This window comes from Rattus norvegicus, chromosome 11 (genome assembly GCF_036323735.1).
Source record: "Rattus norvegicus strain BN/NHsdMcwi chromosome 11, GRCr8, whole genome shotgun sequence".
Lineage (NCBI taxonomy): Eukaryota > Metazoa > Chordata > Mammalia > Rodentia > Muridae > Rattus > Rattus norvegicus.
In genome coordinates this window covers 49040158-49101105 of record NC_086029.1, presented here as the reverse complement: position 1 = coordinate 49101105, position 60948 = coordinate 49040158, and the positions used below count along the sequence as shown (strand labels likewise).

The following is a 60948-nucleotide window of genomic DNA, read 5'->3' as shown; positions in this document are numbered from 1 at the left end:
TAGCCTTCTTGGAGAGGCAAGGTGTAGCTGGAGGGTGAGGGGTGAGCAAAGCCTTTGGAAGCTGCCAGGCTCCAGGCATCCTGCACTTCCATACCCAGCCCTGTGGTCTCCCTGCTGCTTCCAACTTTTGTTTGGTTTCTGAGACTAGGGGGGGGGGGGAGGCAGCAGGGAGCACGGGTGCAGATTCAAGAGCTGCAGCATGAGACATGAGAGTCATGCTAGCACCAGAGGGAGACCTTTCTGATTCATCCACCTTAGACACACCAGAGATCCAGGATCCAAACTGTGCCTCTGAAACAAATAATCCTCAAAGACACAGTCAATTCACGGTATTAATTTCTTAAGCTTAAACAAAAGAAAAGTATGCCAGAGAGAGAAAAATTCCACAGGATAATTGACTACTAATGTCTGGATTTATAATGACCAATAGCACCCCACCACCGCCACTCCTCAGACACTGACTGCTCCGAAGCCCTCCAAACTGTAGTTTTATGGCTTTGACCCTCCCCCATGATAGAAACAAAAAGTCCTCGTATCTTTCAAAGATAAGGATCTTCAGCAATACTTTTCTAGGCATACAAAAATCAAAGCCAAATTTAAAAAAAAAAACAAAAAACAAAAAAGTTTTTCTGTTTTTCCAGACACAAACATCAGTGGAAAAAAGAAAAGATAGCACAACTTAAGCCATACATGACCGCCCACATACATTATGCTGCTTGTAACTTAATTTTTATTAAAGATAAATATCATTAACAAATCACAAACGCGTACACCCGCTCCCAAAACACAGTATCAGCGCCTGTAGAACCTCCTCCACATACAGGCAAGTGACAATTCCAAACTCCAGTGACATAGACATTGAATTTTTTATCCTTTAGGAAATCAAATTTGACCACAAAGTGTCCACAGCTTCGGATGAGTCGTTTGCAGTCATGGAAGGCATTTTTTTTAATGTGAAATGAATCAGCTCTCCTCCTCTGATAGTTCCCTGAAGCAGCTTCTGGGCTCCCCTCTGTGTGGGACAGAGGGGTGGTACTGGATGACATCCAGGGCAGGGTAATGTGAGAAGGGTCCAATCCAGTGTGCGCATCACCCTGAGCATCTGGTTTAGCTTCATTTCTGTTACCATGACAAAGTCAACTTGGGGGAGAGAGGGTTTATTTGGCTCACAAGTCCAGGTTGTGGTGTGCTATTGCAGGGAGGTCAAGGCAGGAACATGAAGTAGATGGGCACACCACAGGCCTGACAGACAGAGAGGTAAACACGGATCCTTGCTGGCCCTCGGCTGGCTTTCTCCTCTCATACTATTTAGTATACCCTGCCTAGGGAATAGTGTCGCCCACAGTGGACTGAGTCTTCCTACATCAACTAATAATGAAGAAATAATTTCTCATTAAAATTCTCTTCCAGAGTTAACAGTTAAAACTACCCATAGCATAGCATCTGAACAGCATGTACCAGCCTCTGATCTCCTAGACCCCTGCAGGAGGTAGTAAAATGCAAAACAACTCAACCAGGGCTGGAGAAGCACAGTAGGGGGGGCCCTGATAAGCATTAGGGCTCCATCCCCAGCACCAAAAACCACAAAACAATACCACAGAAAAAGCAGGTATATGACATTTGGCCACAAAAATCCATTTTCTATTTCTATTTAAAAGTGTTACACCTGGTAATTAGAAAATACTATTTTTAGTGGACTTAAAACCTTGTGTTAATATGCTTCACTGTAACTTGCTCGTGTCAGGCTCACACAGCCCTTCTTGGGTGGTTTCACCCCTCACCTCCAGGAACAATCTAAGGCCATCTCTGAGGATGGTATCCTGGGAGTTAGGTTAACAGGTGGGAAACTAGACAGACCTGGGGCAAGCCCAACGAATTTCTATTGAATTCCCAACCAAATGAAAGCATTTTGCAAATAATCCTGAGAGGGTTTTTTTCCTACTATACCTGTGCCAGTGTTCACACACCTGTCCTAGTGTTCACACACCTGTGCCAGTGTTCACACACCTGTCCTAGTGTTCACACACCTGTCCTAGTGTTCACACACCTGCCCTAGTGTTCACACACCTGTGCCAGTGTTCACACACCTGTCCTAGTGTTCACACACCTGTCCTAGTGTTCACACACCTGTGCCAGTGTTCACACACCTGTCCTAGTGTTCACACACCTGTCCTAGTGTTCACACACCTGTCCTAGTGTTCACACACCTGCCCTAGTGTTCACACACCTGTGCCAGTGTTCCCTCACAAGGATTTGCATCATGGAAAGCAATGCAGAAATAAAAATAAGCAAAGAGCCTCAGAGGTCAGTGTCTGAAGGAGCCTTGGCAAATATTTTTGTTTACATTTTACTTATGTTTTTGCATGCGCGTGTGCAGGCATATATGTGCCACCGTGGGCTTGTAAAGATCAATTCTCTCCTCTACCATATAAACCTCAAGGACTGAACTCAATATACCAGACTTAGCCGCGCATGACCTCGTGATAAGGCTAGTCTAAATGGGGGGGGGTTGTGAGAACTGCATGGATACCCCCCAAGGCCAAGTCACAGGAAACCATGTAGACCAACACTGAAGACAACACCCAGGACAGAGGTGGCAGCATGCAGGCAAAGTAAGATACTGGTAACTCCTGGGGTAGCACCAGCCCCAAGCTTCTGAGAGAAGCAAGCACATGGGAAAGGATGTTGATGGTGCACCAAGGGGGAAGGCCAAGTACTGTGTCTGGGCCATGTCTCAGCCACTGGGTGAGTCATGAGGTCACCTCAGCTGCCTCTGCTGAAAACCAATCTGGTTGTAAGAATGAAGAATGGCCACTTGTGAAGGATGCTGTTGTCTTCAACAAAACAGCAAGTGCGGACACAGGTGACCACACCTGCTTAGGCTCCAGGGCGCTGTGCATATACTAAAAAAACCTATACCCAACCATCTTCTCAGCACTGGATGCTCGAACTCCCGCTCACTCGGGTCTGTTGTCTGGAGACCCAGCCTTAACCTCATTCATGATGTGTGGGTACAAAGAGAAATATGGCTAATGAATGAGTAAAAGGACGGTGCATGGAGGCTGGTGCCAGCTCTCCCACCCTTTAGACAGCAACACCACCACATTACAAACTTTGGCTTCCCCCTCTGTCAAAGAAGATGTGGCTGGGTTTGGTTTTGACGGTGTATGTAATCCACAGTACACACCCAGGAGCAAATACCCTTTCTCTTTACATGGTTCAGAATTTCATATATTCTCAATAAGGGTCCAGAACATGATGCTGCATGATTTTGAAGAATGCCACAGACAGAAGAATTTCCTCTAGAAGTTGTGGAAGAGATTCGTAGGAGAGACAGGAACAAGTATGGAAATGAGGCCCTCTAGGCAGCTTCCAGCTTCCTCCACCCTAACAGTGTTTGCTGCAACTGTCAAGTTTTCCTGAGTTCAGGTGAGAGCATATTCCAACATTGACAACAACATAGCCACATGAAGCCTTTGCTCCAAGCTCATAGTAAAATCTAGAAAAGTAAAAAGCTGTGGGAAAGCAATAATTCCTGCAATACAGAGCAAGATTACATGTCTGGTGACTGTGGCTGAATGGTCAAAAGCCCTGTTTTTACCCAGCTCTGAAAACCTTCAGGGGTCGGGACACCAAACAGGAATAAATTCCAAATGGCAACACTCAGTATGTCTATGACTAACTACATGATAAATTCAGGGCAAAGAGCCAAAGTTAGGAAAGACCCTAGACTGGGGCTACTCCCATGCTCTGTATCTCTGGAGCTTAGACACAGCCCAGAGCCCAGGAAAGCTCCCAGATACTCATTCAGACTATCCCTATACCTGGCTGCCCTTGAGTTTGAACTTAGAGGTCTGAAGTACCCCAGGGCTACAAATGGTCACTTATAGTACATGCATAGCAGAGTCGGCTCAGTGGAGACATCGTGGGATGTCAGCAGTGTGGTCAGTCTCTATCGCAAGACTCAGCAGTGGCTTCTCAGCCTGACTTTTATGGTCGTATGAACCAGTTTCCTTCTAACATGGATGTGAGCCACAGAGGCTGCAGGCATGTGTGTCTCCTAAAATCCTACTGAGGACACTTTGGGTACCAAGTGGTTAATCTGTGTTAACTCAGAACCCAGCTACATCATTCGAGCGATGGGCAAGGCCTGAGAAAGCTGGTTCATCCCAGTCTTAACATTCAAAAAGTAGAAGGGATTGGGAAGCGAGGGGCAGGAGACTGAAGGATGCTACTTAGCTTCCCCCACCACCACCTTCTCCCAAGGCATGGGACACACAGTTGAGGACCGACCACCAACTGAATCCCGATACCACTTGATTCTCATTCCTGCTCTGTCTGCAGGCTGTGAGTTTTGAACGAGTAAGTGACTCTGGCTGCTGGTTTTTAAACTACAAAATGGGGATGATCATATCCAGGGCTTCTTCCTGTGTATGCCGAGCCCTGATACGGGTGGATTAAGGGCATGTCTCAAGCATCGAGGGCATACTGCAAAGGCCTGAACAAAACAAGATCTGTTATTGCTCTGGGTGCCACGTCGTTCCTCAGCTTTTGTGTTTATCCTTTCTCCTGTGGCACTGAGGACTCCTCATCCTCTCTCTACCCGAGACAGTTCCCAGCAAGACCCAGTATCCCAGGTCTTCCCAAAACCATCACCAAAGGTTATCAGAAGTTTGTCCTAGGTGCCACCAGGCTCCCCTCAGACCGCAGGACAGTCCTCGTCTTTCGAGGTCTCCAGTGCCTGCCAGTAAGTGAGCAGGTCCTGGGGCTTCATAAAATGGCACGCCACAATTTTCTGAAAGCGGCACACAGAGAAGCGTAAACCACCGGGGAAGAAGGTCTGCTTGGTGTGGAGCTCCTCAGGTCGGATCTTCAGCTTGGCCAGGCAGAGCCCAACAAACACATCCTCCAGCTTGATGAATGGAACGCTCTCTGAGACATTGTATACTTGGATCGCCACGTCGCTGGAAAAGACATAACCAGTACCAGAGCAAAACGGTGGGTACCTGTCCCAGGGGTACTCGAACTTACTGACAAACCACTTGTTGAACTTCTGCCTGATGGGAAAGTCGTGGGGCTTTATGTAGCCTGTGAAGAACCTGGTTGTTTTGTTTTTCTTTAGCAGCAGTTCGGTCAGATAGCCAACATTCACAAACATGTCTGAGTCCGTTTTCATCACATAAGCGGTCTGAGGGCAAAAGTGGTAGACCCATTCCATACCCATCATGGTCTTCAGGGTCAAGTTGAAATAGGCGTCCTTGAAATCCTTCTGGATGATGTCACGGTGCTGCTCGCTCTCCAGGGCTGTAGCGTCCATGTCCTCCGTGCTGTCTGAGGACCCCAGAAGGAAGAAGGTCCTCACGGGTTGGCCCTGCACCGATGTCTCTCTACCCCACGTCTTGCGGATGGCCATGCGAGCCGCCAGCTGCTTGTGGGATGACGTCACCAGCAGCACCAGGAAAGGCGGCTTCTGCTTGCAGTCTATCTCCGGAAGCTGAAGGAACTTCCCGTGACTTTTCTTGAAGACAAAGGGGAGTTCTTGGAAAGACTCCATGCTGAAGTACAAGCAGAGCGCACCCATCGTGAGAACGGAAGCATAAAGGAGCCTCGTCTTCATGTGGGCCATCTGAAAGAACCAAGACAAACAGCCAGGCCTGAGGAGTGTCGGAGTAGACTAATACGAACTGGAACACGTAGACTAAAAATTTTAAAGTTTACCAAGAAAGTTCCCAATAATAAGGAAAAATAAATGTTTAAGGAAATAGAATTGTGAGTCGGTGCAAACATCACACGTTATATATGGGTGCAGAATTATATCAAACCTTATACATACACAATTTAAAAAATGAACTATTTAAAAAAAAAATACCGAGCTGATGTGCCAGGTAGTTGAGATACAGGAAGAGATGCACAATTTAGTAAACTCCAGAATCTTTCAGAACAGAAATGGAGGCCATGCCTCAATAGTGAGACACAAAGGTCCGCCTAATACATTGGCTCACAGCACCACATGCAGGATTCTAGACACCGGGCCAGTTCTGGGGACAGCCAGTCCCTCAGTGATGGACATTCAGACTCCATGACAAAAAATGACACAAAGTAGCTAGACAGCCCACCAGTCTAGAGGCCGTGCATTCTGGGTGTAAGCACAGGACTAACACAGACTTCTCTGTGCTCAAAAAGCAAATCTTAAGAATTTGGGTTTCCCGCCAGGCTCAGGGGCTTGAGCTCCTACAGCTGACTGTGTAGTTATAGAAGAGAGCAGAGCCCTTTACGAGGGGGCCCAGCTACAAGAAATGAGTTTGTGGGGATGGGCGTTCCGTTTATGGCACCGTCCACTATGTGTCCTCTCTCTGCCTCTGGACCACAAGATGTGAGCTAGCAACCCCACACTCCTGCTTCCATAACTACAAGCTACTCCCAATGATGTGTATGTCTTCCTATCGCAATGGAGAATAACTCCAAATCACGATCCAAAATAAGTCCTTCCTCTGTCGCAGATTCTCATCTGGTGCTCAATCACGGCGATGAGAAAAGTCGTGAGCACAGAGCCACGTCCAAGTTTATGATTTGCATAATTGCCTTGACACTCTAGAAACCTGTGAAGGTTTTAAGGTTACTCTTTAAACCCTCCAACCCGGTTTTCTTTCATCATCTGCCCACTCCTTTCTCAGTAGGTTTGGGAACAGCTATGTTAGTGCAGTAATACTGAGAAAGAAAGGCACTTACCTTTGCCAGGTAAGAGCTCAGGTCTGTCCAGAGGGCTAAGCCACAGGGTAGAAGCCAAGAGGAAATGAATTCCTTTTGAAGAGCAGCCGGGGAGGGTGAGCGAGGTTCCACCCTACCTTCTCAGACAACCTTTTGGACTCAGTTTGTCTACCAAAAATGATGGTTGTGTCTCTTGGGAATAACTTAAAGAAAAAAAAAAGAGTTCAAGTTGTTCACTCTTTACTAGAGAATTTGACACTTCCCCCTCTGGGTGTGACCTTGAGCAAGTGTTTGAGCTGCAATCCTAGCCTCCGTTTCGTCTCTTCTAAAATGGGTACAACCAAGACAACATAAAGTCAACTATGTGAGTAACCTGCCTGCAACAATGAATATCTGAGAATCTCCCCTTGAGCCTCACAGGTGAAGACAGGACCTGTGTCAGTTTGAATGAGAATGGCTTCCATCAGCCTATATTTCTGAATATTTTGTCGTCAGTTGATGTAACTGTTTGGGAAGGATTGGGGGTGTGGCCTTGTTGAAGGAGGTGTGTCACTGAGGTTGAGCTTTATGGCTTTAAGGGCCTGTGCTCTTCCCAGGGTGCTCTCTTTCTGCCTCGTAATAATGGATCTAGACGTGAACTCTAAGCTGTTGCAACCACCATGTCTTTGCTCTGCTGACTCGAACCCTCGGAAACAATAAGCTCCAGTGAATGAGTATGAGTTCCTTTGCTCACGGTGTTCTGTCACAGCAAGAGAAAGGTAACCCAGAAGTTGGTACCAGGAGTGCAATAAAGCTAGACAAGCCTGACCTTGCTGGGTTCTGGAGGAAGGTAGAAGTCAATGGGACTTTGGACTGAGAAAGTTTTTGAACACTGAAAGCTGAGCTTAATGGGCCATCCTTGTAGGGGTATGGAGGACAGTTCTGTGGACTATGGCGGTCTACCTCAACAGGTTTCAGAGGAGAACAATATTAGTAACCCAGGTAGAGACCATTTTTGCAATGTTTTGGCAAAGAATGTGGCTGATTTCTGCCCTTGTCATAAGAATCTGCCTGACTGGCAGATTTTATCCAATTAAAGTTGAAGATCAAGGGATTGATTTCACTGGCAGAGGAGATTCTAAAACAGCTTAATACTAATACTGACTTTGCTACATGGTTATTTATAATTACTCCTATGCAAATGCACAAATGCAAAATGCACCTCTGAGGAGAAAAAGAACACGGGGAATTTAAGGTTGGAGTCAAGGCTTGTGTCTTAGTTAGGGTTTTACTGCTGTGAACAGACACCATGACTGTCATCTGAAGGCTGCTAGCAGAATACTGATTTCCAGATGTGAGATGATGTCATTATGCAGGTACAAGATAGAATGAGGCCTGTCATTGGATGAGAAGGATGGGCAGGAGAAAAGTTTGAGGAAAGAAGAGGAGACTGGAACAGGAAGTCAGGAGAAGCCATGGAGAGAACATGGAGGCTGACGTTAAGATTCCACTCTGTGTATTTATAGGTTATTATGAATATTCTTAAGGGGTTGGTGTGTAGTATAGGGCTTTGTATGTTTAGGTGGACAATTTATTTTATCAATTGGATCAGAGGTTATTATGTTGTATCTTCTTTCATGTGGCGATTTAAGTTTAAGAGAGTTTATGGTGGTAGAGACATTGGGCCACCGTGGAATTGAGATGTATATTTCTGGCATGGTGGCAGCCTTCCTTGGTAACTGGATGGGTAGAGAGATTGTTGCCAGGCTCAGAGAGAGGCCATCAGCAGTGTGATATGGGATGGAGCAAAGCGGGTGAGACGCTTTGCTGACTGAGATGAAGATGTCTATCAGATATTTTAGGGCACTGCGGTGCTGGATCTAGTGGGGGTAAAAGACAGTTATTAATTTTTATAATTTTACAGCAACATCCAGGCAGCTAGGGTGAGGGTCTTAAGCCTAGCCACAGTGACGCACCTATTCAAACAAGGCCACACTTCCTAATAGGGCCACTCCCTATGCTGAGGATATACAAACCATCACATTCTACTCCCTGACCCCCATAGACTCATAAGTCTATGGGGCCACACCTAAACATACCATAATGCAAATACATTTAGTCCAACTTCCAGAGTCCCCATAGTCTATAGCAGTCTCAACAATGTTAAAAGTCCAAAGTTCAAAGTCTCTTCAGAGATTCATCCAATCACTTTACTGTAATCCCCAAAGCAAGACAGGAAAACAGCTGGACACATTCCTAACTCTGCATCTCCATGTCTGATGTCAAATTCCTCTTCAGATCTGCAACTCCCTTTTCATCTTTGTTGACTACAACAAACTTCTTTCTCCTGGACTTGTTCCACTCCCTGTTAGCAGCTTTCCTCAGCAGACACCACACTGCTCTGACATCTCCAACATCTTGGGGTCTCCAAGGCACCTTCAATTTTACAGCTTCTTGTTTCACTCATGATCTTCTGGGCTCCTCCAAAGCACTGTTGTCACTTCTCCAGCTCTGCCCTCTGTAGCACTCTAAGCTCAGGTTGATCCACTCCACTGCCACTGCTGTTCTTGGTGGTCATACATGGTACTGGCATCTCTAATACACTAGGGTCTTCCTCTGCAGCTAGGCTTCTCCAATAGCCTCCCATAAGCTCTCCTCATGGTGTCAAGTCTTTGTATGACTCCTTCAGTCCTGAGCCATCAACTACAACTGAGGCTGTACCTTCACCAATGGCCTTCCATGGCCTCTCACAGTTCCAAGCCTCATGACCCCTTCACGCCTTCAAAAACCAGTACCACTTGGGTGACTCTTAAAACCTTACCAAGTACAGCTGTAGCATGAGGTATAACTTTGGCTATCTCTGGAACACAGCTTCTTTGTGCTCTCAGAAAACACTTCCCAGAAGATTTGACCTCAGTTCCTAATCACCACTAATTTCTTAGCTCCAGCTAGCCAGCATCAATTGTCCCAGTAGTCCCTTCTATTCTGGACTCTAAAGTCAGAGCCACATGACTGAAGCTGCTGAGTTCTGCTAGTTGCAGGAGCTGGAACATGGCCCCCTTGTTCTATTACTAGCTTTGTTTTCTTACTCCCTCCTAAGCTTGGCTGTCCTGGAACTTGCTCTGTAGACTGACCTTGAACTCAGAGATCTGCACGGCTGTCTCCTAAACACTGGGATTAAAGATGTGGTCCACCAAGCCTGGATTTAAGTTTTTATTCAACTAGAGCTTGCTCTGTTCTAGGCTGGCCTTGAACTCAGAGATCTGCTTGTTTTTGCCTCCTGGAATTAAAAGCTTGTACTATCATGCCTGGATCTAAATTTAGCTAGGTAGGATCTTGCTCCAAAGTCACTACTGTCTTAACTCAATCTGATATCGTTGAACACAGGATTCAGTTCCATTTCACTTCCTGGTGCCCCTTTCATACTTGAACCATATGTTTTCTCAGCTTTCTATGCCTGTTCAAAACGTTCTTCATGAGACTTAACCAGAGAACACAGTCTATGGATGATGGGCATTTCTGAGACTTCCTTTGTCAATGCAATCCATTTGAGTCTCTTCACCTTAGTGTCAAAGCATATTCTTCAGACAAGGGCAAAGAGTAGCCACATTCTTCACCAAAATACCACAAAAACAGTCTCTAGCCCACATACTGAAATTCTCCACTGAAACCTCTTGGGCCTGGTCCACACAATTCAAATCACTTTCAGTAACAAAATCTTCCATATTCCTACTAGGATAGTCTGTTAAGCCCCACTTAAAACATTCCATGGCTTTCCAAATCCAAAGTCCCCAAATCAACATTCTTCCTAACAAAAGCATGGTCAGGCCTATCACAGCAATACCCCACTCTTGGTACCAACTTCTGTCTTAGGGTTTTACTGCTGTGAGCATGACAGCATCCAGGCAGGCATGGTGCAGGAGAAGCTACACACAGAGAGCGTAGAGAGCTGTGTGTTTCAGGGAGCAGAGCTGGAAGGGAAGAGACAGCCAAACTCAATGACATTGGATACAGAACCACAGGATGTAGACTTGGCCGTGCTTAGTCTCAGTCCTGCCTTCTATCCAATACTTGTTAACTATGACCTTTGCTCCCTTTTGGAATGGAGATATATATTCTTTGCCATTGCATGTTGGAAGTACCTAATATGGTTTTTATTAGATTTTATATGTGGTGTTAGTAAAGAGATTGCCTCACCTCAAAGGAGACTTTAGACTTTTAAACTCTATTAAGATTGTGAAAGACTATGGGGACTTGAGTTGAACCAAATCCATTTTTCAGTATTGGTGTGGCTACAAACCTATGGGGTCTGAGAGTAGACTATAGCATTTTGAATAGGAATGGCTCAGAGGACCTGATTTCCGTTCCTAGTACCCACATCAGCAGCTCACAACTACCTGTAACTCCAGCTCCAGGGAATGTGACACCCTCTTCTGGCATGTGTGGAGGTCAGACAAGAACTTGCTGGGAGCCCAGTTCTCTCCTGCCATGTGGATACATGTCTCATGTCATTATGCTTGATGACAGATACCTTTACCCCTGAGGTGCCTTTTCTCTAGACACTTCACAAAGACTGAAATTCTAGGGACAAACACTCCACTCACTCACTGCATACATAGATAGCAAATGGCAGCCCATAGGCAAAGCAGAGGCCACACCTAGTGTTAACACTCCCTGGGTTTCCTGTTCCCATAAGGCGTTTTTCCTATCTACAATAGAATTACGAAGAAGCTATATCCAAAGTTACACCCTCAGTATTCCATGTGCAGAGTAAATATTTGTACCTTGAATTGTGAGAACCAGGCACCTCCCTCTCAGAAATTAGAGTTTGAAAGATACTAGAACCATCAAGAACATAGATTAGGACAGCATTTTTCTGGAAGGGCAGTGCACCCATAGATTGCAACTCCAAGCTTCTAGTAGACGGAAACAGGATGTCACTATGTGTGGTGTCAACCAAATGTGGGCACTAAGGCAGAAGTGAGTAGCTGACCTCAGGCCACTTAATCTTTAAGCTCTGCAACCTAAAAAGATCCATTCTGCTGGGTGGACTGGAGAGGAGTGACTAAGGACGAGAGGCCAGTACACAGAAGGGAAATGAATTCATGGGTCATCACCATTTGAAGCCAGAGAAGAACTACAGCTCCCCCAGTGAATCCAACCCCAGTGTTACCAGGCAAGACTGAGACACCCTTTCTCAGGAAAAGACTTTTCCATGATTTGCAAGGAAGGCAGTCATCAGGCCCCACTGGCAGACGCCATGCAGGAGGAACTGCAAAAGTCAACTGAGCTTCCTGGAGATGGTCCACCATTTTGCACTACTGTGATGGACGTACCTTGAGAGGCATAGCCTTGGTAGCTTCATCTCCTGATTGCCTCTTACTGCTGCTGAGCCTTCCCAAGTTTGTCATTTCTGTGTTCCTCATATACATTGTGATTGGGTATGGGGAGATCCTCACTACCTATAATCTGGTATGATTGCTTCCTGGGAGACCCAAAAATAAACCCACACACCTATAGACACTAGGTGTTCTTTTACAAAGAAGCCAAAACCATACAATGGAAGAGGAAAAGCATCTTCAACAAATGGTGCTTTGTCTACCTGTAGACAAATGCAAATAAATTCATATTTATCACCCTGCACAAAACTTGAGTGTCAGTGTATCGAAGACCTCACCATAAAACCAGATACACCTAATATAATAGAACAGATAGTGGGGAATAGCCTTGAACTCATTGGTACATGAGACAATTTCCTGAACAGAATACCAAAGGTTCAGACCCTAAGATCAACAGTTGACAAATGGGATCTCATGAAACTGCAAAGCGTCTGTAAGGTAAAGGATACTGTCAACAGGACAAAACTGCAATCTACAGATTGGAAAAATAGCTTCACCAACCTACATCTGACAGAGGGCTAATATCCAAAAAAATGTAAAGAACTCAAGAAGTCAGACACCAACAACCCACATAAGCCAATTTGAAAATGGATGTATTGGACACAATTCTCTAGAGTCACAGAATTTATGGAATGCCTCTATATGCTAAGGGAATTTATTGGAATGGCATACAATCTGCAATCCAATTAACCTAATAATGGGTAACTGTGAGTGGGAAATCCAAGAACCTAGTGGTTTCTCAGATCCACGAGACTAGGTGTTTCAGCTGGCCTTTCTGTGTAAGCTGGAATCCTGAAGAACTAGGTTTCAACAGATGTGCTGGCCAGTAAGTATAAACGGGCAAAGACTATGGGGACTTAAGTTGAACCAAATCCATTTTTTCAGTATTGGTGTGGCTACAAACCTATGGGGTCTGAGAGTGGACTATAGCATTTTGAATAGGAATGGCTCAGAGGACCTGATTTCCGTTCCTAGTACCCACATCAGCAGCTCACAACTACCTATAACTCCAGCTCCAGGGACCCTCTTCTGGCATGTGTGGAGGTCAGACAAGAACTTGCTGGGAGCCCAGTTCTCTCCTGCCATGTGGATACATGTCTCATGTCATTATGCTTGATGACAGGTACCTTTACCCCTGAGGTGCCTTTTCTCTAGACACTTCACAAAGACTTCCAGGCAGCTAGGAAGAGGGTCTTAAAGCCCACACTCACAGGGCCCCACCTATTCCAACAAGACCACACCTCCTAATAGTGCCATTCCCTGGGCCAAGCAAATACAAACCATCATGATACGGAAGCCGAGGCTCCCTCCACATCTTATTGGGTCTCAGGGTCCCAGGGGAACATGGAGGCCAAACGTCCTTTTACAGGAGTGATTTGTTATTAGTTATTAGGGTCATTGGTGCCGTGGGGGAAAGCACAGCAAGGGGATCTGAGAGGAGTTCACGCCTGTATGGCCGAGAGGGGGTAACTTTGGTAGAGCCATCGGTCCCCAGGAGATTGATCCTCAACCCACTGAAAGCCTGTGTCCACCTGCGTTGTTCACCTAAATCACCCTGCCAAAGGTCACAATAGCCTGCTCCAGGTCAGAAAAGACCACAGGAGCAACCATAGTCTATTCTCACCTAATCTATCAAGAATATTGCCCAAGATGCTGGGGCGGTAGCTCAGCTGGTAATGCACCCGCTAAGCAAACACAAGAGCCTGAGTTGGGTCCCTAAACCCCATTTAAAAAGCTCTATGATGGCTTCTGGTCTGGCATCTAATGCCTATAACTAAGTGCCCTTTACTGAAAGAACAAGCTGACAAACATCTTATCCAAGAAAGCTGGCACAAGAACATGGTTGGTGCAGGCTCAAGAAGCAAGAAACAGACCCATACAAAGGTTAGATCTACACACACAGAGACACTGAAAAAAATTGAATAGCCACCATTGTGCTGGCTAGTTTAGTGTCAAATTGACACAAACTAGAGTTATCTGAAGGGCGGGAACTTCAACTGAGAAAATGCCTGTATAAGATCTGGTTTGGGGGCCATTTTCTTAACTAGTGATTAATGGAAGAGGGCCCAACCCATGAGCTGGTGGTCCTGGGATCTGTAGGAAAGCAGGCAGAGCAAGCCAGGGGGAGCAGGCCAGTAAGCAGCACCCCTCCATGGTCTCTGCACCAGCTCCCGCCTCCAGGCTCCTGACGGGCTTGAGTACCACGTGATGAACTGTCCAATGGAACTGAGTGAAATGAAGGCTCATCACAGCAATAGGAAACCTGACTGAGGCATTTATTTAAAAGGATGTATTGAGAACGAATACCCAGAAGCCTCAGTGCCCATGAAATGCCACCATCACTGGTTGTGGTGGTTCAAATGAGAATGCCCCTCCTTGGTTCAAAGATTTGAATGCTTGGTCACTAGTAGGTAGCACTATTTGAGAGAGATTAGGAGATGTGACTTTGTTGAAGTAGGTGTGGCCTTGTTGGAGGAAGTGTATCTAGGGGTGGGCTTTAGGGTTTCAAAAGCCCAAGGGGGTAGGGGGTGCAGGAGAGGTGGTTCAGTGGTTAAGAGCACTGACTGCTCTTCCAGACGTCCTGAGTTCAATTCCCAGCCACCACATGGTGGCTCACAACCATCTGTAATGGGATCTGATGCCCTCTTCTGGTGTGTCTGAGGACAGCTACTACAGTGTACTCATATATAAAATAAATAAATAAATCTTACACACACACACACACACACACACACACACACACAAAAGCCCAAGCCGGCTCCAGTGTCTCTCTTCCTGTCACCTGTGAATAGCATATAGACCTCTTAGCTACCACATCTGCCTGTGTGCCATCATGACCAGCCATGAGGATCACGGACCAAAACTCTGAAACTACAAGTCAGCCCCAAAACAAATGCTTTCTTTTGTAAGAGTTGCTGTGGTCACAGTGTCTCTTCCCAGCAAAAGAACATTGACTAAGACAATGAGTCATGAGAAAAATAAAACGCTCGCTAATCGTGATTGGGACGTGCAGTGGCATCCACACTGACCAGGAATGAGAAGAATCGCATGCTCAAACCCTCCAGTGGGTATAAATTGCAAGAAATGCTTCATTAAGAGAGTCCCACCTACTTTGGCAGCGTCCACCCAAGGGGCACACACATGTCATGACGCAGCAAGCATCTCCTGATCCTAGTCAACAGAAATCGGTGCTTACGGACACCGAGAGACATGGCCCCGGAGCATTCATAGCAGCATGGCTCATAGCTGCCAGAAATACCTCTGCATTCCAAATGAGAGGGAAACCACTAGAAAGTTTAATTTAAAAAAAAAAAAGAGCCTAGAACAAAGAATTTGCTACCTTGGGGCAGATGTAGATGCACAGCCAAGGAAAAGCCTCACAGCCCCAGATCTGGACCTTGGGGTAAAGGCAGAGCCATGTAGTTCTACATCATAAGAACATGATTGAACACACACACACACATACTTATATATACATACACACACATAGACACATATATACATACATATACATACACGCATACATACATATACACACAGACACATATACATATACAAACACATGCATACATACATACACATACACACACACACATAGGCAGACACATACACACACACACATACATACATATACACATACAGGCACACACATATACATAGACATACATACACGTACACACATTCACACATAGACACATATACACACACATACATATATACACGCATATATGCACATAGACACATACATAAATATATGTCTACACACATAAAACGTACAAACACAGATACACACACACACACACAGAGAAGGAGGGAGGGAAGCACGGAGGGAGGGAGGGCTGGAGCGCCTGGGCTGACAGGAGAAAGCTGTTTGCAAGTGCCTTCACAGCTGCTCTGGGGTGGGGTGGCCTTGGAAGCTGCTTTCTAATGGGTGCTGATGGCACCATAACTGTTGGGAGTCTGTCATGCCAACAGTGCCGACCTCCAAGGGAAGCTCTGTCCCCTCTAAGGCTTCTCTGGCACTGACAAGCTTTAAAGAGCTGGTCTCTGAGCAGCCATATTGGAAAGATCCATATCTGATCTCACAGTCTGTGAGAAAGGGCGGATTTGGGGACCAGCAGGAATACATTAATACCCAACACAACTGCTGTGAGGAAATATCCATCAACAGAAAGACAGACACGTGAAATGCCACACAGCCACAAAATACAAAAACACCACATGGTAACACAACAGACACTGTGCTGGAGAGAGGGAGAGGGAGAGGGAGAGGGAGAGGGAGAGGGAGAGAGAGAGAGAGAGAGAGAGAGAGAGAGAGAGAGAGAGAGAGAGAGAGAACACCCATGCATGAATGGACCCATTTATCCAAAGCAGAACAAGGAAAACTCTTTTTATGGTAGAGGAAGTCAGAACAGTGATTATCTTTGGTGAGGGATTGTTGACAGGGAGGGACACAAGGAACCTTCTGGAGGGCTGAATACATTCTATTCTTGCTCAGAATCCTGGCTACAAGGATATAATTATGTTAAGATTTATTGGACCAGACAGCTAAGACCTGTGCCTTTTGTTATAAGAGTACACCATGCATGGTGGCTTGATCCAGAAATGCCCCCCATAGGCCCCTGGTTTTGAACACTACACTTGGCCATCAGTTAGTGGTGCTGTTTGGGAAAGTTATGAAACCTTTGGGAGGTGGAGTCTTACTGGAGAAAGTACATCACTGGGGACAGGCTTTATATCCTAGCCTGTTCTCTCTGTCTCTCTCTGTCTGTCTCCCCCACCCTCTCTCCCTCCCTCCCTCTCCCTCTCTCTCCCTCTCTCCCTCCCTCCCTCAACCCCTACCTCCCTCTCCCCTCTCTCCCTCCCTCCCTCAACCCCTACCTCCCTCTCCCCTCTCTCCCTATCTCCCTCCCTGCATCCCTCCCTCTGCTTCATGTCTGAAGATGAGATTTCTAAGCTTCCTGCCCTGCTTTCCTCCTTGCTGCCCTTCCTCCCATGATCGAGTCTTATCCGTTTAGAACGGTAAGCTGAAATAAACTCCTTCTTCCACTTTTAGCCTTGTATTTTATCGTAGCCACAAAAAGCAGCTAACACAGAGTGCTGATACTTTTATCACAATTAGAACTCTCTGAAAACATGGTACCTTCTACAGAACTGTCTGAGTTCAGTTGGTCACAGATTTAATCCCCCATCACCACCACCACACACACACACAACACAGTTCGTGTTCCCACATGTCACAAAACAGGCCTGAGAAAGAAGATGGGGTTTGTTCTTTGATGTTAACATCCAAACCACATATCAGCAGCAGGGAAAGGGCTGGAGGCTGGCAGAACCCTTGATCACGGTGAGTTTGTACAATGACTCTCGTAATATCTCATCAGTTAATGAGTCAGTCGATTACATGCCAAAGCCTATTCCAATTTCCATTATGAATGGGCTGTGAGGCAGCAGACGGAGATACGGGAGTCCCAGGGCACAAACAGAATGGAATAAATCAGGAATGTGGAATTAGAAGGCACTTTACCAGGCTGGTTCAGTTGGCGTAAGCACAAGGGCACGAGTTCTTTCAGAAGAACTCTCCTGAAAGAGAAATCTTCAGAGTTCTTCAGAAGAAATCTGGTCACAGTGGCAGACACTTCTGATTCCAGCACTGGGGAGGTGCAGACAGCAGGTCCCTGGGGCTCTCTGGCTAACCAATCTAACCCATTTGGTGAGTTCCAGGCATGAGAAATGAGACCCAGGTTTGACCTCTGACCTCCACATACACGCACATACACATAGGCCCTCACACATACACAAAAGAAGGCTGTTCCCATCGCAGCTCAATCCCAGAATGGTGTATAGTCCTCCACACCTGGGTCCTGAATCCCTCATCACAGAGGACAGGGTCACTGTGACTCTTCTCACTACACTACGGTAGCACCCACATGTGGTGCCCAGAGATGCCAGCCTGGTTTTGCTCCTTGTGTCTCACCTTCTCATAGGCAGCCTGGGCACTAGCCTTCCTGTCTGTAAGTGGAGGTCTCCATAGGTTAACTGGAAAGTGCAGAAGTCAAGATCCCTGCTCCAAACTCCTTGGTTACATTTCGAAGCCTCATCTCGAGGTCTAAGAACACAGCTGAGGACACCTGCCCCTCAGAGGGCTGTGGCCCTCTCTTAAAAGGCAGTGTGAGCACACATCTGGCCTCCCATGGCTGGGGCAAGGAGTTTCATCCAAAGCCAGCGGGCAGGGCCCAGGCCAGGGAAGTGACACATGGGGATATTTAGTGGAAGCTACTCTAGGGAGCCAATCAGTAGAGATGGGGCATCCATGCTGGCCTGGTGGGTAACAGTACAGTGTGTGGAGGGAAAAGCTGCAGCTGAGGGGGAACCTAGAGAGGCAGTTCCACGTGGCCTTGTAAAGACCAGTCTCAGAACCCACACACCAAAGGAGGTCGAGTAGGAGGTTTCTCCAATTGCTCAGCTGTGGTGGGGAAACACAAAGTGGCTAAAATCGTAGCTGTACCACACCACAGTTCTGAAGGTGAAGTTGCCAAGCAGGGTATCAGCTGCTAGGGGAGGACCTTCTCCTTACCCTGTTTTCACACAGCAGAGACAGAATTCTAATGTTTTTTTTTTGTGTGTTTTGTTTTGTTTTGTTTGTTTTGAGACAGGTTCTTTCTACATAGTCCTGGCTGTCCTGGAACTCACTATGTAGACCAGGCTGGCCTCAGAGATCCACTTGCCTCTCTCTCTGCCTCCCGAGCACTGGGATTAAAGGCATGTGCCACCACACCAAGCTGACCTTCCCTACCCCTATGGGGACAGTGTTTCCTTCAGCAGGACTTCACCCTGCTGAGCTCAGATAGACGTGCTCAACTCCCCATGCCGGTGCTCTGGAGGCTTGGGCTCTCCCTATGAACTAGACGGTAGCCTGGTCTACAGCCGGAATCGCCTCCAAGAGTTACGAGTCACCTCCAATGTGAGTTATGCTGATCCTGAATCTTACTGTGGCAATATGAAAGTAACTGGCAAGCACTTTGTTGACTGAGCCCTGTCTTGTCTGAGCCTTGGCCATGCAGCCACCTTAGCTCTCCTGGTGTGAGTATTCTTAAAGATGTGGCTCCCACAGTCTTCAAGCTGGCTCATCTATACCCCCCATGACTCTCCCTGACTCCAAGCCTTCACACCATTTTTTGAGACCTGGTCACTCCCACACTGTGTGGGTCTTACGTCCCCCATGCTCGCTCACCCCTGCCTCCACTGACGCGCCTGTTTTTCACTGCCAGCGCCTAAGCGAGGCTTTCCTTCATAGGCTATTCATGTCACTAGTGTGTCGCAGCATGGATCTAATTACAGGATTGCATATCATTAATGCTTTGTACAACCCACCTTCCTATTACTGCTAACTCCACAGGCTAAGGATATCATTTATCTGTGTCTTTCACCGTGGCAGACTCTGTCAGGACAGATGATTTCAGCACACAGCAGCCCAAAGGAAAGTTTGGAACCAGTCCATGAGAAGGGAAGAGATTTCTGTCTCCAAATGCTGGATTACACTTCTTGGCTCAAATACGTTTTTCTCACTTGAAAACATATGCAAGGTTTATGTGGGTTCTCACTGTTGGGCAAAATGTTCACTGACTTGGCTACACTTGCTTTATAAACCCTTCTTTCATACGAGACTTTAATGATTTCGGAGAGGTGAGCCTGGTTTACTTCAGAGATGTGGTCCTGTTTGACTCCCTGCTGCTTCTGGGATGCCAGCGGGGTGAGCTGCTGGGTGATTAGAAGCCCAGTGTGCTCCTGAGGCGGGTTCGACACCCAGGTGCTCCAGTGTCTCTGTAGAGCTTCTAGCTTCCCTAAGCAATAGAGAGTGATTACCACGCTACCCGTTTCCTCTTCTTTCTGTTGAAACAGGACTTTTTAAAAAGTGCCAACCAGGGCTGAAAGGGCAGCTCAGTGGTCGAGAGCACTGGCTGCTCCCCCAGAGATCCCAGGTTCAATTCCCAGCACCCACCTGGCAGCTCACAACTGTCTGTAATTCCGGCTCCAAGGGATCCTCCAGTCTCACAGACACACAGGCAAGCAAAACGTCAATGCACATAAAAATAAAAAATGCATTACTTAAAAAAAAAAATAAGGGCTGGAGAGGCGGCTCAGCAGTTAATTGCACTGACTGCTCTTCCAGAGGTCCTGAGTTCAAATCCCAGCAACTACATGGTGGCTCACAACCACCCATAATGAGATCTGATGCCCTCTTCTCATGTATCTGAAGACAGCTACAGTGTACTCATATATAATAAATAAATAAATCTAAAAACATAAGATAAAAAGCACATACCACTAATGACTGATTTTTTTCATAAGTGCTTGGCAGTGAAGGAATTGAGAGTAAAGGCATTCATGTGGCTGCCAGATCAGCACTGAATCCTGAACTCCTCAGGGGAGTGTTTCCTTTTGATGACTTTACTGAACAATGCCAGGTGCGAGTCCTATGGTCTAACAGGGAATGCTTATTTTTTTCTCCCGCTTTAACCAATGCCTGGTCCTGGCTCCTGGCATTTCTCCAAGGCTGTGGCCTAGGAAGAAATTTGGCTAGATCAGCTGGGATCAGTCACTAGTTATCTTTATCCAGAAGTCAAAAGTCCCCAGCTGGCCCCTGGCCAATAGAGACACTGAACAGGACCTTGTCTCCGTATCACTGTTCACAGCCCCTCCAGCCACGACGAGGTCACCCCGTGCAGTGTGAAAATACAAAGATTCTACAAGCGCCCAATATAGATCAGACACAAACCAAAGCAAGGCTGAGATAGTCACCTGGCGTGTGTCAAGGAAGCAACCCAACACTCAAGTACTCTGGCATGCTGCCGAGAAAGCATCTAGAAGGAAAAGCATGAAGCAAAGAAGGGTCTGCCTCAGGATGAATACAGGGCCGCGTACTGTTGGGGTGATCTTCCTTATATTGTTTTGAGGTATGTCTCTGTATCTTCCGTTGTTAATTCTGTACCTGAACTAAGTGCTGGCGGGATTTCGGTATTGTCATTTCTATGGCCCATCATTGCATTTTTCCAGTTTGTTAATGTCCATCCTTCCTCACCTGCCTAAAAGCAACCTAATACGTCAGGTGTTGTCTCACTGCTGATGGGTTGTAATAAAGACCGGATGGCCAATAGATGGGGCAGGAAGTATGAGGGCGGGACTTCCGGGCAGGGAGAGTGATACAGGGAAGGAGAGTAGATTTGGAAGATTCGGAAGCAGACCCAGAAGGGAACACACGGGGACAGGAGCAAAGCTGGGAGGAGATATAAAGCTAGCCACATGGTGGGTCGCAGGCTAGAATAGTTGGATTAAATTTAAATGCTAGCCGGAAGACTGCCCAAGTAAAAGGCCTAAGCCTTAAACTTATTAGAAGTCTCCTTATCTTATTTATACCTCAGGCAAGTCTACAGAAAGCTCCACAATAAAATACACGGTGTAAGAACCAAAGATCTGATTACCAAGTGTGGAAAGAAAACAAACTATATCAGTCAAGACGACTGACTGTAATGGGCCTGAGCAGCAGCATCTGACAGGAGCAAGGGTGCCCTGGAGCCTGAGAGACAGCACCAGACACAATAGGAGCATTACCTTGCACTCTGTGCAGCACAGATTCCTCAGATAGAGGTTAGGCTTGACCATCTCAAAGGAGCCTTCCTCCACCACTTACAGAGTACAATGCTCATCAGTCACCTCAAGCCTAGATCTCTTTGATGCCACTGAATCTTCTGACTAGCTATACTTTGGGCCAATTATCCGACAAAGAAGGGAGCCATGAACTGTTCTCCTTAAAGCTGTCCTTGTGGAGAATGCTTCTGAGGCACAACCACCTTCGTAGGAATGCCTAATTTGATATTTAAAGTGATACAGAAATGTCTCTGTGGCTCAGAATTGTCCTGCCGCCTTCAAGACAAAATGAGAGCTTCATTCCCAGAGAGTATGGGGGAATCCTTGTGTTCCTGCCATGCTCCTACAGATGAGTGAGGGCTAGCGTTTATTAACCTCATACTCTATTTCATGAGCATTTTCTTGTTTAATTACCTCACCAGCCTTTAGATTAGATCTTTTAAAAACGAGAGACTGAGAGACTGGAGAGATGGTTCAGTGATTGCAAAGACTTGCTATGTTTGCAGAGGATCTTGATTTGGTTCTCCAAATAGACATAGCGACTCACAACTGTCCTGTTCCAGGAGATCCAACATTGTCTTCTAGATGCCATCCTCTTCTGCATAAATGTGGTGCCCATACCCACATGCAGGCACTCATACATGTACCATAAAATAAGTTTTTAAAAATGTAAGATAGAGTGTCTCGGTTTGGATTTTACTGGTGTGAGCAGGCACCATGACCAAAGCAAGTCTTACAAAGTCAACATTTAACTGAGGCTGGCTTGCAGGTGCAGAGATTCAGTCCCTTATCGTCAAGGTGGGAACATGGCGGCATCCTGGCAGGCATGGTGCAGGAGAAGCTGAGAGTTCTACATCTTCATCTGCAGGCCTCTAAGAGAAAACTTGTTTCTAAACAGCTAGGACAAGGGTATTAAAGCCCACACCCACAGTGCCAAACAAGGCCACACCTCCAAATAGTACCACTCCCTGGGCCAAGCATGTGCAAACCATCACATTCCACTCCCTGGCACCGATAGGCTTTTTCAAACATATGAGTCTATGAGGGACATACCCTAGTCATAGCATTAAAAAAAAAGTACGGGGGTGGGGATTTAGCTCAGTGGTAGAGCGCTTACCTAGGAAGCGCAAGGCCCTGGGTTCCGTCCCCAGCTCCGAAAAAAAGAACCAAAAAAAAAAAAAAGTACATTAGGTCCAACTTCCAAAATCCCCATAGTCTATAGCAGTCTCAACAATGTTAAAAGTCCAAAGTTCAAGGTCTTTTTAGAGATTCATCCACTCAACTACAATCCCCAAAGCAAGACAGGAAACAAGCTGGACACATTCCTAACTCTGCATCTCCATGTCTGATGTCAAATTCCTCTTCAGATCTGCAACTCCTTTTTCATCTTTGTTGACTGCAACAAACTTCTTTCTCCTGGAATTGTTCCACTCCCTGTTAGCAGCTTTCCTCAGCAGACACCACACTGCTCTGGCATCTCCAACATCTTGGGGTCTCCAAGGCACCTTCAATGTTACAGCTTCTTGTTTCACTCATGATCTTCTGGGCTCCTCCAAAGCACTGTTGTCACTTCCCAGCTCTACCCTCTGTAGCACTCTAAGTTCGGGTTGAACCACTCCATTACTGCTGCTATTCTTGGTAGTCATCCCATGGTACTGGCATCTCCAATATGCTGGGCTCTTCCACTGCAGCTAGACTTCACCAATAGCCTCTCATTCACAGGCTCTTTTTATGTTGCCAAGCCTCAACTCCTTTGCATGACCCCTTCAGTCCTATGCCATCAACTGCAACTGAGACTGCACCTTCACCAATGGCTTTCCCTGGTCTCTTACAGTGCCAACCCTCAGCTGCTCTCTATGACCCCTTCATGCCTTCAAAGTCAGTGACACCTGGGTGACTCTTAAACACTACCACATACAGCTGCAGCACAAGGTACAACCTTGGCTATTTCTGGAACACAGCTTCTTTTTACTCTCAGAAAACACTTCCCAGAAGATTTCACCTCAGTGATGTTGGTCTCTTTCTTCTTAATCACCACTAATTTCTTAGCTCCAGCTAACCAGCATCAATTTTCCCAGTCGTCCCTTCTATTCTGGACTCTAATGCCAGAGACTGAAGCTGACAAATTCTGCTGCTTGCAAGAACTGGAACATGGCCCTCTTGTTCTAATAACTCTAGTACTCAGTTGACCTAAAGGAAGACAGTAGGATAACCCTGGGCTAGCTCCTACTAGGGCTAAGACTAGTGGCTAGAACTAGGCTTAGGGTTAGTATTAGGACTAAGGTCAAGTTAGAGTTAGGATGAAAATTATAGTTGAGATTAGACTTTCAGTTATAGTTTTCTTCCCTCCTCTCCCTTCTCTCTCCCTTCTCCAGCACTAAGCTTAGAGCCAGGACCCTAGCTGGGTTACCCTTAGGCTAGTGTCAGGATGAGAGATGAGCTTAAGGATAGAGATCTATTAGGGATGGAATTAGGTTTAGGTTTGGGGTTCTGAATGGGATTTAATTAAGGATGGATTTGGGATAAGGTGAGTGTTACACTTAAGATTAGGGTTGGGGTTAGGCTTAGGCCTAGTCTCAGATTTGGATATGGTTAGGGTTGCCTCTTAGGTTAGGGCTAGAACTAGGGACATGGTTCAGGTTAAAGTTAGAGTCAGTTTGATTTCTGGTCCTGGATGTCTTCTGTGATGTCAGGATTCATCTGGGGTTTCTGTTCCTTTCTCACTAAGAGTGAGGGTATTTGGACAGCACCCCTGGCAGTCTCTCAATTCAGTTCCTATCATTCACCCACAATTCCTCACTGCCTCTCCTTCACCTACAAGACTATTTCCTTAGCACACTGGCCACCCTGCTTACAGCAGAAAAAAGTTCACAGCCTTCCATAACACTTTGTGCCCAAAAATGTCAATTGAACACCAAAAAGTCAGCCTCTGAAGCCTGCTTTGTTGAGAATGGCTAGGGGTGTTCTTTCTGCAATAGCCCAGTGTCTAAACCTCCTGTGATACATCCCTGAAGACCTAGCTCACGCTCTTACATACAACTTCAGGTCCTCACTTTTTTTTTCAAGACAGGGTTTCTCTGTGGAGTCCTGGCTGTCCTGAAACTGGCTCTGTAGACCAGGCTGGCCTCAAACTCAGAGATCTGCCTGCCTCTGCCTCACAAGTGCTGGGCTTAAAGGCATGGGCCCCCACTGCCTGGCATGTCCCCACTTTTCACTCAAAAACAAAAATTATTCAGCTAGCATTTTCCAATCCTTCAGGAAGAAAAGAACATCATGTGATGATTTCCTTGGAGGAAAGATCATGTAAAAGGAGTTGCCTGTGGTAATTCAGTCTGAAGCTTGTTGAGTCTTTTGACAAGGGTTCCCCTGCCAAGTGTGGCTTTGCCTTAACAAACTGCAGGAAGAAGGAAAAGCTGCAGTCAGTGAGTCCCCCGGGAGATGGGTCAGAGGACAGCAACAAATCAGTCTGGGAACAAAGAGGCAAAGCCAGACCTGCATCAAAGGGTGGCTTCCTTCTCAGAATGGGGACTCAGAAAGGGCAGCAAGGTTATGACAAGATTACACACCAGAGTTTTATAACATACAAGATTTGCCTGCATGTTCACTGATGGCCCTCCCTGCTTGCTGGGCTTGTGGAGGCTTTCGATTGGCCAATGTCCTTTGGTTCTGGCCAGTGGTGAGCAACAGCAGAAATACAAGGGCCAGGAGTCAGGATACCAGACCCCAGGTCCCTATCGGCTTCATCTGACCAAAGGGTTACTCTCTGAGGTGCTCCTCCATCAGATGGCCCCTCGGCACAGCTGCATTTCCCACTTGGTGTTAGGTTCAAAGCCTTCTCCCACCTCTCTGGGGCACCATATGCTCTGTCAACATTGCTGTGCCTGAGTTGTTAGTTGTGGTCACTATACAATCATTCATTCATTGTTCGAATGCTTGGTCCCTAGCTGTTGAAACTGTTTCAGTAAGGATTAGGAACTGTGTCACATGAGGTGGGCCTTGAGGTTCCAAAAGCCCATAACAATCCCAGTCTCTCTCTCTCTCTCTCTCTCTCTCTCTCTCTCTCTCTCTCTCTCTCTCTTTCTCTCTCCTCCCTCTCTCCCTCTCTCTCTCTCTCTCTTCCTCCCTCCCTCCCCCCCTCTCTTTCTATCCATCCATCCATCCATCTCTATTTCTATCTCTCTCTACCTCCAACTTGAGAATAAGATATAATCTCACAGCTACTGCACCATGCCTGCCTGCCTACTGCCATGCTCCCTCACCATAATGGTCATGAACTCACCTTTGAAACTATAAGCAAGCCCTCAATTAAATGCTCTGGTCATGGTACCTCTTCATGGCAATAGAAAAGTAACAAAGACAGCCCTTTGTCTTATTAATCATGTTAGGAGAGAGTTTATCTGAGGCTCCTCCAGCCACAGTGCCCTTACTGTGACTTTAATCAGGTTTCTTAAAACCTTGAGCCTGTGTGTCTTCAAGATTAAAGTAAGAAAGATTATATATCAGATTATAAGAATGCATTTACTGAATAAAGCAAACATATTGGAAGGGATTTTAAAACTAAGATGAACTTTGCACACATGAGTAGCTACTGCCTTAAAACAAAGACGCTGCACGCTTTGAAGCTTAATTTCAGAATTATACACTTTATTCTCTGCAAACAGCATGTCTAGTGTCATAACATGAAAAACAAAAACAGAACAGGGTCCCCACAAGGTTCCTAATTCATGTACGAGAATGCAATGACCAGGTACGGCTTGGTGGTAAAGCATTTATCTAGTATGCACAAGGCATTGAATAAAAAGATGGGGATTGCTGAAAAGTTAAAATGGAAGCCTTAGCCATGTCTCTGTAGGCCATTTAAGAAGGTAAACTATAATAGACCATTCTAGAAACATATTTTGAAATTATAGCTGTACATGGATTCTGTGTTGATCACAAATATTCATGCCACAATCACAGTCCAAGACTTACCAAGGTACCCCATAGCAATAGCCTATTAACTAGCATGAACCGGTTTCAACAGAAGCCATGGAAATCAGTGGCATGGCATAACACAGTCACCCTTTTAAACCAACCTTTCCCTTCAACCTGGGACTCCCTAATCACAGTGTTGGCAAACACTGTTGAATCATCTCTGCTTTCAAGGTCCTCATTACCATGGGACCAAAGCACAAGAACCATGGTCAAAGCAAATCCTTGTGGAGTCCAGTGGATGGGACAGCATTCTACTACATCCACCCTCTGATAAACCAAGACAACAATTCCCCTGAGCCTAGCAATCCATCCCTGGGCCTTTTCACAAAAAAAAAAAAAAAAAAAAAAAAAAAAAAAAAAAAAAAAAAGGCATGGTAGCCATTTTCCAGAGGCCATCTTTGTGCTTGGGAAAGATAGCACAGCTTGTACATTGTAGTCTGAGTTTCTGTGGGCACACTCTCTCATGCTTTCTTAGTGACATGAGCCACAGCAGCCTGAGATGGAGTTCTACCCACAGGAAGATCACTGCTGTGTTGGTGTCTATCTTAGCCCTCAGAGTTGGATGGCACAGAACACTTGTCAAAGAGGGTTAACACAGAACTCTGACTCTGAGGCTGCCCCCTCCAGCTTCTGGATTTCTATTGAATCTGATTTTAGCTTCTCACATCCACCTCACTCCAAGTCTGGCTGCAAACACACATCTTGCTCTGGAGATGACTTTGCCAGGAAATCTACAGATTTTACTGTGAAATGATTCACAGCTAACATGCAACTCATTTTACAACCTTGTTAAAATTGTTAAACATTGATAGGTTTGTTAGAAATTCCTCCCGTTTGGTAGAAAGAGGCCTCATGTGTCTCCACAGGTGTCTGGCTTGCTGTTCTGGCTGATACAGAACAAATTGAGACTGTTTCCCCCATGAAAATACAAAGTTGTAATTTTGTCTACTGATTTTACTGATAATATATATTCTACTTGTTTACAAACCAGTTGATTGAGGAAGTAGGGGGGGTGGTTCAATGGATGAAGACCTTGCTGAAGAAGTTTAATGACCAGAATTCAGATCTCTAGTACCTTCACAAAAGCTGGGTGGGCATGGTGGCTCACCTATCATCCCAACACCAGAGAGGCGGAGACTGGGGATCCTTAACTACCTAGAGGGCAGTGGATCCCCTAGAACTGAAGTTATAAATGATTGTGAATCAAGGAATTAAACCTGGGTCCTCTGAAAGAGTGGTCAAATTCTTGAGCTCCAAGATCAACAAGAGACCCCACCCCAGTAAAATAAAATAGAGAGTAATTGAGGCAAACAGCCAATATCAACCTCTGTTCTCCATACGCACCCACCCACATGTGAACACACAACACACACAACACATATGGATGTAAAAGCGTAACACACACAACACACATACACATGCAAAAACACAACACACACATGACACACATACACATGCAAAAACACAACACACACATGACACACATACACATGCAAAAACACAACACATATACACAAACACACAACACACACATGCAAAAAACAATTGAGGAAATAAAAATCTTAATTTTATGCTAAAATTAGTGCGTTTTGAGCACTACTTCCAGATTCTAGCTGCCTTCAGCTTAAACCAACATCATTGTTTTTGTGTATATCTCCACACGTCAGCAAAACCACATCAAATTTAAGAGGTAGACTGTCATCCTGCCCACAAGGCAGCAATTAACAGAAAACCTCATAAAGATCAAAACTTCTAACTACTTAGAAAGAAATAAAATTGATCCTAGGAATGGAGTACAATCCCAGCACTAGGAGACCAGGAAAAGAAGAACTTGAGTTTGAAATCAGCATCACTAGACAGTAGAAGGAGGGAGGGAGGAAAGTGGGGAGGGAGGAGGAAGAGGAGGGAAGGAGGAGGAAGGGGAGGCAGGAAGAAGAGGGAGGGAAGAGGGAGGGAGAAGGAGGGAGAGTGGGAGGGAGGAGGGAAGGAGGGAAGAAAGAAGAGAGGGGAAGAAGAGGGAGGGAGGGGAGAAAGGGAGGAAGGGAGAAGGGAGGGAGGAAGAAGGAAGAGGGAGGAAGGAAGGAAGGAAGGGAAAGGAACAAGAGGGAGAGTGAAAGGGAGAACCAGAGCCAGAGCGATAGCAGAAGTGAGAGAAAGAATGAGAGGGAGAGCGAAAGATCTAGAGAAAGAGCAAAAGCAATGATGAGTATCTAACAGATTTGCCACAGATGACCAGAAAGGGGCTACAGAACAGCTCAGGGGCCCACAGAGTGGCTATAGTAACACCACCACATCAGAACCCCTATCCACACACACACACAGTCTGCTCAAGTCTGGCTCTGCACAGCATAGTGCTCAGCTATGAAATTCTAGGGTCCCCTAATTGTGCCAGAAGGCTGGGCAAAGCAATGTCTGACACTCACTAGATGCACCGAGAGACGAATGTGGCTACCACACATTTTACAAATCAGTAGTCAAGGTCCTCAGCACCGTGGGTTCCAGACATGGATGGATAGAGAAGGTAGAGATGCCCCCTGGGCTGTGGAAGGTTAAAGCAAACACTGAAAGCCTCTTAACTCTGACCCTATACCCCTCCCTGACTGACTCTGGAAAGTCCCTGGTATCACTAAGAGACAGAAACCACAGTTTCCACATTTGGGTTCAGAATTCAGGTGTTTGAGGTCTCCCCTCTTGATGTTTCTGCTGCTGTTAGTTTGTTGAATTTCATTTTACTCTTGTGTGTGTGTGTGTGTGTGTGTGTGTGTGTGTGTGTGTGTGTGTGTGTGTGTATCTGTGCACCACAAGCATGACTGGGGCCTGCAGAGGCTAGAAAAGGATGTCGAGTTACCATTATTACTAGTGTATGTGTGTGATGTGGACGTACGTGGGAGGATCGTTTTTGCGGACTTCCCTATGACCTTTACTCGGATTCCAGAGATCGAAATCAGGTCACTGAGCTTGTATTTTGGCAAGTGCATTCAATTCTTCAAGCCAGTTCACTAGCCCAGCTTTCAGACTCTTTAAGACGCTGGCAGGAGCTAGGGTCTGGTGGTTCCCACCTGCAAGCGCAGCATTCAGGAGGTTGAGGCACAACGGGTAGCACAGATCTGAGACCAGCAGAGAATTCACAGTAATGACTTCCAAGCCAGTCTGGACTACAAAGTGAGACCCTGACTTTAAAAAAAAGCAAAACAGCAGCAGCAAAGAACACAGACGAGACACCCTTGAGCTTTTCTGGCCTTTGTGACCTTGCCAGATTGTCAAGGTCAACAATTAAAAAAAAAAAACCAGGGGTTTGGGGATTTAGCTCAGTGGTAGAGCGCTTGCCTAGCAAGTACAAGGCCCTGGGTTTGGTCCCCAGCTCTGAAAAAAAAAAAAAAAAGAAAGAAAAGAAAACATAAATTACATCAAAAACAACAATGCCTCTAAGAAAGCTTCCCAGCACACTACAGGGGCTCACCAGCTATTGTTTTCCCTTTTCCTAGAGGCTTATAATGAACTTTATACTAACGTCTACATTTAATTGGATAATGGCTAAAGATGGCTAAAGGTTGTTTGGGGTGAGTCTGTCATAATGAGCTGGCTATAAAATGTATCTCAGCCTCTTTTGTACCTAGAGTTCCGGGTGGTCACTGTTTGGGGATCAGCTCCACCTCATCTCAGACACCTCTGCCCTTCCTGGGAAGCAGAACAGCCTTGAAGCTTCCACCAAAAGGCGGCACATAGTCAACTCTTTGATTCCTCTCTCCCACAGTCATGCTACCTCTCCATCCCATAACTTCTTCTGCTCAGTGTATGTAACCGCTGATTGTGTCTGACGGAAGTCACAGATGCAGAATCTTAGTCCTCTGACAGAAGGATAGCATCAAATTAACACTAAGCAAGTAGAACTAACCTCCACTTAAAATGCCAAAGAAAAGCATAGCACTTGATCAAATATGTGATTACGTTCAGTTTATATCCACTGAAATGACTACGTTTTCACATTTACCAAACTCTTGGCAATTAAAGATAAGGCAAGGGGGTCTCTTAAGGATTAAAGTGAACACCAAATCTTGTGTTATATGTAGCTAAAACAGAGGCTTGGAATCCAGGACGAACATCAAACAGATGGAAACACTGTTTCTCCATCAGACAACAGAAGAGGCAGGAAAAAGCAGAGAGTGTGGAAAATATCCAGCAGGAGACAAAAAAAGTGGAAAATGAAGCTAAAGAAAATGTGACAAAGAGGAAATGCATGATAATCTGTTCTCTCCAATTCCTCAGAGAATGTATATTAAATGAATTAAGATAATTTATTTAAGGGAATGAAGGAATGACTCAGAGGTTAAGAGCACTGGATGTTCTTCCAGAGGACCCAGGTTTAATTCCCAGCACCCACATGGCAACTCAAACTGTCTTTAACTCCAGTTCCAGGAGATCCCACACCCTCAGACAGACACACATGGAGACAAAACACCAGTGCACATAAAGTAAAAATAACAACAACAACAGCAAAGCCCTATGAAGTCAAAAATTTTAAGACTATTAAAAATATATAACTATTAAAAAATATAATTAAAAGGACTATTTAAAATAAAATGATCAGACTTGGGAAAATGAACAATATATAAGTTTAAGTAATATCTTCAGAAGGGAGGTATAAAGGAAGGTCAGGAAAGTGTCTATGGAAAATATCTATAACTGTAGAGAAAATTTTTTAAATTGCTTCCATGAGAATACTATTATTAATTCTGTCAATAAATTCTGAATCTGAAATTATTTATAGCAAATCATAAACCTGTAAAGTTTGCTTTACAAGAAACAGAACATGGATAAACAAAAAGCAATTAGACAATAAGTCTGTAATAAAAAGTCAGCCTGCCTTCATTTTATATATATATACATATATATATAAAATATCCCTTAGAATATATTGTCTGATATATATTATATACAATATACATTATTGATTTTATTAATATTATATATTACTTATATAGTAAATACATATGATACAATATAATGTGTAGTATATCATATATAATGTTTGATGTATAATATATATGTTATATTTATTATATCATGTACCATGCATTGAAATATATTCTGATATATAATAAATATAAAATATTGTATAATGGGTTGGGGATTTAGCTCAGCGGAAGAGCGCTTGCCTAGCGAGCGCAAGGCCCTGGGTTCAGTCCCCAGCTCCGAAAAAAAAGAAAAAAAAAAAAAAAGATTCCTGTTTCACGTGGATATAACTGGGGCTAAAATATTGTATAATAATTAGTGTTATATATTCAAAGAAACAGAATAGCTAGGTATGGTGGCACACACCAATAATCCCATATTCAGGAGGTAGAAGAAAGACAATTAGAGGTTCAAAATCAACCTTTCTATTTGGGGGCCAGCCTGGGCTACATGAAACCCTGTCTTTAAAAAACAAACAAAAGGAAACTAAACAAGAACTCAACTGCAGCCAAGGATAAGGAAAGAAAAGCAAACTGTAACCACAAAAGCAACATCCCTAAACACCACCATGTGTGAGTGTGGGTTAGCCTGACAGAATCTGGGGTCACCCAGAGATGGGCCTAGGGATGGGATTATCTTGGTTATGTTAACTGAAGTGGGAAGACCCACTTACCATGGGTGGCCCTATTCCCTGGACAGAAAAAGATGGAGAATTAGCAAGCGTGCTTTTACTGCTTTCTTCTTTTGACAACAGACACAATGTAACCAACTACTCTGATTCCCCCACGGTGATGGGCTGCATCCATGAACTGTGAACAAGACTAGGCCCTTTCTCCCTTAAGCTGCTTTGTCCAAGTATGTTATTAACAGACACAGAAAAAGAAGCATGTACACCATGTCACAATATTGGGGGCCGGGGAGCACAATATTGTTGGAAAGGATACATCAGAAATGAGTCAAGATTAAGCACTAATCCATCATTTTAAAAAGGAAACTTCTTCATTTGACAAAAAGTAACCATAAGATACTTAATGTGGACACTACACTTCAGAGTGAAACTTAAAATCATTGCCGTCAAGGTCAGGACCAAGACAAGAATGCCCATCATGGCCGCCTCCATTAAACACACCTTACTGGCTGGCCACAGCCAATGCAATAAGAACAGAAAAAAAAGAATAAGGAATAAAAGAAGTGAAAGAGGAGAGCCTGCGTTTGTTTTCAGTCAATGTGGTTATGACCTCAGACTGACTAGGCTAGCTTGTCTCAGAAGCAATTCTCAAATCTTTGAGACCTATCCCTGAGGTGACCAGGCTGCTCTTGAGAGCAACTGACTTTCATATGCTGGTTTATCACTTTGTACTATTGTGACTTTACAGCATATTCCTATCTGCATGTGATTATGCCAACAGAACAAGGACAGCTGGGAAAATCAAACGCCCACGTGAAATATCTTAGCACAGATCAATTCACTTCCCTTTTCATCGGTCAGGAAAGTCATGTGTCCATGCTAACCCCATGCTGTATCCTCCTCTTTTTATTTATAACCAAAACAGCTAATATTTAACTGGCTGCATTCAAACAGTCAAGATAGGAGCTGGAGAGAGGCCCAGTGGTTGAGAACACTTTCTACTCTTTCAGAGGACTCAAGTTTGGATCCCATTTCTTCCCATGTCAAGTAGCTCACTACTGCCTTTAACTCCTTCTCTGAGGGATCTGATGCCCTCTTCTGGCCCCCACAGTTGTGTATACACACCGCACACACAAAGACACACAGAGAAATAAAAAATAGTAAACATGTATTTTTTTTACATTTAAAGACATGCTACATATGAGCGTTAATACCAACATGAATACAGCTAGGTTATTAAGCCTTTACAGTATTATTAATAAGCATTCAAAACTTTACCCTAATGATAAGAAATGCCAGGCAAACTCCAATTGAAAGATACTCTAGGAAACCGTTGTCCTGGCCTTTCCCAATATTGTTTTTAAAGATTTTATCTATTTATTTTATATATATGAGAACACTACAGCTGTCTTCAGACACCACCAGACGAGGGCATCAGATCCCACTGCAGATGGTTGTGAGCCACCATGTGGTTGCTGGGAATTGAACTCGGGACCTCTGGAAGAGCAGTCAGTGCTCTTAACCACTGAGCACCTTTCCCAATATGTTAAACCCAAGAGGGACAAAGACTAAGACACTTACAGAGCAAATATGGGAAGGGACATGCTAACCAAGAACAACATGGGGTTCTGGCTGTGATTCCAGGTCAGAATGTTATTAGCAAGAACACTGCAAAATGTAAATGGTCTGAATATTAATGTTGAACCAGTGTTGTGGTGCATGACTATAATCCCAACACTAAGGAAACTAGGAGAGAAGAATCTAAAGTTTGAGGCCAGCCCCAACTATGTAGCAAGACAACAACAACATCATCACCGTCGTCATCACCATCAACGTTGTATTTGCTGAAATCAACAAATTACATTATGACAGAACAACAATCCTGAAAATCGACAAAATTGTTTAACTCAAACTTTACAAGTTTACTTGAAATGCATGTGGACGAAAATAGGTCAGCACATTACAAAGAAAACCAGAGGGAAGCTTGGTGCCTGCGAATCTTCTCAGCCACTCATTAACTCAGCACATAGCTGAGGTACAGGCAAAGAGGCTAATACTAAGAGCTAAGTGGTGCCTCCCCAAAATTCATATTGGAGTTCTGACCCCAAGATGGCAGAACCTTTGGAGATTAGATGACGAGACCCCAGCACGGGGCCCTAATTCAATTAAGTTATTAGAAGAAGAAATATCAGACCCCTTACAGTTATAGAAAGTGGAAGTCTGAAAGAGAGAGATACTTCACAAGAAGCCAGCTATCCTGGGACTTTGACCTAAGACTTACTTGGCCTCCACAAGTTTCTACTGCTTACATAACCAAGGTAATCAATAAAAAGAGAATAAACAAGTTAGAAACAGATTTGCACATTTATAAGGAAGTGGTGCCCATCACTAGGAAAACAGTCACACCTGAGGGTGCTGGCTATTCACATCAATAGCCACACCTGAGTTCTGAGCTCACAAACGATCCAAACCAAACTCCAGGCACGTTAAAACCCAAATGGTTTTCTCATGTAGGGAAAGTTACCCAAACTTCAAAACTTTTACAACCTTACAACTTTTATAGGAAAAATAATGTGATTGTCTTCAAAAAAAAAAAATAGCGTGGAAAGATGCTCTTAAGCCAGAACACAAACCATGGACACAGACTTGACAAATTTGATCAAATTATTAAAAAATAAAAGCTGTGGTTAGATAAAATGTGATCATACAAGCCCCAGACCAGAAAGAAATGCTCCCAGCATGAATGAAGGCTCTAATGAGCTTCTGCCACCAATAACAAAAGACATTCAAAAAGAAAAATAAACAAAAGATACAAACAGGTCACTCACAGAGGAATCCCAAGCGGTAGGCAGACAGACAGACTTCCATAATTTCAACATGAAATACGTCCCCGTGGGATTTTGAGGATAAATGCTTACTCATCAACTTCTAACCCTGTTTGGGGGAGACGATGGACCCTTGGGTGTGCACGCACGGCTGGAGAAGGTTGGGCAGGCCTTTAAGAATGGTAGCCTGGCCTCCTTCTTGCCTAAGCTCTGCACTTCCTGGCTGGTGTGATTTAACTATTCACCTCATGTTCCTGTTGCCACAGAAATCAGTTGGTTCTGACTCCATGCCTACCCTGCTGTGATGGATTCTACCTTCTAGACTGTGACCTCAGATCAATCCTTCCTCTCAAGTTGCTTCTGTCTTATTAGGTATTTGGTCATAATGAAAAAAGAAGCATAGGTAGGTAGATGATCGATTAATAGATAGATCAATGATGATAGATAGATGATAATGATAATGATGATGGTGATGTAGATAGATATTAGATAAGTAGATGATAGATATATAAACAGATGATAGGTGATAGGAAATAGATACATAGATGATAGATAAATGATAGGTGGGTGAGAGTGATAGATGATATGTAGGTGACAAATAGATAATAGATGATAGATACAGTAATAGATAAGAAATAGATGATTGATAGATGATAGACACAGATAGACAAGAGATGAGAAATAATAGATGATAGATTATCAATAGGTAAATGGTAGGTAATGGAGAAATTATATCATGATTATGATGACAGATTATTAATAGCTATAACAAAAAGATATACAATAAAAGATAGGTTAAGTTATATAGATTGTAAATAGTAGATAATAGAATAATGACATATATAGATGACAGATGCATGATAGGTGATAGATGAATAAGTGATAGCTATCCAAACTGATTGATAAATAATTGATATACTAGATAGACATTAAATGATAGATTCATGATATATATTATGAATAGAAAATAGACAGGTGATCAATCATAGATGATAGATCCATAGATGATAGATGAATGGATGACAGACCAGTGATCAATCATAGACGGTAGATGGGTAGATGATATACAAGAAAATATAGATGATAAACACAGGGACAGATGGAAGATGGATAGATCAGTCGACAGAGGAGGTTGACAGACAAACAAGACACTTGTATGTAAGTGGAAAAACATGACCAGCTGTGCTAGAATCAGCTAAATGCTCTGAACGCAAGGAGACTGAGTTCCTAATCTTTCTGTTAGTACAGATGCAAAGGTCTAACCGTCCTACGTGTTGCTGAAGCTGAGGGGGAACAGGCACTGAGTTACTGAACCATGTGGTTGTTGAGAGTGAGATTTAGAGCACCACCAATCCTAAGTAGCATCCTTCGAGATCTAGGACCAATGGAGACGCACTTGTCCCCAAAGTCAGTTATGCTAATATAGATGGGTCCTTAATCTACAGAAAATTACACAGGTGTGCAAGAGACGACTGACCAGGAATGCCTACCACGGCATTTTATATGAAAATGTAAAACAACTAAAGATCCAGAAATAGCAAAGAGAATGCACAAAGTTATCACTGTGCCTCAAGCCCAGTGACCATCAAAAGCGTAATGGCAGCAAGTGAGAGATGTAGGGTTATGAACACCCACACGCAGGATGGGGAAGAATCCAGTGAGAAAACACAAGAGGTGCGAAGAGACCTAAAGGGTAATGCCATATGACCAGCTCACCTGGTCACATTCTCGCCTCATAAGTGACAAACAGGCACTACCAAAGTGACACTTTGTCACACACGGGCATGCTCACACACAGGCATGCTCACACACAAGCGCACACACACAGAGCTTGTCTGCTACTCTCTTGTCAGGCTTTTCAACATGCCTGAAATATTTATTAAAATTCTTGGGGCTGGGGATTTAGCTCAGTGGTAGAGCGCTTACCTAGGAAGAGCAAGGCCCTGGGTTCAGTCCCCAGCTCCAAAAAAAAGAACCAAAAAAAAAAAAAATTCTTACCATTTTAAGAAAAATATATTTGATTCCTCCCTGGCCTGAGTGGCCTTGAAAACGAGTTTTAGCAAAATTCCAGAAAAAGCAACCTGCCAGTCCTGATTGTTATTCATACAGCCTGATGCCTCCCTCGTCCCCTTTTTTCCTAGCCCGGGACAAGAAGCAGATTATGATACTCAGGACTCGACTAAAACTCCGAGAAGAATTCAGATAAGACCCACATAATTGGAAGGCAATAACAAAAAGTCAACGTAAATTTTACCTACAGAGACAGCCAACCAGGTAACCTGTCCTTGTTTAACAAGAACGGCAGCACAGAAAATCTGGAAGAATGAACTCACGGAAATGAATCAAAGGTGAGCCCCATAAATGTACTGCACCCCAGAGACATCGAGGACTCAGCTGGCAAAACACAATGAACGTAGGAAATGACGAGAGACCCAGGAGATTAAAAGAGGACTTGCAGAGCTAACACGTGGCAATTAAAACAGCCTCAGGGAACAAAGAAATGGGGCCTTGCAAGAAAGACTACAGACAGCCTTGGACAGTGACCCTGGAAAGGGAGTTTGGACACAGAGAATCAAAAGCTACAATAGTAGAGAATCCAAACCCAAGCCAGCTCATCACCACTGAGTCCCAAAGTCTGTCCTCTGTTTTAGTCATTCTACCATGCCCCAAAATATGTGTCATACCAGCTGGCAATGACCCTTAAAAATCAATTACTTTATAATTTGAGAAGCTTTCTTATTCTTTCAGTACTCAAGCAAGATTCAGCAGAGAGCTTAGAGAACGGTAGGTAAATGATGACTTCAATAGTCACTGTCACCGGAAGCCCAGGGACAGATGGGACAATCTAGGCCTCACATGCTCTCAGAGAAGTAGTATTATCAGCATCTATAGCAGCAGCTCTTAACCTGTGGGCCTTGATCTCTTTGGGGGTTGACTGACCCTTTCACAGGGGTCGAGTATCAGATATCCTGCATATCGAATGTTGACGCTGTGATTCATAACAGTAGCAAAATGTAGCAATGAAAACGATGTTACACTTGGGGATCACCACCACATGAGGAACTGTGTTAAAGGGTATCGGTGTTAGGACAGTGGAGAACCACTGGTCTGTGGCGTCAGTAGAGAGAAGCAAGGTGCAGGGTTGAAGTGATCTTCCCAAGCTCCTAGGTCTCTCTGTGAGGAAATAGAGAATAAGTGATCCAGTACATTCTTAATGGTTTCATCCGAAATGACTTCCAGCCCCTATTGAGGAGGTAGGATAGTGTTCAAAAATCAGATATCCGAGACAGACGCGGATACTTACACCCAACCAATGAACTCAAGTCAGGGACCCCTGTGGTTGAATTAGGGAAAGACTAGAAGAAGCTGAGGAAGGGGGCGACCCAATAGGAAGACCAGCAGTCTCGACTAACCCAGACCCTGACATCTCTCAGAGGCTGAGCCACCAACCAGGCAGCTACTAAAAGCCCCCCTGCTCCCTGACGCATATCCAGCAAAGGACTGGCTAATCTGGCCTCAGTGAGAGAAGATGTGCCTAACCATGGAGAGACTTGAGGCCCCAGGGAGTAGGGAGGCCTGGGAGGGGGAGATGGGGGGACACCCGGGGGGAGGAGGAATGAGAGGTAGAACTGCGGGAGGGTGGACTGCTGGGAGTGGGTAATGATTGGATTGTAAATAAATAATAAATGAATAAATAGATAAAAGTAATTTTTTAAAAAGTCTGGTTGATGTTTCTAAACTCTTGATCTTGGTTTTTAAGCCAAATGTTATTTTTGTCAGGCTCAAAACAAACAAATGTCTATCTGGGATGCCTATGAGCAATACCAAAGCACCAGTTGGCCTCCAAGATCACTCAGTATCTGTGGTTACCCTAAACTTCCAACGGGAGCTGCTACCCTAAACTTCTCATAGGATTCCCTTCCCCCAGCTTCTCATTCCCATATAACCCTGGCATTTCCGGCCATAACCCCTCTTAGCCTCTCCTTTTGCTCTCTCCTGTCTTCCTCTTTCTCCCTCTCTTCCTCTCCTGCTCGCCCTTCCCTCTCCCCCTCGCTCCTCTCATGGCCCAGTTCAGCTTACTGGTGTGTAGTCTACTGCTTTCTCTCCCTGCTCCAGGCTCTCCCAGACACCTCTGGCCATACTGCCCCTCGTATCTACAATAGAAACCTCCCCTCCGGCTGTAGGTTGGAGCAGTCGTGCCCTCGCTTTATGCAATTTTGTCAAAAGCTCAGCAGTTTCCCCATCCGTAGCCGAATCCGCAGGTACAGCTTACAAATGGCTAACCTGGTCTGGAAGCCAGCAGGAAATTTCAGAAGATGCCCAATGACTAACGCAGATCAGCTTACACACCACAGCAGTCTTGCCCTGTCCCAGAGCAGGTGTACACTCTGGATGGCTACTCAGACTGTTATAAGGGGTGTGACACACACGCTGGCATCCGAGTTTATCATAGGAGTAGGGCAGATTTCCGAGAACCTGGGTGCTTCCTCTTTCCCTCCCTAATTTGGACATGTTCAGGTCTCTCTCGGCCCCGACAGGTGTGTTTTTATTGCTATATTGAAATCATAAGGAGTGTGGGTCATTATAATTGTCAGCATGGCATCTAGACCAGATAGAACTTGTCTAGAACATTACCACCCAGCCCTCCCTTAGCTGGAGAGTTGAGGAAATGAACTAATGTAATAGTTGGCACCCAAAGGCTGTGATTTTCAGTGTTCAGGGTTTAATCTTTGAAAGCTGTGCACTGGCAGGACAGCTGGTCATCAATTGTTTAGGGGTTCAGTCTGGTGACATTATCTCCTGAGCCTGGTTTTAAATGGAGAGCCATGTTGCCTCCCACCCCCCGAATCTCTATCTTCTCTCTTACCCACCCTTTCACTGTATAGCTTGACTCAGGCAAAGAAAAGTGTTGTTTAAACCCACTGGAGGCCAGTCACAAAGCCTGATAGAGTGAAATACCCAAGCCTAGCCAGAGGGTAGGCTGAAATTGGGAGAATGGAAAGATCTTTGTCAATCATGTGTTTCCCTGATGGCAGGGTAGTAAGCAGAGACAAGCAATCGTGTGCAGGAGAAAAGTTCACTCCTTAACTCCTCCTCACCCACAACCCCAACACACACACACACACACACACACACACACACACACACACACACACACACTGTTCACCCAACCCAGGGTGAAGCCAATGCCATGAGCTCCTGACAACTGATACTTATAATCAGGTGAGAGGGTGTAGTGGCTTAAGTTCTGTCAGGACTAAGGAAGGATCACACCTTAACTTACTTATCTAGGGGCAGAGGGTGCCCAGCAGCAGGCAGCTATTCAAGGCCACTGGAGCTGTGGATGGACGCTCAGTTGATCAGATCTAGTCCTGATGGGAAATCCAGGAGAAATGGGATCAGGTGCCTAGTTAAACGAGCTTACAGAACAGATGGCAAGTTCCTGAGCTCAGAACCCAAGGACAAGGCCATGTCCAGAAAAGCAGAGACTGCTGTCTGGAAGCTCTTTTAGGACCCTCTGAACCTGCCCTGTCCACTGCCTGTAACTAACGCTTGAAAACTGAAGGAGAGCCCGGCCGAAAGACTTAACCAGCATGCTGGGACATCTGGCTCATAACGTTGGTCTCAGAGATGTCCACGGTTTACTCAGAGCACCTGCCTAAAACCCACAAGGAAGGGACATCTGTTGAGAGGGACATTCAGAAAGGAACAACTGTGTAGGTCAAGCTGGGGGAGGGGCAAAGGGAACTAAAAGGAAGGATCTGCTCCACAGGATCACTTCTCAGCCCTGTCCTAAGCTTCTCCCTCAAGCATCAGACTTTTTTCTTTTTAATTAGACAAAAACTGAAGGTAACACAAAACAACCATTCCTTACATGATCTCTCTGAAGCCAAATGGGCATATTATTCAAACTTTTTTTTTTTTAAGAAGAAACACTGAAAAAATGGGACACACTCGCAGGGCATATACAAGACTAGATGGATGGTGGTGGACAGACAGACAGTTTTTTGTTTTGTTTCATTCAGTTCTGAAGATTGAACTGGGGCCTCCCACATGCCCGGGGCCAATTCAACCACTAAAGCTAAATTCCTTGCCAAAAGTTGCGATTTAACTAAAAAACGTCACTGTACAAGAATGGGCTTAATAAACATGCATGTAACTCAGCCATGCAACTAAGGATTCCCTACATTTATAAAATGAATAAAAACAGCCACTGGGTACCCCAACACTGACTGTAGCAAGACCTATCCCCAGACCCCAGCACATTAAAACACACGCACGCGCGCGCACACACACACACACACACACACACACACACACACACACACACCACAACACAACACAGCTAACCCCTACCCCCAACCCACCGCCAGAGAAAATGTCGATTACCAAGCCCAAGGCACTCCCACGACCAGAAGAGCACCCCAGGAAGTCAGCCCCTGGCTGTCACCCCTGACTGTCACCCCTAGCTGAGAAGATGGCTTTTTCCTTTCTTGTTCTCAGCTCTGGGCCCACACACTGCAGGAGCTGCTGCAGCGGCAGGATGCTTCTGAGTTGGTTTTAGAATTTGACTTGATTGATGTTATTTTCTCTAGATCGGGCTGTTCTTTTGAATCGCGTGCTATGTCCATCTGATGTGTAACCCTCATTTGTGTGTGCGCTGCTACCCACCCAGAAGCACAACTTCCTTCGGTGTGGTGTATATACAAGTCTCTGCCAGTGAATCCAAGCTAGCATCAAGCTCTGTGACATCTCTGCCTTAATTTTACAGGAAGAACACATGGATGCCAGCCTGCCCTGCTGTTTCTAGTCCCGGCGCCTTCGCCTCCTCCCCCCCCCAACCCCCGCAATCCCTTACCGTCGTCCGGCTGGAGCTTAGAAGGGACAGGACAGGGGACGCAGGCGGCCCGCAGGCTCTGTCCAGGCCAGGGCAGCCGCAAGCTGGACTGGTATTTGCAAGTGGGAGGAGCGCGCGGCAATGCGCTTAGGGACTCTGATAGGTGCGCGGCGGCAGGAGGAGGTGCACTTGACTCCCGCAGCGCAGCAGCAGCCGGTCAGTCAGAGTCTGGGCCCCTGGACCACAGCTCTGCGAGCTACGCTATGGAGAAGCAGCAGGAACCGGCTGCCAAGGTCCCGCCTCCCGAGTGTGCTGGCCAGAGCATCTTCCCTGGCACCAGCATTTGCGCAGATCCTCCCGGGCCTGGGCTGGCTGTGCGCTCTGGCCCTCCCAGGGGACGGTCTCGAAGTTAACTTTGAATTTACTCCCGGTGCGAGCCAAACCGCAGAGTCCCGCGTTTCCCAGACCTCAGTGACCTCCGGAAGACCACACGACGCTCCCTCCCCTCGAGAGGAGAGAGGGGAGAGAGAGGGAGACAGGAGGTGTGTTTGGGGCTGGGGGGACGCGAGGCATGGCAGGGATTCTCATAAGAAAGATTTGTGCAAGGTGGGGTTGTGCCTACACCCTGTTCACTTGGGCAGTGACGAAGGTATAATTCATTTTCCCATTTTGCAGATTTGGAAATTGAGGCACAGGAAAGTTAAGAGGCCCGTGCTGGGTAATGCTCTCTGCCACAGGTCAAGTGGAAAAGGATGTGTCGGTAGAACAGAGGAAGAGGCTAACTGGAATAGCAGAAGACACCGAACCTTTCTCTGGCCTGAAATATGTACAAGACTGCACAATTCTTTACCAGTTGAATACCGCTGCAATTCAGTGGCCCTCAGCCCTAGCTGCACAGTAAAATCTCTGAAGAAGCTCTGAAGAAGCTCCCATCCCAAGCAAGCTAATGTGGCTTATTTTCATTAAGGCCGTGTCTTCCATGTTCTCAGAACAATGCGGGTTCTTGTTAGCCTACAGTTTAGTGGGCCATTGCTTTTGCACAAAGACAAATGCGCTAGGGACATGGAGCAAACATTAGGAAGACTGGAGTCCTCAGCCCTGATACGGACTCCTTTCAGAGAAGGTGGGTGGGGCCTATGGATTGTGGGGACTGCGGGAGAGGGAAGGCATTAAATGATACACCGCCAACACCCTAAATTATTAAACTCCCACACTACTCTGTTCAGGGCTTCATGAAGAAGCTCAGTTTCCTAGGGAAACCAGGGACTGATATACAAGCAGGACCAAAACATACAGAGCCTCCTACAGCCAGGGAGCTGGTGACGGGGTGCAGGGCTGAGGCTGCTACCCTCCACATCTGGCCTCTCCTTCCTGACTCTCCCTGACCTCCAGAGGCAGGAGTGTTCTGCTTGTTTCTGGGTTTGCTGACTTACAAAATGGTGAGTGATGTCTCTGGATTGGCAGATGCCTCACGGGAGAGCAAAACCGACTCTAGTTAAGAACCACTACTCTAGTAGAAAGATCAGGACCCAGTGACCTACAAACAGCCCTGTAGAGTGTCTCTCGCTTGGGCATTTTGTTAAAGGAACAGATCTGATGCCTACAGTCTCACTTTAACTTCCTCCGTGTTACTGCTTGGCACTTCAATGCTTCTTTGGTCTCTGGCTTCTGTGCCAGAGGAGACACTGGGACACCCCCAACACATCATAGTTAAAGCACCGGCCCAGCATGTGGAAAATGAGCGTCAACACGTGTTGGAGCAATTAACAAGATGAGGAGTGGATGGTGTCTGTGGAGTGCCAGCTGGGATGGTGAAAGTGGTGATGATGTGGTAGCAATGACTAGAACAGACCATACCTTCTTCCACTGCTGACCTGGGCTTGGTTGTGGGACACAGAGGAAGTGTTACTTGCCTGACTCTCACTCTTTTCCAAGAGCCTCAAGCAACTGCCAGCAAGATATTCCTGGCTTCTGAATCAAGAAGCTGGGTAGGGGCAGCCTGTAGCTGAAAGTCCCAGAGACCCATCAGAGATTCTGTGAGGCCTGGAAAATGGTTCTCCCAGGGAAGCCATTATCCTAATTACAATGACTCTGTAGGGAAGGTTTCTCAGGCCCACAGCAGTTTTTTGAACCATTAAACACAGCTATCTAGTGGAACAGGAGAAGGGTCATTGAGACAGAGTCGGAGAATAAATTGGTTGCAGCTCAGAGTACCTGGTATGAATGCTGGGTGCTAAGTGTCATGGACAGGGAGGCCACTATCCCAGGGCCCTGCATTCCTGTTCTACCAGGGACACCCTGCCTATGTGTGTCAGCACCCTTCCACAGATAGGCTGTCCTTTTCCAACCTGGGCAGGAGCTTTCAGTTGGGTGGCAGAGTAGAGAGGGGTTCTCCCTCCCTTTGACCCACATTGGTGAAACTTCCCCTGTTGTGGCAGAGAGGCAAGGCTGAGGCCATTTATATCACATATGGGGGCAAGTAAGTGACCCTCGTTCTTGTAAACAGGTAGGCCCTCAATGCCCCGGTGATGGAGTCCACTCTCTGGAAGGTCAGTTACACACAATACCACACACACGAACACATATACCACACACAAACACACACAAATAACATAGCATACACACACACATATGACACACACAAACACACACATATATATATACCACATACACACAACACATATATACCACATACACACACACACAAATACCACAGACATTCACACATATAACACACACACACACACACCACATACCACATACACACACACACAAACTTACTCTGGATGGCCCTAGCACTCACACCAGACACTCTGAGGTGCACACAATTTATTCTCCATCCTTCAGTGGAGAAACTGAGGGCCGGGTCAATGGAAGAAGGCTGCATTTGGAGGCCTTTAGTTACCTCAGAAATGCAGAGCCTTCCAGCCCTGCCACTAGGACTGAATAGTACTGGGGATGTGGAATGTCCTCCCCTCCCAGAGGCCCATGCCTTAAAGACCTATTGAAGAAGCAATTGGATCCCAGGGACTCTGACCTCATAAACAGTTTCAGTCACTTGTCACTTGATGGCACTGAGAAATTGGGGGGGGTCCTAGAAAGTGTGTGTGTGTGTATGTGTGTGTGTGTGTGTGTTATGTGTATGGTATATGTGTCTGTGTGTGGTATATGTGTGTGTGGTATTTGTGTGTGTTTGTGTGTAATATATGTGTGTGTTTGTGTGTGTATCTGTGGGTATGTTTGTGTGTCTGTGTAGTATGTATGTTTCTATGTAGGTGGTATATGTGTGTGTTTGTGTGTGTGTATGTGTGGGTAGGTTTGTGCATGTGGTATATGTGTCTGTATGTGTGGTTTGTGTGTGGTATATATGTGTTTGTGTGTGTGTATGTGTGCATATGTTTGTGCACATGGCATATGTGTATGTGTGTATGGTTTGTGTGTGTGATATATGTGTGTCTATCTATGGGTATGTTTGTGTGTCTGTGTGGTATGTATGTCTGTATGTAGGTGGTATATGTGTGTGTGTGTATGTGTATGTTTGTGCATGTGGTATATGTATATGTGTGTGGTGTATGTGTGTGTTTGTGTGTGTGTGTTTGTATGTGTGTACATGTGCACTCAATCATATGGGCATCCATGAACATGCCAGAGGTCCAGTGTCTTTTCTCAGCCACTCTCTACCTTATTTTTTCAGACAGGGTCTCTTGTTGAACCAGAAGCTCACCGTTCAGGCTACACTTGGTAGTCAGCAAGTCCAAAACCTCCTGTTTCCACCCCTCTGGCACAGGCCATCATCCCCACCCCTGGCTGAGTCCTGAGGCTCTAAACTCAGTCCTCACGCGTGTGCAGCAAGCACCTTCCCAACTGAGCCATCTCTCCAGCCCTTCGCCTCTGGTCCTTGCTCTCAGTCTGGTTCTGACTGCCATGGAGTGAGCAGTCTCTGAGTACACTCCCGCTGCCAGGAGGCTCTGCCTCACTTCAGGCTGAGCAGAGGATCCAGCCAAACTTGACTTCTGAAACCACAAGTCAGATGAACTCTACCTCCTTATAACTAGTTTCTATGTCAGGGGTTAACTCACATGGAGAGCACAGTTACTCACTTTACAGTTTGTATTTTTATCTCTTCTTCATCTGAGATTGTTCTGAGATTGTTTTATGGCCCGCATGAAGTCCAGAGACGCTGAGTGTCTGAGTTTGATTTCCTGTGGCTGTGACAAAAGACTCTGACAAAACCAAGCCAGAAAGGAAGGGTTTACCTGGCTCACAGTTCCAGGTCAGTTCATCACTACCAGGCAGTCCAGGTGTCAGAAGGCCAGGAGTTAACCCCTCCCAGGCAGGCAGGATGGCACCCCAGTGACTTTCCAGGTGTCAGCTGCTGAGCTGACAGCTTGTTGCCTGGTGACTGGTGACAACAGATGAACCCATTGTGCTTCCTAACTTCTTGCATCACCAGAAACTTGAAACACAGCTAGTCACTGCACATCCTTAATCCCCAGCAGAAAACAGTGACTTTACGCACATGCCAGTGCTCAGAAGACTGTCATGGTTTTACCATCTAACATCCCCTGCTCAAGGAGCAGCGCCACCCACAGTAGAAGGTCTTCCTACCACACTCCCACACCCCACAGACACAACCATGGACCGATCTGCTCTAGAAAATCCCTCACTGAGACTCTTCCCAGGTGTTCTACATTGTGTCAAGTTAACAATTAAAAAATAACCACCATACTTAGACGTGGGCCATTTACTTTTAGACAGTGAGCTAGCTATCCATACAAAATACCACCTTTGGTCTGAGGCTGCTCTCTGACATATCCAGCAGGTTCTGGAAAGGAACCCCTAAGATAAGTCAAAGGTCTTCAAATCTAAAATTCATCTGGAATCTTAGGATAGAGATTCTAATCCAAAGAGAGGCTTGGAAAATGAAGAGTTTAGCTAGCCAACCGTCATTACCTTCCCACTCTGGAGGTTGGTTCTACCCTTCAGTTTCTTCATCTAAAGGTCAGGTACAAGCTCCAGACCACTGCAAGGATTATGGATCCACCATGACCATGCAGCTGAAAGCTGGGAGTCTCCAGAGGGCCTTGTACTTGCTTTGCTAACATGTAATGTTTGTTTGATTTTGTTTCTGCCTTTTACCAGGTGACAGTCTATGGGCAAGAAACTGTTACTATCTTACTAATGTTATTCCTCCAGCTGCTGTCACAGTGCAGTACCTGGTGGGATGGTTAGTAGAAACAGTCAACTGGACACAGAGTTACCTGGGAAGAGAGTGTCAGGAGAGATCGTCTAGGTCAGGTTGGCCCATTGCATATCCGTGGAGGATTATCTTAACTATGTTGATTAAGAGGAGAAGACGTGACCACTGTGGGTGGCAGCATTCCCTAGGCACAAGATTCTGAACTATATAAGAGTGAAGGAGGAGGGGTTGGGGATTTAGCTCAGTGGTAGAGTGCTTGCCTAGAAAACACCAGGCCCTGGGTTCGGTCCCCAGCTCTGAAAAACAGAAAAAGAAAAAAAAAAAGAGTGAAGGAGGAGTCTACAAGATGGCATAGTTGCTGGCAAAGGTGCTTGTCTGAACTTGAGCTACATGGAAGAAAGAGATACCTCCCAAAAAATTGTTCTTTGACATCCACATACATACATGTACTATGCCACATGTCACACACACACACACACACACACACACATACACACACACACACACACACACACAAATCAATGTAATTTTTAAACAGTGGACAATGAAAGCTGAGTGTGAACACATGAATCTGCTGTCCCCTGCTCTTTACTGTGGATGTGATGTGACCTCCTGCCTCAAGTTCCTGAAACTTTGATTTCCCACGATGACTATAACTTGGAACTGTAAACCAAATGAAACATCTCTCCAATAACTTGCTTTTGTCCGGGTATTTTTATCACAGGAACAGGAACAAAAAGAACAATGTGAGCACTCAGACAAGGGGTCCATGGATAGAGCAATACCAAATGCACATACAAGTGAATGATGGGTAGAACTCAGCACAGAACCCAGAATGCAGTGAGCACCATATACATGATTCCCCAAATGCAGTGAGGACTGGACACACGGTGCCCCAAACGCAGTGAGCACCACCCACACAATGCCCAGAATGCAGTGAGCACTGCACACAAGATACCCAGAATGCAGTGAGCACTACACACAATCAACTTCATTTGCCATCCCAGGGCTCACTTTGCTTTTACAACAAAGGGTCTTTTGCTAGGAATGTTGCTCAATGCAAAGATGATGCCATCAGTGGTGATTTTGGGAAGAGAGGACCATAAAAAATCTCTCTCCCTGAGTTCAAGCAAACAAAAGACACTTCCCACTGGTCTTTTCTACATCTGTTTCAGAAGAGAGGATGGAAACCCTGATTCTTTAAGACAGTGTGGAGGATATGGTTCAGTGTGTCAAGTACATGCTATGCAAGCATGAGGTCCCAAGTTCAGACCCTCAGCATTCATATAAAAAGCTGGTTTTCATGGCACTGGGGAGCCATAGACAGGCAGATCCTTGAAGTTCATTGGTTGCCTGGCCGACCTCACTGCTCCATGTTCACTGAAAAACCTCTCACAAAATAAGGTGGGAAGTAATTGAGGAAGGTATTCAACATCGTCCTCCCTCTCCCTCCATAAACATGAGCACACATAAGCTGGCAAACTCACACACATGTAAACATGTGCCACACATGTGCTCGCATGTGTGCATGCACGCGCGTACATACATAAAACTGTCTTTCTGGCACTAGAAGTGAAACATGCACATACAGAGAACAGCAGTTTGGAGAAAGGAGACTTAGTTCTGTCTGTCATTCAGATCCATGGATAGCCTGGGCTTTCTATAGAACCATCCAGAAGCAGAATTGAAGAGCCAGTAGCTGGAGAAATCAAGAAGGAGGCAGGAAGAAGCATCATTCCACATTAATGAGCTATTCCTTTGAAGATGTAGCAGCCTTCACATCTGTGAAGCTGCCCTGTCACCTTAGATCCCTCCTTTCTGTCTCTCCTAGAACATCCGCCACTCTCTTCAGAAACTCTTTCTTCACAGACAAATACCACTCTTATCAGAAAAAGCCACCTGCTAGCCCTGGGTGAAAATCAAGTCCATGTTCTGAGAGATAAGGAGGTGTTTATTCTGCAAACACCTGGGAAAGAGATGAGACCTGCACCATTTGCACTAAGGGACACTTTTCTGAATTGTGTCAATTCTTTGTGAGATTCGTACATTGATCTACTTTTTTTTTTTTTGGTTCTTTTTTTCGGAGCTGGGGACCGAACCCAGGGCCTTGCGCTTCCTAGGTAAGCGCTCTACCACTGAGCTAAATCCCCAGCCCCACATTGATCTACTTTTAAGGATGAGGACTTGAGTCTGAACCCCAGAACTAACATTAAAAAATAATTGAACCCATGCATGAACATATCCATATGGGTAGGGTCACCAAGAATTAAGCACTGGCACACGTGTGCTTGCACACATGAATGCACATACATGCACATGCATATACATGTACACATATGCACACACTCATCTGTATGACCACACATGTATACATTCACACACATGCACATACACACATGAACACACACATGTACACACATGCACACATGCATATGTTCATAGGTGCATTTACATGATAGTCTTTCTTCCTCAGGAACACAGAGGAGCAGGAAGAAGACCAGCATGGAGCCAGCAGTCTTTCCAATGCAGAACCAGGATTCTCACACGGGGACAGCTCAGCACAGGATGACTGATGGGTGCTAGGGAACTTAGTAGAATCTTATCCACTGTTCTCTGTTTAAAGGTTAGAAGCTCTTGTTCTTACATAATGTGTGTAGACTTGGAGCGAACTAGCCGAAGAGGCCTTCAGTCAGCAGATGGCATCTTACGACTTGCCCACCGCTCTGGATCAGAGGGCTTTCCACACTGGTCAGTGGGACCCCTGTGCAAAATGCAGACAGGAAGCCACGGGAAGAGGAAGCTTGTCACCCTGGTGTTCCAGGCATCTCCTGCTGCTGCTGACTTCAAACAGTCCTCTGTGGCTAGTCCACGTGGTAGGGCACCGGATGAGGCCTGACAAGAGGTTTCTTGTCAGCTCGCGGCAAAGGCAGGGATGACGAATCCACAAGAGCTGGAGGGAACAATGAAGGCCGACAGCAGTAAAGCGCATGAGATGCTGCAGCAAAGAGGTCACAAAATATCACTTTGCGAAATCGATAGACACTGATAAAAATTTTAAGGAATAAAATAGCAAAACGAGCCTCGGAAGATCTGCCGTCGCCTACCAGAAAGCCGCCCGCTTTCAAAGCCCTGTTTACACACACCCTGCGCAGCCCAAGAGCCCACGGAGCGGGCAGGATGTATTATTTACATCTGAAATTGAGACCCACCGGTGACTGAGCCTGTGGCCTCTCGTTACCTCCAGCAAGGCTTCCTGTGCAGCGCTGGCCTCTTCTTGGCTTGCTTGTCATTGAGTGAGCAGCCCCTTGGGAGGAGGGGCGGGAGGGAGTGCCCAGACAGGGCCCAGCCCTCTGCATCCTCTCCTCTCACTCTGCCAGGCTGGTGTCCTTGTGGTGACTGTGTGTACCACGAATAAATTAAAAATGCAACTACGCGAATACAGAGAACGCTGCTGAGGGAAGACTATTTTTGGTGGTTAGTCTTGTCGAGTAAAACCTAGAATCAAGGGCCATTTGGGAAACACATTTGAGCACCTTTTTGAAGCAAAAATATTAATTATTATTATTAATTACTGTAATAACTCTGAGTCAACCATAATTCCAAGTATTGGCATATTAGCTCATTTCCCTCTCACCACGCTCCTATAAGGCAGATGGTATTTTGCAGATGAGAAAAATGGGGCTCAGAGAGGTCAAAGCATTGACCCAGCATCATCTAAAAGAGGAAGAAAGTGTTAATATGTTATTAGCAACCTAATTCAACCACTTTTAAAACGAAGATTTATTTTTATTTTTTAGTCTGGCGTGTGTGTGTGTGTGTGTGTGTGTGTGTGTGTGTGTGTGTGTGTGTGCCTACAAATAGGAACTGAGAACCCCTAGTTCTGAAGCTACAGCTATGAGCTGCCTTGTGGGTCTTTGGAACTAAACTCTGGTTCTTGTGAGATCATCAAGTGTTCTTAAGCACTGAGCCATCTTCCCAGCCACCTCCACCCCCTGACTTTTATAATGATAAAGGAGTCTAAAGTCTCCAGTAGGAGAAGTCAGCCTGCAGCGGTGGGATGGTGGAGGTTAGTTAGCAGCATAGATTCATTTCTAAGGGAAAAAACCCTAAAGCCATAATTAACCACTAAGCCAGAATGCAGATGAGACACTGTCAAAAACAGAGACAAGGGACTAATTGCCCTACTTTCATCTGAGGTAAAATATCAAGAACTAGAATAAATAAGAAAACGTTAATGAGAGAGAAGGAAAAACTGGAAATGGAAGATGAAGGCAGTTGACATACTCTCCACGGGGTCTGGAGATGCCCTCGTGCCAGCTCCAGGGCTGCCCAAGGCCCTTCTACTTTCATGGACTCTCAGTGTGACCAAAAGGTTTAGCCTGGTTTGGATGTGCTATGACAATGTTTGCAGCAGTCTAAGCCCAGTTGTTAAAACTATAGTCAGCAAAAAGTGCAAAACAAGGGGCTGCAGAGATGACTCACTGGTTAAGAGCATTACGGATCTTGCAGGGACCACAGGTCAGTCACCAGCACCCACAAGTTGGTTCATACCATCTCTAACTCCAGTCCCAGAGATCCACTGCCCTCTTCTGGCCTCCACAGCCACTAAGCATGTGTGTGGTACATAGGCATAGGCAAAACACACGTACACATAAAATAATGCTACAATTTTAATACAAAACAGCAAACAGGGTTTCATGCCCCGACAACCAAGGGAGAGAATATACAGTTTAGAGGAGTGTGTGTGTGTGTGTGTGTGTGTGTGTGTGTGTGCACGTGTGTGTGTGTGTTGTGTACATTCATGTGTGTACATTTATGTGGAAACCAGAAGCCAGCACAAGTTATCTTCCTATAAAGCTCCATAAACAGATACATACATATATACATACATACATGCATAGATACATAGATATACATAGATGATACATAGAAACATTGATACATAGATATACATAGATACATAGATGATACATAGATACATTGATACATAGACATACATAGATACATAGATGATACATAGATACATATATCATATCATGTCCGGTCCTGTCCTGTCCTGTCCTGTCCTGTCCTGTCCTATCCTATCCTATCATATATATCCCTGAAGCTCATTGGCTGCCTGGCCAGCCTCCTACTCAATGAGCTCCAGGTTCATTAAGAGACCTCCTCTCACAAGGTTAGGTAGGAAGTAAATTACATATGTGTATGTGTGCATATGTATGTATGTATGTATGTATGTATGTATGTATGTATAGTGGAGAAAGTATCTCCTTACTGAACCCAGAGCTCGCTGATTGGATAAACTTTCTGGCCATAGATTTAGTCATCTTCCTGTCTTTGCTCTCCCCAGGTCTAGGGTCATAGATGTGCTGCCTCTTTTACTTGTGTGCTGGAATCTGAACACGGAACCTTATGTTTGCTCGCCATGGTTGTGAGATATGAAGCAATGGGACCAAGTATGATTCTGAGAGGGGACAAGCTTGAGAGTCTCCATCCATCTGGATGGAGTAGACTATCACTGACTTATGGAGTTGGGAGTATAGCTCAGTTGATACACACAAAGTCATAGGTTCCGTCCCCAGTACACTGTAAACCAAGTATGGTAGTACACTCCTATAACCCTAGCATTTGGGAGGTGGTATCTGGGGGATCAGGAGTTCAAGATCATCTTCAGTTACACAGTGAGTTCAAAGCCAACCTGGGATACAAAAAACAAAGAGTGAATGGATGGTGGGTTCTAGCAAGGTCAAATCTGCTATAAAACCCAACCTTCCTTGCATATATATCTTACTACACCATATAACGTTCAGCACTGCCTGGGGACTCTACAAGAGACATGCCCCAGCCCACTCTACACTGAAGTGGAAGTTTCTGGATATATCAGGTGATACAGACTCACTTGAGTGGTGTTTTGCTGAGGCAAGATCCATGGGAGGAAAGAGTATAAATAGGAATCAATGGACAGTGACAGTATGATTGCATAGCAGGCTTTGCAATGCTTTCGTGGATCTTCCCTGGTCTTTGCCCTATTGAGTGAGGCAGGCTAGGGAACTCCTCCTGGGTGGTGTCCCAGACAGATCTGGTCGCTCCCACTCACTTGTGCCTTCAGCAGCGGCCTGGCAGTTTCTGCTGGATCAATGGATCGTGCCACCGCTGCTTATTCTTATTTGGTATTCTGACATTGCTGAACTGGACTGCTGGTATCCTGACAGATTGGAATCATCCCCCAATGAACTACTCTAAACAGGTCCACACCCCCTTGTCCTATTTACCATCTTTTCTCCCCTACCTTTGAAAAGTGGGCTAGAAGGCCGGTGGGCGCATTTCAGAACCCTTATTAAAAGTAGGTTTTCAAAAACTAAGCCTATACTACCCCCTTGGCAGATGCAGCCCTTGGATTTCTTAGCATGAAGTGCTATGAGCTGAATGACCTCTCTTTCTTTTTAAGTTCCTAGTCTGTCGTATCCCGTTATCTCAAAAGAAAACAATGAAGACAAGCACAAATTACAACTCCACTCCTTTTGATAGACCCTGATCCAAGTGGGAAGATGCGGGGCCAGCCTTTCCCATCCTGCCATAGATGACAGTGTGTGCTTAACCCATTCCCTCAAGACATGCAGCTCCTGCTGATGGTGTCTCATTGGAGCCTGGGCATGCTAAGGACACCTCGGACTATGGGTCTACATCCATGTGGAACCTTTGACCTTTGCCAAGGTCAGATGGCAAGGAGAGACTGAGAAGCTGGAGACACAGATTCATCAAGGGGCTTCCTGCAAGACATTCCCAGACATCAGCCTTTCTAGGGACTCAGTACCATCATTCATATGACAACTGGGTCAAAAGACTTGTGTCCCCTTCACCCTCTCCAAACTCCCACCCGTCTTCCTGAGTGCCACTGAGAGCTCTTCCCATCACTAGTAGACTCTCCACAGCATCCCCTGGGTGGCCTCTCTCATGAGCTCCCCTATTAGCAGGGAGACACTAGCAAAGTAGGTGTCTCCACATGACTTTGATTATTATCTGGTGATGATGCAAATTTGGAGCTGGGAGCTAGAGTGACCATCTGAGCTACAATTTTGCTTATATGTTAATAAACACACACACACATACACACACACACACACACACACACACACACACACACACACTAAATGTTCACCAGATTGCTATAGAGGTTTTATACAAACAAGCTCATATCCTTGAAGGGTCCAAGTCCCCACAGAACCAGAAACATGGTATTTCATGGATTCCCACGGATGAACTATATCGCCAGATGTTAAGTTTCAAACTCAGGGACAAACTGCTGGGGTACCCATTTAGCATATCAAAGTGGACATGGCCTCCAGGTTCTTCCAGCATCCTTAGTCTCTACCTGTTACAGGGTATGGCTGGCATACCCTGCCCACTATATCTCCAGCTCAGGGGGCTGAGCTGCCCTTCCTCCAGAGGCTCTTCTCCATACAATTCAGACATTTTAGTTGCCTGCCTTTTTTGTATCTTTGACGTCCTGGCTGCTGCACCTGGTTCTCATCTCCCTTCTCCTCTCTATCTCCTCAGAGGGCTCACAGTCATGACCACTCTGGACTCTCCCAGATGTCCCTGCCTCTGACTGTATAACCCTTTTATCTACAATAAACTTTCTCCTCCACCAAAGGAGACTATGACCTAGGAATAGTCATGTCTTCTCCTCTCCTTTATATTTCTTTCTTTCTTTCTTTTGTTTGTTTGTTTGTTGCTTTTGTTTTTCATTTGCCAGCTACCAAGGAATTCTCTCTATGTAAAAATGAGACATGTTGAGTATTAAGGGACAGCTGGCTCAATTTTTCTTTTTAGTTAAACAACGTTAGACTCTGATCATGTCCTTAGTTTGAGGGCAACCTGAATCCTTTGATTAGTTCTTTTATTGATAATCTTATGAGTCACACATTGTAACTTGTTCCCACTATTCTGGGAATTGACCAAACATCAAAGGTCTCATGATATGTTAATTCTTTGACCACAAACCCATAAGGTGCACCTTCCCCATAATCATAAAAATAACTGCCATTAAAAAGGCCTTTCTGTTTCTGGTCTGGGCTGCTTTCATTCTTGTACCCCTGAGGAGAATATAAGTCTGACCCAGCTGTAAAAATAATGTTTTGCCTTGCACCATCTCATTATTATGTCCTGGTTCTTGACATCATAACATTGCAGCTGATGAGGAAAATTCTGGAATAAGTTAAACTGCTGGGCTTCGGTTGTGTAACTTAGAAAACTTAAGAGACCAAACAAACAGGCAAATAGGGCTGCCTTATAGACAGAGACAAATCATCCACCCGGGCACTTTCTACAGTAAAAGCCTAGAACTCACTAAGTAACTCAGGCTGGCCTTGAACTCTCACACCCTCCTGACTCAGCCTCTCTAAGGGCTGGAACTCTAGCCATGAACCACCACATCCAGCAGAGTTAAAAGTTTCAATCTTGGAGAAGTTTTATGAAGAGACTTTGCTCTTATCCTGAAAGAAAATAGCTTATGTGTCTAGAGCCCAGGTTTCTATGTTTCTAAGTGCTATGCTACCAACCTCCTAACATTTGCTTTTCTAGAGATGGCAAGACCTGCTTTGCCATGCCCAGATCTCCCTGATAAGGAATCAGTCAATAATTTACTCTGCCCAGCTCTTCTTACCATGCACCCCAGATAAGCCAGGAGCAAGCCATCTACTTATGTCTTTATGTCCCCCCTCCTCGAGGCATCCTGAAAATACAGAGATGGGTCACACACTCGCCACATGTCCTCTGAGTCGCCCTTTCTCCTACCTGAGGTTACCTGCACCCTGCAATCCAAACACAGGTTTTAAAGTGTCTGCCACAAGCCTGCCTGGTTTTTGCATCCTAATAAGTACTGGTGGCTAATTGTATGTCAATCTGACACAAGCTGGAGGCAGTTCGGGAAAAGGAAACTTGAACTGAGAAAAATGCCCCCAACATTGATTGGTGTAACAGGACCTAGCTCACTGTGGGTGGTGCCAGCTCTGGGAAAGTGGCCCTGGGTTGTATAAGAAAGCAAACTCAACAAGCCCCGAGGAGCGAGCTGGTGAGCAGCGTTCTGCTCCAGTTACTGTCCTGTCTTCCCTCTGACAGGGACTTGCAAGATATAAGGAGAAATAAACCCTTTCCTCCCCAAGTTGCTTTTGACCACAATGTCTTATCACACAAAGAAACACTGACAAGACACCAGGTATTCCACCAAACCAACTGAGCACAATGAGCCAGCGATCCATGAGTCATAAGCGCAAACCACTGGGCTGCCATCACTACTTCATATCTGCGGCTTCCACATACTCAGATCCAGCCGACCTGAGCTGTACTGTTCTGAATACACAGACATTTTCTCGTCAATCCATAAGCCGTACCGCGCGGTGTTAAATTGTGTTAGCTGTGCTAACTCATCCAGAGATGGCTCGGCATGTGATAGGATGTGTGTGGGGTTTATGCAAATATCGCATCATCTTCTGGCAGACACTTGAACATGTGTAGACACTGGTTCTTGAAGGGATCTGGGAGCTCTCTTAGACACCATTCAATTGTTGGTAACCATGAGAACTTACTCCCTTATGGTTCCGAAAATTGGAAATCCATGTGTCTCAGAGTTGAGAATGTACTCCCCTCCTATCCTTGTTAGCAGGACAAAGGTGGCTTCCACCACTTAGTATGACCTTTGCATATTGTCCTGGAGAGGCCTGAAGAGCCTCCTGGGTTTGCTGGGATGGAGGCCATAAGTCCATGAGCAGAAATGCATGTTCTCCCTGGAGCCCTGAAGAAAGGCCCAGCTCCCATATTCCTCTGTCCTGGTGCCTCTCAGAGGCTGCTGAGCTAGGGGCTCACAATTCATGGGTCATTTTGTAGTTCTGGTTGCAGTTTCCAGTGAGACTTGCATTCAGTCAGCTTAAATTGGGTTCTTGGTTGGGGAAAGACTTCTGTTGCACCTGTCTCCTGGGAAAGCTGAGCTTGGAGGACTTAACTCTGCCATACCCTCTCCTAACCATCTGCAAACTCTCATTCAGATGCTTAGTTAAAAAGTCGAAGACAAGGGCTGGAGAGATGGCTAAGTGGTTAAGAGCACTGACTGCTTTTCCAGAGGTTCCGAGTTTAGTTCCCAGCAACCACATGGTGGCTCACAACCATCTGTAATGGGATCTGAGGCCCTCTTCTGGTGTGTCTGAAGACAGTGACAGTGTACTCACGTACATAAAATAAATAACTGTATTAAAATATAGAAGTAGAAGACAATTAATATATTCTAGGGCTGGAGAAGTGGCTCAGTGGTTAAGAGCACTGGCTGCTCTTGCAGAGGACCCAGGTTTAGTCCCTAACTCTTACATGTCAGTAACTCCAGTCCCAGGGGATTGGCTTCTCTCCTTCAACCTGATCAGGTTTCTGTACACATGTGATGCACAGACATACACTCAGGCAAAACATTAATTTCTTAATAGAAAATTAATAAATCCTATTTTTAAACCTCTTGTTCTAGTTGCTGGATAAAGACTTTGAAGCACTTATATAAATTTTAAGTGAAAGAGAAGAATTTCCAAAGGGAAAAAGATTAATAGCTCATCCACCCATGTATTGTAAGTTAAGCATTCATACTGAAACTACAGCATTAAAAGAGAGAAAAGCTTCTGGTTTCTGCCTGCACCCAGAGCTGACCCTGTACCGCAGCTCTCTATACCCAGGTCCTGTTGGGAGAGAGCTGGATTCTCAGAAGTGCTGACACTCTTGAGAGCACAGGTGAGACCACCACTTCTGCTCACATTCCTAGCCCAAGAAGAACCCACCTGGAGCCCTCGGGACACAAGAACTGAGGAGCAGTCTGGGACAGCATCCTTCTGGTTCCCACCTGTGCCCTGAGCTGATCCTGTGCCACAGCTCTCTATACCCAGACCCCATCACGTAATAGTCAAAACACCAAATGCACAAAACAAAGAAAGAATATAAAAAGCAGTAAGGGAAAAGATCAAGTAACATATAAAGGCAGACCTATCAGAATTACACTTGACTTCTCACCAGAGAATATGAAAGCCAGAACATCCTGAGCAGATGTCATACAGACCCTAAGAGAACACAAATCCCAGCCCAGATTACTATATCCAGCAAAACTCACAATTAACATAGATAGGGAAACCAAAATATTCCATGGTGAAACCAAATTTGCACAATGTCTTTCCAGAAATCCAGTCCTACAAAGGATAATAGATGGAAAACTCCAACACAAGGATAGAAACTGCACCCTAGAAAAAGCAAAAACAGAAATCTAATTTCAACTAACCCAAAAGAAGAGAGCCACACAAACATAATTCCACCTCTAACAAAAACAATAACAGGAAACAACAATCATTGGTCCCTAATATCTCTCAACGTCAATGGACTCAATTCCCCAATAAAAAGACATAGACTAACAGACTGGATACATAAAGAGGACCCAGCATTTTTACTACATGCAAGAAGCACACCTCAGTGACAAAGACAGTCACTACTTCACAGCAGAAGGCTGGAAAACAATTTTCCAAGCAAATGGTTGCAAGAAACAAGCTGGAGTAGCCATTCTAATAGCAAATAAAATCAACTTTCAACCAAAAGTTATCAAAAAGATAAAAAAGGACACTTCATATTCATCAAAAGAAGAAATCCACCAAGATGAACCCTCAATTCTGAATATCTATGTTCTAAATGCAAGGGCACCTACATTCATAAAAGAAACCTTACTAAAGCTCAAAGCATACATTGCACCTCACACAATAACAGTGGGAGACCTCAACACCCCACTCTCATCAATGAACAAATCATGGAAACAGAAACTAAACAGAGACACAGAAAAACTAACAGAAGTTATGAACCAAATGGATTTAACAGATATCTATAGAATATTTCATCCTAAAACAAAAGAATACACCTTCTTCTCAGCACCTCATGGTACCTTTTCTAGAACTGACCATATAATCAGTCACAAAACAGTCCTTAACAGATACAAGAAGATTGAATAATCTCATGCATTCTATCAGATTATCATGGACTAAGACTAGTCTTCAATAACAACAAAAACAACAGAAAGCCCACATACATGTGGAAGCTGAACAATGCTCTACTCCATGATAACTTGGTCAAGGAAGAAATAAAGAAAGAAATTAAGAACCTTTTTAGAATTTAATGAAAATGAAGGCACAAGATACCCAAACTTATGGGAAGCAATGAAAGCAGTGCAAAGAGGAAAACTCACAGCTCTGAGTGCCTGCAGAAAGAAACAGGAGAGAGCATACACTAGCAGCTTGACAGCACACCTGAAAGCTCTAGAACAAAAAGAAGCAAATACATCCAAGAGGAGTAGATGGCAGGAAATAATCAAACTGAGGGCTGAAATCAACCAAGTAGAAACAAAAAGAACTATACAAAGAATTAACAAAACCAGGATCTGGTTCTTTGAGAAAACCAACAAGATAGATAAGCCCTTAGCCAGACTAACCAGAGGGCACAGAGACAGTATCCAAATTAACAAAATCAGAAATGAAAAGAGACATAACAACAGAAACTGAGGAAATCCAGATGCTACTACAAAAGCCTATACTCAACAAAACTGGAAAATCTGGATAAAATGAGCAATTTTCTAGACAGATACCAGGAACCAAAGTTAAATCAGGATTGGATAAACCATTAAACAGTAAAGAAATAGAAGCAGTCATTAAAAGTCTCCCAACCAAAAAAAAGACCCAGGACCAGATGGGTTTAATGCAGAATTCTATCAGACCTTCATAGAAGACCTAACACCTATTGTCCAAACAATTCCACAAATAGAAACAGAAGGAACACTACTCAATTCCTTCTATGAAGTCACAATTATGCTTATACCTAAACCAAACAGAGACCAACAAATAAAGAGAACTTCAGACCAATTTCCCTTAGGAATATCAATGCAAAATTACTCAATAAAATTCTCCCAAACCAAATGCAAGAACACATGAAAATGATCATCCATCATGATCAAGTAGGCTTCATCCCAGGAATGCAGGGATGGTTCAATATATAGAAATCCGTCAACGTAATCCACTATATAAACAAACTCAAAGGGAAAAAAAAAACACATGATCATCTCATTAGACGCTGAGAAAGCATTTGACAAAATTTCAACACCCCTTCAAGTTAAAAGTCTTGGAAAGATCAGGAATTCAAGGTCCCTACATAAACATAGTAAAAGTAATATACAGCAAACCAACAGTAGCCAACATCAAACTAAATGGAGAGGAACTTAAATCAATCCCACTAAAATCAGGGACTAGACAAGGCTACCACTCTCTCCCTACTTATTCAATATAGTACTCGAAGTCCTCACCAGAGCAATCAGACAACAAAAGGAGGTCAAAGGGATACAAATTGGAAAGGAAGAAGTCAAAATATCACTATTTGCAGATGATATGATAATATGCTTAAGTGACCCCCAAATTCCACCAGAGAAATCCTAAACCTAATAAACAACTTCAGCAAAGTGTCTGGATATAAACAAATCAGTAGCCTTCCTCTACTCAAAGAATAAACAGACTGAGAAAGAAATTAGGGAAACAATACCCTTCACAATAGTCACAAATAATATAAAATACCTCGGTGTGACTCTAACCAAGTAAAAGAAAGATCTGAATGTCAAGAACTTCGAATCTCTGAAGAAATCGAAGAAGATCTCAGAAGATGGAAAGATCTCCCATGCTCATGGATTGGCAGAATTAATATTGTAAAAATGGCCACCTTGCCAAAAGCAATGAACAGATTCAATG

At 45.0% G+C, this 60948-nt stretch overlaps 1 protein-coding gene across 4 annotated transcripts; it reads right to left on the bottom strand.

The window, feature by feature from the left end:
- Positions 1-707: 707 nt before the first annotated feature.
- Positions 708-47147, bottom strand: B3galt5 (Beta-1,3-galactosyltransferase 5). 4 transcript variants are annotated; one of them, XM_063270406.1, is made up of 3 exons: positions 46053-47147; positions 6730-6911; positions 711-5626 (listed from the first exon to the last, which is right to left on the bottom strand). In XM_063270406.1, exon 3 carries the CDS (start codon positions 5624-5626, stop codon positions 4700-4702), a length of 927 nt encoding a protein of 308 aa, XP_063126476.1. In that variant the 5' UTR covers positions 6730-6911; positions 46053-47147; the 3' UTR covers positions 711-4699. The 4 variants fall into 4 exon arrangements, with proteins under 4 accessions (NP_001099357.1, XP_063126476.1, XP_017453418.1 ...); XM_017597929.3 differs by having other exon boundaries at positions 46209-47147; XM_017597928.3 differs by lacking the exon at positions 46053-47147 and adding an exon at positions 41974-42285.
- Positions 47148-60948: the final 13801 nt, after the last annotated feature.

Coding starts and splice junctions, on each gene's coding strand:
- B3galt5 (XM_063270406.1), bottom strand. CDS start 5,626: ATGGCCCACATGAAGACGAGGCTCCTTTATGCTTCCGTTCTCACGATG.